Here is a 72,089-nt window from a genome sequence, read left to right as displayed (position 1 = left end):
ACTACTAATCTTCTGAGTGACAAGATTCACATCTTTCAGTTGGCAGAGCCAGCTAGGTCAAAATCCGGTCAAGCTGAGCAGATTTTAAAACAAGATAAGCCATTTTTCAACAGTTGGAGTTTTGGGCCTGCTCAGATCTCTGAGACAGTGAGTGAGTGGCCATTTTGAAAATTTTTTCTTGGTGTCAGAGTTGCTGAAATATATCTAGGAACCAGGCTGAATACTCAGAATAAAGTCAACATTTCTGAGTGCAGAAGCTTTTAAAGGGCCAGTTTTAAAAAACATTTTTACTGTGACAAGGCTTGAAAATTATGACAGTCCAGAAAAATTGTTGTTATGATAGGGATGTTGGCATGTAGGTACCAATACTTCCTGATTTGCTATAATCTACTATTCATAGACATCCCTGACATGTTGTATTTTATTATGAACATCTATGGAAATATACAATGACTGAAAATGGAAATAGAGCAATATCTTATCTCCCTATGATGCTTATATTACTGTGCATAATGATTAAAATCTATAATACTGGCAAACAGGTTTTCTTCAAAATACTAGGCAAAAGGAGTGTAGGAAAGAACTAAACTGAGTTGGGATTGTTGGTGCTGGTAATGAAGGAAGGCATGGAAAAGATGCAACAAAAACTAGATAAATTAACTGGGAAAACAGAGGCAGTAAGAATAACAAAGCAGAACAAAAAGATAATGATACCCGACCAAAACAAAATGAAGACCAGGGTATTAAAGAGCTAAATATTGCTGTAGCTGCCTTGCTCACATTGTGTGCCTTGACTTACTTTCAGCTGGAAGCAGGGATAATTCATGTAAAAACTCATAAGCCTTTTAAAACTGCAGACTTGGACCACCTGCTCAAACACATGCCTAGGTATTTTGAAGAACCAATGAAATGTGTGAAGGAATTTAAGAGAGCCATGAAGCTGTATGATTCAAACTTTGAAGACACTGAATTATTGCTCTCTGAACTTTTTTACCAAATGGGAGAAGGAGCAAGTTACTCAGGAAACCATAAATAATCCAAATTTAACATTGTGGCCTACACAAAAGGTTGATCATTTAGAATTGTCCAATATTGAAAATCTCAGGTTTTTAGACCAGGCAATGAAAATCCATGTCAAAAGACCCAATACCTGGGGGAGGTTTGAGAAATTGAAACCGCAGCCAGGGGAAAATCCTCCCACTTTTCTAGCAGAGTAATAGAGATGGTGAAAATCTTCTGAGGTTTGTTGACTTATCAGAGGAGAATCTACAGCATATCAGGAGACAGTTTGTGAAGGGAAGCTGTCTACCTGTAAGGAATTATTTCAGGTTGCAATGTCCTAGCTGGGAATCTCTGGTGTTAGAAGATCTCAGAAAAACTGCTGCCTATGTGTTTTCTGGAGAGAAGTAAAGGAAATCTGAGGATAGGGATGAATTGGTGCAGGAGTTAAGAAATCAATTAAAAGAAGCAAACAAAAGATTGAAAGACAAAGATATAGAAGAAGTAAAGACCATGACTACTTTGAAGACCTATAGGCCTAGGCAAGAGTATGCACCAAGGGTACAGAGAACAAATCAAATGCAATGTTTCCTGTGCAACAAGCCAGGGTATTTTTAAGAGAATGTTGATTTAGATCTCAGCTGAATAATAATTACAACAACAATTCTTACAATAGCAACATAAATGCAATGGGAGGTTGGAGGCAAAATAGACCAACCTACCAAAATTATAAGCAAAATAACAGGCAGGAACAAGGGCAGTGCTGTTCCCATATTTGCAACCAGACAATAAGTCAAGTCCCTGACTTAGGGACAATGCAAGAATTCATAAGAACAGGGGATTGTCCTAAGTATTCTGCCATAGCTGCAGGAGGGATACAAAAGGGAGGAGCTTCAGTATGAAGGTGTACTTTGGGAGATGAAGAAACAAAAAGCCTTAATAATAGTGATAGAGAAAATGAGAATAATGATAATGAATTAACAGTGCAAGAAAACAATATTGCAGAAACCAGTGAGCAAATAGATAGTGTAACAGTGGGAAACACAGTAACAGTGAAAGAATTGAAGGACAAAGAGAATAGTGAGCATAAAGATACACCAACTGTAAACAAATTTGTATCACTAGCTGAAAGAAGTTATAGGATGGATATTAAGTCTGCCAGGGAATGCAAAGAAAATACTGCAAATGCAGAGACAGGGAGTGGTTGGGATATTAATGAGACTGATTTAGTAGTTCTAATGGTAGAGACTTTTATACCACTTAATACAAATGAACAACATGTAACAATTAAATTTGGGAATGAGATTTACAATGTGCCTGTGGACACAGGCATGAGCAAATCAGTGCTGCAAACACTTCCTGAGAATAGCAGGGTTGTTAGTTCAATAGAGGTGGTGGGAGCAATAGGAAGACCACAAAGAGTTCCAAAATTGCAATCTAAAATGGTCTCTTTGGGTCCCCTGTCAGTTGATCATTCTTTCCTTCTCATCCCAGAGTGTCCAACAAACTTGATGGGAAGGGATTTGCTTTGTAAACTGGGAGCTACTAATTCACTGTGATCCTTCTGGGAAAATTTTGCTAAATCTTCCAGCGGATTCTTTGAGAGCCTATCTATTGTTGTTTCTGGATGCAGTGGAAGGAGAGGAAGAAATTAAATCCGTTTATGAGATCCCTAAAGAAATTCCAGAGGAAGTTTGGGCTAAGTCTTCCACAGATGTTGAGTTATTGAAATCTGCAACCCCAGTTAAAGTAAGAACTAAGGAAGGGGCCTCCTCCAAGAATTCCTCAGTACAAACTTAGTAAAGAAACTACCAAAGGGATCCACCCAATTATCGAGTCCCTCCTCAAGCAAGGAATAATTGTCTCAATCTTTTCTGAATACAATAAACCCATTCTGCCAATTAAAAAAGCAAAATTATATGATAAAAGGAGACCAAATTGGAGATTTATTCAGGATTTAAGAGTTGTCAATGATTTCATAATCAAATTCCATCCTGTGGTTCCAAGCCCAGCCACCATTCTGTCCTCTATTCCCAGCAATGCCAAATATTACATGGTTGTGGATTTGTGCTCTGTTTATTTTTCTATTCCTATTCACAAAAATAGTAATAAAAAAAATTTGCTTTCACTTGGGAAGGGAATCAATTCTGTTGGGGAAGACTCCTGCAGGGATTTTTGGAAACTCCCAGCCTGTTTTCCCAAATCCTTAAAAAAGATCTGAAAACAATAGTGTTCAAGGAAAACAAAGTGGTCCATTCTGTAAAGCTTCTTCGTGAGTTGTATAAGTGGGGACCTAAGATTTCTAAATCCAAACTGCAGTGGTGCTTGCCCAGAGTTGAGAACGTAGGTTATGTATTAGCAAATGGCACAAGAAGTATTTCCCAGAAAAGATAGCTGATTTAGAAACTCAATGCTCCAAACAACAAAAAGCAGCTGAGAGCTATTCTGGAGACTGTGGAGTTTTGCCATCAATGGATCCCAGGGTATAGTGAAATAACTAAATGTCTGACAGATCTGACAAGAAATGCTGTAACAGAATACCTAAGGCTCACTGCCAACCATTTGCAAACTAAAAAGAGGCAATTCTAACAGCTCCTGCATTAGGCATACCTGATTATAGCAAAGAATTCCATCTCCTTGTCCATGAAGCCAAAGGGGTAGCTTCAGGGGTCTTAGCACAAACTTTGAGTCAAAATTTTAGATCTGTTGCTTATTATAGCTCACAATTAGATTCTGTGCCTAGAGGAATGATACCATGCTTAAGAGGGATTCTGTAATACACTGTCGAGCCCACAGCTGTGGGACAGACTCTATGTCTAGGGGAAATTAAAGGGCAAATATAACAACAAAATTTTCTGCCCGAAGAGCTCCTGTCCATGTTATGAGTCTCTCAGTCACTGAGAAAGCAGATCTAACCAAAGCTTACAATGACTCTGAAGTTCAGACATGGATAGATAGATAAATAAATATGGAACTAAAGAAGTTAGAGGGATATGGATCTTGGACACAGGGAAGCCCATCTTACCAAAGCAGTTCTTTTATCGTGTATGTAATTCTATTCATAGTAAAGGATACTTTGGTACCCAAGCTTTGGTTAATACAGTCAAACGATTTTGGTTGGCCCCTGAAATTACATCTGTTGCTAGCAAAGTCTGTGGGAAGTGTTCTATTTGTTTGAAGTTTAATCAAGGAGTATTTAAAAAGAGTGGGTTAGGGGGCAGACCTTTAGCATATAATCCATTCGAGAGTATACAAATAGACTTTATTAACGTGCCTAAAGCTGGAAAATTTAAATACTGTCTAGTGATTGTAGACAGACTTACATATTGGCTAGAAGCATCTCCTGCAAATAAAAACACTGCAGGGGTTATGGTAAAAGTGGTTTTTTTTTTCTGTAGGGGAGATTTATTTTTCCATTTCTGAATAAGTATCAATAACAATGAAAAACCAAAAGTATCTTGCTATGGATTACAGTCAAGTATTTAATCAAAATGATAAGGAAAAGAATCATGCCTTTGGAACATTTAAAAATTATAGTCAAAATTAGTATTAATGAAACACTGCCCCAAGACACACAAAGAGTAATTTACCCTCTTCTCTACATGGTAAGATAATGTGAGCTTACCAATTAGCTGAAAGAACCAATCAATTTGCACCATGGAATTTTGACATTTAAAACTGAGATGTCAGTATGAAAAAACAGTTTATAAAATGAAAACAAAACTTCAAAAGAACTAATTCAGTTTATCACAAAGCTTGATGCAGTAACAAGTGACTTGGGAGAAGAGTTGCTCATGAAAAATATGTTGCATTCAAATATTATCAAAACCACAGAAATAAATATGAAAGAAGGTCAGTCTCTTGAAAATAAAAAAAATTATTTTCTGGAGCTCTCAAAATTAACAAGTAAAAGGGGACTCAACTTTATGGCATTATATAATAGACAAATTGATTTTAGATAAATGTGGCCATCTTTATCTGCTCGAATGCTTTTAACAAATTCTTTGGAATTCTGAGTCTCATTGCTTCTACACCATAAAAGTAACTTCTTTCTTGAAGCAGGGCACCAACTGGAATTTTATATAAAAAGCATTTTCCCCCCATTTCCCTAAATGATACTGCTAATAATGCAAAAAATTTTTCCTCTAAGTTATTACACAAAAATCCTGGAAAAGCAGACATCCTAAGAATCTAACAACTTGTAGGTTAAACCTTGCTCATAATATAAAAAGTTCCAATACATTTAACCTTCCTGTCTCTAAGCAATGGTCCCAAAACTCCCCAAACTGTTTCCATTTTAGATGATGAAAAACTGCTTTCCATGGTAAAGTAAGCAATTTAACCAATTCATCATTCCCAGGAGGAGGAAAGATGGCCACTATTCTGTCCACAACTGATTCAACCAATGGAGCTGCTAATGAAAAATAGCATTGTATTTCTAATACTTCCATAACTTTGATAAACTTCAGATTAAATTTGCCTCCAGTGCCAGTTTTATTTATGCAAAAAAATAACATTCTCAACTTGGATAGCTTATTTTGTGCCCATCTTTGGAATTCTCTTACTATTTCCTGCCTTGACTGATTAGTTTTTCTCTAAGACTGGGTCACTTTCTTTTGATTTAGAACCTTTTATAACTTGGCTTCCATTTTCAGATTTGACTCCTTTCTCACTTTCCATCTGGGTCTCAGAAAGTGGATTCTGTGGCTCCTCCTCTTTGCTACTGTCTACTACTACCTGGGGATTATTTTTGTCTTCTGCAGAGTCACTTTCATTTGATTTGAGATTCTCCTTGTCTGTGTTTTCCAACTCCAATTTTGCTTTCTTCCCATTTTTTACTTGTGAGTCCTGGCCAGTGTTTGGCTGAGACCCCTCTCTGTTACTCTTGACCACTTCCTGAAGGTTATATTTTCTGAACAACATGTAATCTTTGACAACACTCAGACAGCAGACAGCCTTAATGATTTCCACCACAATGGTATACTGGGGATTACTGAGATCTACCTTATTTTCAGGATTGAGGCAGCCCACTATTCCTGCTAGTTCTTTAATAACTTCTTCTCTGCTCATGTGACTATTATTTCGTGCTTTGTAAATAATCTGGAATGGGCCTTTATTTGGTGCTTTAAACCAAGGTTCCAAGAAGGTTTCAGCATATTTTTTCATATCTTCTAAGAAAGCTTTGCATGTGCCAGATATGGGCAACATACGCAAAATAACCCGTGTTTTCTTCTTCTTGGTTGTGTACATATCCTTTAGAATGTGATGTACAAGTTTCTCAGGTTCTATGCCAAGTGTTCTAATGAAGACCACGTTATTTGCTCCACTTTCCACTGACTGAAATCGTCTTAATCTCAATTCTGTAGATGCCTGAATCTCACTGACTTCTTTCTTCAAGGCAGCTTCTGCATCATCTTCCTCTTCCTCATCACTTCCAGATGGTTGCTTATCCTTGTCTACAAACTTCTCGGGCCTGTATAGGTCGTCCCCCTACTCGTTGAGGAGGCTGTAGGCCTCCTCCACACACTTGCGCTCGTTCATGTTGCAAGTAATGAGGATACCCTGAAGTCCGGGCTCCAGCTGCCTCAGGCCGCCCCTGCACCGGGCTCTCTTAGCTTGCACCTACTGGGCCTTCCCTCTTCGTTTCACTTCGCCTATGTGTGTGGGCTGCTCCGCGGCTGCGGCCATCGTGGAGAAACAGGGGCGTTGGAGAGGGGACTATCGGTAAAAGTGTTTTTGAAGGAGATAGTGCCTCAGTTTGGGGTACCAAGTTTTGTGGACTTGGACTGTGGGACCCACTTTTCAGAATCCATTTTAAGACAAGTTTATGAGAATTTGGTAATCAAAGCCAGTTTTCATATTCCTTACCATCCCCAGAGCTCTGGAAAAGTTGAAAGGTTTAACAGAGAATTGAAGACAATGTTTGGAAAGATCTGTTCAGTGACTCATTACAAATGGCCTGAAATACTTCCACTTGCTTTGTACTATCTCCATACTTGACCGAGTGGAGACATGTATCTCTCTCCTTTTGAAATGTTGTATGGCCATGTCCTGTTATAAGCTAAAATGTGTAAGCCAGCTTTTAGTTTGATGTTGGATGGTGATAGCCAAATTTCAAGTTATATAACACCATTGCAGGACAGGCTGAGAGAGCTTCATGAGATGGATGTGCTTCAACAGGCTGGTCCACTTAATTATTTTTTGCATGACATCAAACCAGGAGACTTAGTGTTATTAAAAACTTTACTAGAAAATCTGCTACAGAGGAATGATAGAAAGGTCCTTATCAGGTTATTCTGACTAGTCCTTCAGCTATAAAAGTCCTAAAAAAAAGATACATGCGTGCACTGTTCCCATATTAAAATTACAAGCTCACAGAAATAGCCAAAATCAGAGTTAAAATAGTAATGAGAATGAAAATGAAGGAGAAATTGAGACAGAAATAGGTTTAGGAGGAGAGACAGATGAAAATGAAAATGAATATTTAGAAGAAGAAGAAAGCTGAAAGATCATCAGACAACATGAGATCCATCCAGCAAAAAGTTCAAGAAGGAGCTTTGCAGTGGAAGAATAAAAACAACCCGGAGAGAAAGCAGGAACAGCAAGATTTAAGAGCAGGAGAGCAGAAGGAGAAAGATACTTGTAGCTGAAAATACAGTATAAATGAGAACTTGTAAATAAGAAGAGGAACAGACATGAACTGGACAGTTTGTAAGATAAAATATGCCATAAAACACAAATACATGTTCAAATTTTAGTTACATCCTACATAAACATACATGAAAGAACAGAAGAGAACCATCAGTCAAAATGGGAAGAACTCTGAAGAGACAGTGAGTATAATGCATCCGACACTATAAAGTGTATAATATCTGTATGTTTTCAGACCCCATGTAAATAAATGGAGGTCTCTTTGAAGGAAAAGAATTGAGATGATAATAACAATTAGTAATTAGTTTTACAAGGTAATAGGTAAATGGAAAACTTGTTTGGAATTTTCTGTTTAAATATTATCAGGGTTTAGATAGGGTGAATAATAATGAAATAAATATACAATGAATGGAATACATAATATATACACATATATAAATATATTTGTATATAAATAAATATTTGTAACAGTTAAAAGGAACATAGGATTAATGTAGATATGTACATATGTACATTTGACTTGTATGATATGTAAAAAGGATCTAGTGATAGGTAGCTTAATTCTCAATTTAATGTAAAACATTAGTTAAATATATTAGAAATAGCATATAAAATAGAGAAGCTTTATTTTGAATGGTTTTAGATAAGATTTTTAAACTGCATTTTGCAGAAGTTTTTTTTATTATTCAGATTGTGGTTTTTTTTTTAGCTTTTGAATTTTGATTGTACTTTGAGGTAGTGATAGATTATAGTCACGTTTTCTGGATTGTTTTGAGTTTACAAATGTAGTGTTGTGGTTAAGCAGTATGACAATTATGTAAACTCTTACCCTTGCCCTTCTTTTCCTTGGTTGAGATCCTGAAATTAGGGAAAGTTAAAAATAGGGTTAGCATAGAAAGAGTAGGGGTTCTTATTTATTTTCTGGTTATATGGTAGAATAAGGGATCAATAATAAATTCAGGTAAGTATTAAGGTTCACAGAAAGGAAACCAGTGGTTTCCATTTGTGAAAAGGGAGGAGTGTGAGAATGGAGTATGAGACAAAGTGCAAAGAGATATAGGGTGAAAAGCAAAAGATCTTGGCTGGAATGAAAAGGAGAAGAGTTCCAAAGAGAATGTGAAAACAGGATAAGAGAGGAAATTAAGCCAAAGCAAGGAGTTCTTGGGCATTTGGAAACTTGAGAGGGACTTCTGGGAGTTAACTGCCAGCCCTGGGGGGAGGAGTGGAAGCAGTTGGAGTTGTAAGAGGAGTGTCCAGCTGCAGGACTTTTCTCCCTCTGATTTGGTAGTTGTTCCTTGAGTGTTCCTGATTTTGGTTCTTGTTTGTTCCTGAGTTATTCGTGTTTGTTCCTGATCTGTTTAAATCTACCTGTGAGTCTCTGAAGAAAGAAACCTATCTTGAACTTGAACTGAACTGTTTTTACTCCAAATACCTTGAAGGCTTTAGCCTGCAAACCTTGGTGATTCTGCCATCTGGTCATCAAGTTTCCTTCAGCCAAATTGTTCTATTCACCATTTTCAAAGAGTGTCTTGGAGTGGCTAGAGATTAGTGAAACTAGGGCAGGGATTCTGGGCTAAAAGCATAGTCAGGTCATGGTGATAGCTAGCTTGGAAGACAAAGAAAACAGGCTTTTTGCAAGCCTCTTAGTAGGTAGGTGGAGTATAGATCTGTTAGCTTAGGGACTTTCCTGAGCCCTCCTTCCTTACCCAATCCTTTTATTTTATGAGATTAAACAATTTGTTGTCAGATTGTGTGTCTGAGAGTTTCAGGCCTGAGGGTAACCATCTTTCCCTCTGAGTCTTGGACATACAGAGATAACAAACTTCTCATACTACTAACCTTCTAAGTGGCAAGACTCACTCACATCTTTCACGGTCACACACATAAGGTAAAGAAGAGACAAGCAGCAAAGAAAGTAGAGATGAGAAGTGAAAAGTATACAGTGACAGAGGTGTAGGAATGGGAGGTTGGATGGTGAAGGAAGGCAGGTAGTCTGGAAAGGAGGATGGGGAAGGGGAAAGGCATAGAGAGTAACACCTAGTAGCATGGATCCAGGAAGGAGATGGAAAAGTGTGAGGGATGGGAGAGGCAGGAATTTAGAGTCTCATTTTCATGGAATTTTTCTTTTTCAAGAGGGTAGGATAGACTCTTATCTGTGCCATATTGGAGTTAGTTCTTTAACATATCTAAATCTCCTCAAAATTTATAATTAACACATCCACATTATCTCAAAGTTATCAATAAAATTTTATGTTCTCCTGGTCTTATTGTGAGAGTCTTAAATTTATATGACATTTACATATCATAGGACCAAAAGACCCTGATGGCAAAGCATGGTTTTCTCTGATTTAGCACTTATTACCAGGAGATGATTTTTGGCTAATATACAATACAGTTTGCAAATTATGTTCCCTTTGATCTTTGGGAGAGTTGACATGAGACTTCTGGGTTGCTTTCTGTAATTTTGTTGTTTAGTCATTTTCAGTTATGTTCTAGCCTTTGTGACCCCATCTGGGATTTTCTTGTCAAGGATATTGAAATGGTTTGTCACTTCCTTTTCCACCTCATTTTATAGATGAGGAAACTACCACAAACAGGGTTAAGTGACTTACCCAAGGTCACATAGCTAGTAAGGGTCTGAGGTCATATTTGAACTCAGGTCTTCCAGATTCCAGGGTTGGGCTCTAATCATTGTGCTACCTAGCTGGAATCTTACTTCCTCCTATTATTACATTTTACTCTACGGGATACCAGAACAAGATATACGTTTAATACCTATGATACCTCTTGCAGTGGTTCCCAAACTTTTTTGGCCTACTGTCCCCTTTTCCAGAAAAAATATTACTTAGCTCCCTGGAAATTAATTTTTAAAAAATTTTAATAGCAATTAATAGGAAAGATAAATGCATCTGTGGCCATCACTGCCTCCCTGGATCGCTGCAGCACCCACCAGGGGGCGGTAGTGCCAACTTTCAGAATCACTGCTCTACAGGATAGTCTTGGAAATTACTACTTGGAAAACCTAGTCAAGATCTGAGATGATGAATAATTAGACTACCCTTCAAACAATAGGATTTCATATCAAATCAGTTTATCCAAAGAAAGGTATAGTGGTCACTAAAACTTAAATTTATTTGCTCCTCACATATTCCTTCCATTGTCTTTCAGATTTTTTTTTTAACCCTTACCTTCTGTGTATTGGTTCCAAGGCAGAAGAGTGGTAAGGGCTAGGCAATGGGGGTTAAGCAACTTGCCCAGGGTCACACAGCTGTGAAGAGTCTGAGGTCAGATTTGAACCTAGGACCTCCTGTTTCCAGGCCTGGCTCTCAATCCACTGAGCTACCCAGCTGCTCCCTCATCTTTCAGATTTTTAGAACTGTGGTTCTCAAGCTTCTTTAACCTTAGGACCACTGTGGCAGATGAGAAACCATCCAAGAATACTAACATTTCTTTTTCTTTATGTTTCTCTTTTGTTACTTCATCCCTTCTTCCTGATATTCCCCATCTCTCTCCCTACTACTCCATCCCTCTCCACCAGATTTTATTTCCTCTTATGCTGAGAAGCAGGTGTGGAGCAGGCAGAGGAAAGTGGAGCAAGAAGGAGAAAATGAGAAATAAGGAATTGGGGAAAGTTATTCAGAAGGGAAGAGGGGAACTCATTTCAGTACAGGCACAAACAATGGAGCCATTGTCTCTAAAAAAGCAGCTGTTAAAATGTTACCTGGGAAAAGAACTGGAAAGGCTGGCCCCTGAAAGTTTCCCATAAATTAAGTACACTTGGGTTTATGGGATAAGCTAATTGTCACTTTGGGAAGGGCTAATAGCTTAGCCACAAGGGGATAAGAATCAGTACAGATAAGTGTCAATGAATTTGGTGGAAAGCAAGTGAGCTTCTGTGATTAGGGGGGATCAGGGCACCAATAAAAAGCTTATGTTTACAATTTTGAGTAGGGTTTGGCCCTAATACTTCCTGCCAATCCCAATTGTTTTATGTGTCATCCACTTGTGGTTTTTCTTAGCTGAAAAAAAAAGACAATAACAAGAGGGTGCTGGCTTCCAAGTCAGAGGACACAAACTCCACCTTTGACATTTATTACCTGGGTAATCTTGGGCACATGATTTAAACTCCGTAGGTCTTAGTTTCCTCATGTGTAAAATAAGTAAGTTAGACTAAATGGACACTGACATTTCTCACAGACCTGGATCTAGTTTTGTATAGTATTTATGTTCCAGTAAAACTCTTAGGTTAGGGACAGGATAGGGTCAGGACCTTGATTGGCATAGGAAACTCTTGGATAAAGAAAATCCCTACGCCAAAGTGAGTAGATAGTCACCTTCTCTACAACTTAGAGTCTGAGAGTTGTCCTGGGCACTGAGAGGTTCAGTGACTTGTCCAGGAGAGACTTAACTCCTTCCTGGTTCTGAGAACAGCTTTCTTATCAGTTACTCTGCATCTCACCATGAAATTTCAGTCCAATAAAACAAATAAACAAACAAAAAACCCCAAGAACAAAGCTCAAAAGAAAACTAAAACCAGCCAAACTCACGATTTTCCTCCCTCCATGAACTATTACTTGCAACATCTCTCTGAACCTTTGTTCTGTTGAGTGTGTGTGTATGTGTGTTCAGATATGTAACTTTCTGTTATTGTTATCAAATTTAATCTTTGGAAATTTATCTCATTATCTTTTGGATCTCAATTCTATTATTAGTTAGGTTAGCTATCCCTCTCAGCTTCATGGAAAGCATGCTATCTGTGCTTTTATCCAATACTTTGGGGAGGTGAAACAAAACTGGTCAGGACATCTCTGACCATTTGATTTCTATATCCTCCCAGGTGTTGAAACTATAGAATGGAGGCAGCTAGGTAGCACAGCAGATAGGGTACCAGGCCTGGAGCTGGGAGGACCTGGGTTCCAACATGGCCTCAGGCACTTTCCTATTGTGTGACTCTGGGTAAGTCACTTAACCCCCACTGTCTAGCCCTTACTACTCTTCTGCCTTGGAACCAAAACAAGGTATTGATTCTAAGATGGAAGGGAAGGGTTAAAAGAAAAGTAAGTGGAAGGGCAGCTAGGTAGTACAATGGATAGAATGCCCAGGCTTGGAGTCAGGAGGACCTGAGTTCAAATCTGACCTCAGACACTTCCTGGCTGTGTGATCCTGGGGAAATCATTTAACCCTGATAGCTTAACCCTTGTCACTCCTCTGTCTTAGAATTGATACTAAGAGAGAAGGTAAACATTTACTAAAAAGTAAGTGGAGGCTCGGCAACTAGTTTTAGAAGTACTGACCGAAAGAGTATTTGAAATTGGAGTTGTGCCTGTCCCTTGGGGGATTCCACCTGTGAGAACAAGTTGTGGTGGGGTGGGGCATTGCAGAGGAAGGCCGCTATACCTTAATGCTCAAGGGCCTGTGATTTTCTTGATGTCAATATTTCCTCTAAGTGTAAACTGAAACTCCTCTGCAACTTGTTAGATGTTCTTTGAGTTCCTGTGGCTGATATAAATTCAATATCCTGTAGCCACGCTGATCACAAAACAAACCTTTCTGAACTTTTCTAGGCTGGTCCATAGCGGAACAACCTTTCCTTGATGGGGGCCCCTCTGAGAGGTCTTTTAGTCTTTTGGAACACAGAGGCCCCCCCCCCCCCCCCCCCCCCTCTCACAAAGANCTAGCAGCTAAAGAGCTGCCCTTGGCGCCAGCTCAAATCCTACTTCCAACAGACATTTGACTGTAACACTAGGGAAGTCACTTAATTCAGTGTCTCAAGGCAACTCCTTAAGATAAATCGCAGAGAAGGTGCTACCTTGCATGGATAGAGGGAATTGCCTTTATCAATCAAATGAAAGGTCAGATTCCATCCCATCTTTCAACCAAATTTTGGGAAAAATGTCAAACAGAAAACAGTCAGAGACACAGTCCCTTGGAATTCGGTGGATCCCTTAATCGCTACTGTTTGTATTGGGTCATTTCTCTAGCTCTGAGTGTATCTAATTACACTATCAAGCATTCCACCGCTTTCCAAGGACTTGCTAAGGTCCAGGTATGCAATAGCCGGCATTCTCCTCCTAATCTAATAACCTGCTCCCTTTCCGTGCTGTAGCGCATGTGTCTGTGTCCCTGTTCTCTCCAGCCAGTAGAACGTAAACTGGACGCGGGCAGCCACGTTTTGTTTGGTCTTTCTACCCTCAGAACCCGGCAGGATGCCTGGCTCTATAGAAACGACTTAAAGAATATTTGTCTGCTTGAATGGCACTGAAGGGTCCTTGTCCTTCGCTGCTGGCTCTGGAGAATAGAGGGAAGGTAGCCGCTTGTTCTCATCCCAGGCATTCCTCTGGCTTCCGTTCAAGTGCAGGTGGAGGAAGAGCTAGAAGGCAAGGATGGGCTAGACTAGAGGGAAAAGTCAAAGCCAGGGGAGACCGCGCGCGGGGGAGGAGTGAGTACTTCGAGAAGACCTGGCGGTCTTGGTGGTCCCAGTTCAGAAAGATCGGCAGAAGGACGAATTCGAATCGTTCACTTCTTCCCCACCTAAAAGTCAGACGCCCTCCCCTGCTCCCCCGCATTCCGAGGACTAAGCGGGTATCCCTTTCCCTTTCGCGCTCAGCACGGCGACTTCTCGGAATCCCTGAGCAGCCGCGGGGGACGCATGCTCGGGTGAAACTTGCGCATGGAGTTTGTACAGCATCTGCCCGAGACCAGAGTGGAGGGTGAAGGCTCCCCTTGACCAGGGACCCTGGGGAGGGGGAAAGCTACAGTCAGGGCTTCTCTCCTAGCTTAGTTGTAGGGACAGCCCATAAGGAGGCTTGCTGCTTAAAGTTAGCAGGATCGCTCCCGCATTTCATTCCTTCCCCTAATGCTCAGGGACCGGCCGTCGGAGGAGAGGGGAGCCAGGCAGCTTGATGAATCGCACTTGATTCAACTGGGCTGGGAAAGAATAAGGTTCCATCCCCACCCTTTCGGGGGTGACTGTGCCGCTTACGTCAGACAGTTTTGAGTTCATTCTCTGGCACCAAGACCTTATTTTCTTAACAGCATGAAGTTACGGTGGAACGGGAGTAGGCGTGTCCTTCCCCAACCACCCACCTTTCCCCCACTCTTTGTCCCTCTCCTCCCCTCCCTTCCCCGCCCCTTTCCGCCTTGAGCTGCATTTATAACTGTTCCAGGGATCAAGTGCGGATTGCTGCCCGAGAGTACGAGGCTAGAGGCTAACTTTTCTGAAAGGAGCGGTCAAGTTCACTGCCCCCAAGTTTCAAGCTTCGTCCCAGAGCCAAGGGTAAGTCGGGCCCATAGCTGGGCCAACACCACCCTGTAGCTTCTAGAGCTAAGTAATAACTTGGGATTTGAGATACAGCATCAGGATGCTAAGATGGGGGCCGTGGGAGGAGCTGAAGAAAACGAGGGGAGAAATCACGGTAAAAGGAGAGACCTGGCTGTGTGAAAGACTCCCAAGTAAAGAATTTGGGGGGCTGATGTCAGTTTAGATACTTTTTTTTGGCTGGACTTTCAAGATTAAGACAGGTAGGGTTAAAAAAACCCACCTCAAAACATAACGAGGGTACTGATTTCTGCTGGGACTCATGCTACACAATTTTGAATACCCCAATAGCATAATTTTGGCCAAGGCAGAGGTAAGCAGTTGAGGCCATTTGGGGGGGTGTCATTATTTAATATTTTAAAATTTTCCCCATGGCTACCTGATTCTTGTTGTCTTCCTTTCCTCTTCCCTCCCCTCTCCTGGAGTTGACAAGCAATTCCATTGGGTTATACATATATTATCACTCAAATCCTATTTCCATATCATTCATTTTTGTAATAGAGTCATCTTTTAAAACTAAACCCCAGATCATACACCCATATAAACAAGTGATAAATCATATGTGTTCTTCTAGATTTCTGCTCCCACAGTTCTTTCTCTCAGTGTGGATAGCGTTCTTTCTCAGAAGTCCCTCAGAGTTGTTCTAGATCAATGCATTGCTTTTACTAGCAAAGTCAATTACATTTGATTGTTTTGAGTCATTTTTAGGGATTTCAGACTGTCAGCTTTCTGGAAAGTGGAGAGTTTTTTTTATATAAAAATTTAAAAAGTTTTTTATTTTTATTTTGAATATTTTCCCATAGTTACATGTTTAATGTTCTTTTTCTCTCCCCCAATCCCCCCTGCCCCCCAGTAGCTGACACACAATTCCAAAGTGGAGAGTTTCTGATGGGGATCAAAGGATGTAATAATCGTGACTTTTTTTCCCCCATTCAAATGCTCCTGGCATCATTGTGCATTTATGAGCCAAACTATTCAACCTCTCCATGATTTGAGAAGCAAAAATATATACATTTTTGGGGTATTGTGGTGTCATTATTCTTTTTCCACTTAACTCACCCCACCCAATATATTCCCTAGTAAACTGTCAGCTTCACTGTGCTCCACGTGAAGAGGCAGTATATTTCATCCTAGAAAAAATAAGGAATGAGTAACTAGTTGGAAAGCCTTAATTTCCTTTATCAACCTGATTATCTATAGTTTGAGTGATAGACCTAAAGGGTTGGCTGTTCAGTTTTTTCTTATATAAACACCCTGATATAAAAGTGAACTTTTGTACTGTTGGCTCCTCATCTCTTGTTTCTGATCCTGTTGGGTGGCAGAAGTGAGGACAATCTTTGCTTAGAGATCCCAATCAAGCTGTGGTTGGGGAGAAGGGAAGAAATAAATTTATCAGTAGATGACATGTATAGTCCATGTTCCATGCTGTTATTACAGCCTAAATGGGGATTATAATGAATGATTATTTGTTAGTGGTTGGAAGTGCTCAGATCAGTTGCCTTTAGCATCTGTTGGGAAAAGCTCACACTAGACGGGGACCATTTCATGTCAAAGAAATGAAGTAGGAGATCTGTGGAGGTCCTTTCTAATTCCGTGTTTTGGCCAGACTATCTTTCTTTGCGGAAGTCTAGGAGAAGCCAACTAACTTCTGGGGTAGAACTTTTGAAAGCTTCAAAGTGCTATATGTATAAATGTGCTTAGTAATTTGTTCAGGGGAATAGTCTCCTCACTCCAAATTCTCTTTCTAGGGGTGCTTAAGGGGTTGAGGCCCAAGGGAGGGAGTCAGGATAGACTCTATTCAGTAAAAGATTAGTTTGCTGAGGCTTGAGCCCTACCCTCCAGGTATATGCTGGCTGTAGCCTTCTGTGGTGGAGAAAGGATACCTGGCTTACATAAAAGAGTCCCTCCCAAGGGTGTGTAAACCCAAAGAGTCCCTCAGTGCCCAAGTGAAAAGTTGGTGTGGTTTAGTGGGAAATGCTCTGACCTGGTGATTCAAGAAACTAGGTTCTCATTTTTTTTTTCTGTTAATTGATTATCTTTATTTTGTTCAATTGTACTCTACTCTTCCTGACCCAGTGGACCATATGGACCAGGGGTTTTTCTTGGCAAAGATAGAGGAGTGGTTTGCCATTTCCTTCTCCAGTGAAATAAGGCAAATGGAAGTTAAATGACCTGCCCAAGGTGACATAGCTAGTATGTCTGAGGTCAGATTTGAACTGAGGTCTCCCTGATTCCATGCCCAGAGCTCTATCCACTGAGTCATTTAGCTGCCTCAATTATCTCTGTAATTTTGAGTAATTCATTTAGGCTTACTATACCTGGGTTTTCTCATCTAGAAAATGGATGATTGGATTAGATCAAAGTGTATTGAGTCAAACTGAGGCCAAACCAAATCAAAATGCAATCGGGAAACATTTAACAAAATAAATAAAATACAATACAGTAGAGATAAAGTTAATTTGTGGTTTTCTAAGTCAGTGTGGCCTGCAAGAATGCCTTTCTATGTAAATGTTATACTTACTCTTAAGATGACTTTTATGGAAACTTTCAGCTGTACTATTCAAATATGATGATTCTTTTCTCACCTGTAGCCCAAGACAAAAAGAGCTCAAAGATGTAGACTCACACAGACTGGATTTAATCCTGGGGCAAGCTCGGTCCCAAAGAGAGGAAAGTCAGACTTTTTTCTCCTACTCTATCACTCATTATATTTCCATCCCAGGACAGAGCTCCTGGGAAATTTTTGTTTTTTAATAGCCCTTACCTTCTGTTTTAGAATTGATGCTATCTGTTCTAAGGCAGAAGAGTGGTAAAGACTAGGCAATGGGTGTTAAGTGACTTGCTCAGGGTCAAATAGCTAGGAAGTATCTGAGGCTAGATTTGAACCCAGGACTCCTACCTCCAGACCTGGTTCTCTATTCACTGAGCCACATAGTTGCCCCAGAAAATCCCTTTTAACAAAGTTTAGGCGTGGCTCACATGGAAAGTCTACCCTCAACAATCCTGAGGGACTTATGGGAAAGAATGCTACCCACATCACAAGAAAGAACTGTGGGAGCAAAAACTCAGAAGGAAAACATTTGATTTTTTACTTTATATGAGTACTGGATGTGGGGTTTTGGTTTTTAAAAGATTATAACAAAAATGAATAATATAGAAATAGGTATTGAGTGATAACATATGAATAACCCAGTGGAATTGCTTGTCAGCTCTGGGAGGGGAGAAGGAAGAAGGGAGGGAAAGAACATGAATCATGTAATCACAGAAAAATAGATTAAAAAATTTAAAAATAAAGACTACCCTTAAAGGGATTAAAAACATCCCTTCAAGAAAGTTACTCAATGGACAAAGTAGTAGATGTCAGGTATAGGTGAGCTATTTATTTCCTCAACCATAAAAAAAATGCTTAAAGCAAAAAATACTCATAAACATGCCTTAACGTGTATTTAAAACACTTGGTGGGACCATTGAACAAATATTTTATATTGACTTCAGATTTGTATTGTCTTACTTAGCAACTCACAAAGTATGAACTTCCTGCCAAGCTAGGGCATGGCTTGGGATTTAGCTGCTCCAGAGCTTTCCTGGTGATTTTTCCTGGCAATGGTCTGAATTTGAGAAGAGGAATGGTTGTAGGGATCTACTTGTCTCCCTCTCCTTTCCACGGTATGCTCATTGGCCTATTTGCTCCTCAGTTTGAGGAATTCTAGTCTGAGAATCCAAGATGGCATATCTCTACTGCCTTCCAGGTAGAAGGAAAAGTGGTGTGGTTCTTGAGTTCTCATTCTGGAGTTTTGGCCCGGTGGACCAGACCGGCACCCCAGAATTCACATGGAGAGAAGAGAGGCAATGACATAGCGCTGGTGTTCAGTAGCTCCATATAGGATGCACTAGCACTAGGCACAGGGATGCTCTATGAAATATTACTGAATTGTTACAGTGTATAGGAAGGGGACCGTGGGAATGGTGGGTAGGGCAACAATGGCCCTGGAAGGGATTGTATCCCCACCAGTCTCTGACTAATTGTGCTCACGGGAGTAAGAGATTTAGAGCCAAAGACATTTTTGAGTTTGTCTATCTCGTCCAATCGCCCTCATGTTACAAACAAAGAAACTGAGGTCCAGAGAAATGTCTGTCACAGACTGTAAATACCAGTGTCAGAATTCAATCTTTCTGGCTTGATTTAGTCTCCTGGGAGGTAGGTGGTGCACTGGAAAAATGAGCTGGACTTTGAAACTGAAAATGCAAATTCACATCCTATCCTAAGTGCCCACTCTACATGATCTTGGGCAAGTCACTCAACTGCTTTCTGCCTCAGTTTTCTCCCTTGTAAAATGGGGGCAATAATACACCTTCCACCCCAAGTGTCTGTAAAGATAAAAGATTATATTTGTTAAATACTTTGCAAACTTTAAAGTGCTATCTATATAAATGCTAGCTTTCCCCCCTTTCTTTCTAGCAGCAACTAGATAGATGGTACAGTAGACAAAACTTAAAATGCCCAGTTTAAATCTGTAGGACCCTGGACAAGTCACTTAACTTCTATCTGATTTAGTTTCCTCAACTGTGAAATGGCGATAATAATAGTGCCTACCTCCCAGAGATGTTGGGAGGATTAAATGAGATAATATGTGTAAAGCACAGTACAGTGCCTAGCACATAGTAAATACTTAGAAAGCTCTTATTTCCTTCCTTTTTCCCTTTATCATTATTGGCACTGACTCAGTGACTAAAACTTTACTTTCATGGCTGGATCTCAGTGTTGTTATTCAATCACTTCAATCAGGTCCAATTCTTTGTGACCTCTTACAGTATAACAAATTTAGAAGAATAATTATTAAAACTTAGAAGAAAAATAAGTGATCATTTGAGAGCCTTTTAATTTGTTCTTCAACTCTGCATTGCCTATTTTCACTTTTTCACTGTTAATTGAAAATAATGATTTTTTTGGGGGGGGGTCAATCACTTTATTAACTAAAGCAAAGTGGCAATTCTTGGGTCTATAAAATGAAGTAGAAGCTAATGTCTACTAGAACTGATTTCTTTTCTTTTTAAAAATTTAAACCTTTACTTTCCATCTTAGGTCAGTTCTAATACAGGAGAGTGGCTAGGGCTGGGCAATTGGGGTTAAGTGATTTGCCCAGAGTCACACAGCTAGGAAGTGGCTGAGGCCAAATTTGAACCAAATTTGAATTTGAGGTCTTCCCGACTCCAGGTGTTCTATCGGCTGCATTATCTAGCTGTCCCCATTGATTTCTTTTCTAATGGTTTCCCAGTGTCTTGCTTTTTATCCTTCTGAATATTAGAGTCCATGTAGTTTGTCTGAGTTCCAATGAGGTTGGCAATTATCCGGGAGAAATATTTGATCCGTTGGTGGCTTTTACTAGGTCATTTTCTCACAAGTGATATGAAAGGAAACTTAATCCTGTTGTATTATTCAGGCATTTTTCATTAGTTGCCATTCTAGGTTACTATTTGTGTCAATGGAGTTTGATAGGATGAATCCTTGTAGGATTTTTTCCCATCTTTGGATTCCCAATTTCCATAAAGATGGAACCAATGGCTGGAGAAGGGTGACGATCCCATCCCCTTTTAAGAAGAAATGCCATCTGGATATAATTCCAGAGACTGGTATGAGCACGTATTGTTCTGCACTTCAAAATGCTTTCACCTCATTACTTAGGATTACTAATGAGTAACTGACTTTGATTATAGGGACAACAATGGCTTAATTAACATTTTCTGAGCATATACTAGGCAGAAAACTATGTATCAAAGAAAAATGAGAACAGGACTTTGTACACGTAATGAGTGCTGAAGCTGCCACTGGATTGCTACAAGTGCTTAATAAATCTTTGATGAAATTTGAAGTTGAACTTATAGTATAAGAAACTTAACATTTAATTGGGAAGATTACACTGGCACCATATCATAATCTTTAAGTGTTGGAAGAGACCTCAGAGATCATTTAAGCTAATCTCTTCCTTTTACATTTGAGGAATATGAGTCTCAGAGAAATTACATGATTTACCCAGGGGCACACCTGTAGGTTATAAAGTCAAATTTCAAACTGAGGTCTTCTGACTCCAAATCTCCTTCCAAATGCACCATTAAACATGAACACAAAAGAACATATTTCAAGGCAAAACAAAACATAGTAGTTCAAACTAGATACCTAAGGGATACGGAATGAGGTGGATTTAATCTAGAAAGCCATTGTAAAAGAGACAAGTTTTAAGTCAGGTTTTGAAGGAAGGAGGCTGACATGGATTGATAAAAAACAATAAAGAGGATAAACAGTCAGGGGGATTGTTGTGTAGAAACAGAAGTACATTTGTCTGTTGATCTGTAAAAGTCTTATCAAACTCTGAAATATTGTTTTTTGAACTAAAAAAATTTTGGGGGCTAGATGAGGAGCTGGAAAATTGGAGAAAAGATGGTATTAAGATGAGTAGGGCAAATTGATGAAGAACTTCCAACTCAAGATGAGAAGCGTGGATTGGTTTTTCTAGGCAAAAAGGGGCCAGTTTGTATGGCCAAAATTTCCTCAGAGATTTTTACCATGAATGGAGCTTGAGCAACTTCTGGCTAAGAGAGCTGCATGGAAGGACATAAAGGAGCTCAGCTGTCCCACAATACCCTCATGAGAGGTATGGAGAAAATACGGAAGAGAATTAACAGCTTAGAACAGAAGGTAGCAAACTTTGTCTAAGAATTAGACTCCTTGATCATTAGAATGAAACAAAGAGAAAGGAATGATTCCATGAGACAACAAGAATTATTAAAATATGATGAAAAGGTTAAAAAATAGAAGATAAAAATATATATTATCAAAAACATCTCACCTGGAAAACAAGTCAAGAGAGAGAATCCTAGAATCATCAGACTACCTGGAAAATCATTAGTTTTTTTAAATGCCCAATACCATATTTCTAAAACCATAAATGAAAACTGACCAGATATTTTGGAACCAATGGGCAATGTGAAAATATAAAGGATCCATCAGTCACCCAAATGAAAACTCTCAGAATGACACAGTCAAAATCCAGAAAAAGTACCATAAGCAGTCATAAAGGAAGAACTTAAGTACTTTGGTAACTGAACCATAATTAAGGGCACATAAACAACATTAGTGGCAATCTTTATAAAGGAAAAGAGATCTTGCAATATGAGAAGAAAAGGCATAAGGAGATAGAAGAGTGGGAAATAAATGATTAGCAATCATAATTGTGAAAGTGAATGGGATGAACTTTCCCATGGGAGTAGCAGAATTGATTAGAAAACACAACCCAGCAATGTTTGCAAAGAACACATAGGAAAAAGAAAGATTTACACAGAGTTATAATTAGGGATTGCAATAAAATTATTATGCTTTAATTGATCTAAAAAATAGGGGTAGCAATCAAAATCTCAGGAAAGCTTTAGTAAAAACAGACTTGATTAGAAGAGATACATGGAAACTCTTATGTAAGCAATGCACCATAGATCATGAATTAATACTGTCTTAATATTGCATACCAAATGATATAACATCTAAAGGAAAAGTTAGTCATATTATAGGGAGAAATAAACAGTAAGACTATAAATAGTGGGGGACTTCAGTTGACTACTTTCAAATCTAGACTCTAACAAAGATTTAAAAAAAAGTTAAGGATGAGAATAGGATTTTAGGAAACTTGAATAGGTTAAATCTTTGGTCAGTACTGAATGGGAACAGAGAGGAGTATATGTAGAGTATATGTATATGTATTTGTGAACTGTGTATTCTACCAAAATTGAACATATATCAAGGCATAGAACTCAAAAACAAATGTAGAAAAGCAGAAATATGACATTCGTTACTGACTAAAATGTAGTAACTATTATATTCAATAAAAGCCTTTTAAGAGGGACAGCCAGTTGGTTCAGAAGATCGTCAGACCTAGAGATGAGAGGTCCTGGGTTAAAATTTGTCTCTGAATACTGAACAGCAGGAAGAATGGGTTGATTATTTGGTAGTGATCAGGTCATCAGAGGCTTAATTGGACTGAGATTAGTTGTGATCTCATTGACTTTATCTTAAGATGACACATACCTAGTAGATATATCCCTAATGTAGAGTATGCATCTATGTACGCTGTCTGTCCGTCTGTCTGTCTGTCTCTTTCTCTCTCTCTCTCTCTCTCTCTCTCTCTCTCTCTCTCTCTCTCTCCCTCTTTTTCCCTTCCTCCCTCTCTCTTTCTCCCCCACTACCTTCCTTCCTCCTCCACACTCTCTCCCTCCCTCCTTCTCTCTCCACCTCTTTTCTTTTTTTAATGCCAGACCTCCTAGTTTTCGAAATCCCCTTTTAGCATTTTATAACTCTTTCCTTCTTTATCCATCAGGCCCATCTGAGGGACATAATAATACCTCACATTTCTATGGCACTTTATGTGAGATATGTAAGATGAGTCCTATTATCCCCATTCTGAAGATGAGGAAACTGAGGTTCATGGAAGCTCAAAGTGGTTTGTCCATGGCTATACATCAAAATTCAGATGTCCTAATCCAAGATCCTAATCCTAATCCCAATCTAATACCCCTTCTTATCTCAGATGCCTTCTTCAGTGATTCTTAATTCATACTTCTGACAAAACTAAGTAAGCACTCTCAACAGTTAAAAATCTGATTTTCCTCACACAAATATGTAACTGTTTAAGACCCTACTCTTAGCCTCTGGTTAATGAAAAAGGTAACAAATTTGGAGAAAGAAGAAACATATTGGAAATCTGTCTTTGTGGTATGCTATGAATTAGCTCTGTGATCACTTCACCTCTGGGCCTCACTTTCCTCATTTGTATAAAGAAGGATGATGACTTCTAAGAACCCTTCCCATTCTAAATCTTATGATGTTATATTTTATTTATTTAAAATTTTAAAAATTAAAACTTTTACCTTCTTAGAATTGATATCAAGTATCAGTTCCAAGGCAGAAGAGTGGTAAGGGTCAGGCAATTGAGGTTAAGTGACTTGCCTAGGGTCACACAACTAAGAAGTGTCTGAGGCCAAATTTGAACCTGAGAGCCCCCCCCATCTCCATGTCTGACTCTTTATCTACTGTTCTTGGTCCTGCATTTTAACACATGAACATCAGACTTAAATAAAATGATTTTCTGCTGTGTGTTGCAAATGCAAAATAGTTGGAAACAGGTTTATAGATAGGGAAGGGAAAAAATCCTCTTTTTAAGGAAGAACTGTTGTGATTATTGTTGCTTAAAATAGTCCCTCAGAGACAATTAAGAATCCTTCTTTCTCCCTCCAAAAGGGAGAAGGGAACATTGCAATTGGAAGTAAACTGTTATTGCTTTACTTTCCAGAGAAAAGAAAGTATCTGTCCTTTTCCCTGTTTTCCTTATCCTGCTCAGTGGAGGTGGGGACCTCTGTCCCAGCAGTCTCAAAGCTTCTCTTCTGTTGTCTTCTTAATCAATCATTGAGGCGCTCACTGCTGGTATCCAAGGGAAGGCAAGAGACCAAAGGCATTAGGGGAAGATGCCCTACGAAGTTCTCTTCTAGGAAAATCTCTGCCATTCACACCAGGATTAGACCCATTGGGCAAAGCTCCATTCCACCAAAGCTCCATTTGAGGGTTGCCAAGTTGATTTCTCCATATTTACCTAGTAACAGTTAAAACTATGTGTCAACAAACCAACTATCTCAGTGGGAATGAAAAGAGAAGGAAAACATTCTTTCTGCCAGACATCAACCACTCTTAGGATTGATTAAAGAGGTTGAGAAGTAGATTGTTGAAAACTGATGGAATTTTAAGCTGAATGGAATGTGATTCCACCAGGCTGGGTCTGGTCTTCCTTCTTGTACCCTAAACTGGACTTGGTTACTGAACCAGCCCATCTCTGACTAATGATCCCTAAATTACCTTAGAGCCACTCAGAGGGAATATGCAGACAGATGATCAGCTTCATGAAAATTCTGAACTTGAAAGAAGCAGAGGGTTTTTTTTTTTTTTTCAGGGAGAGGTCTTCAATGGGCTATCAGAGGAACTTTTTAATGTTTTTCTTAACTGGGCAGTCTCGGAAAATGTTTGTTGAATGACTGACTGACTGAAAGAATATACCAATTAATGACAGAGAATTTCTGTTCCATCTACTTCCAGCACTCAACAGAGAGAATCTGAGCTCCCTGTTCATTTCTGTAGTAGCAGCAAGAGGGACTGAAAACTCCCAGGGAAGTCCCTAATGGTGATCACATCTCTGGTACTATCTGTATTTCATCTCTGTTTCCTTCATTTACATCCTTCTCCCTTTTAGTTTTAATTCTCTTAAGAAGACATCAGAGGAAATCCTGACTCTTTTGTTGTCATTTTCCTTTTGGCTACTGTATGTGGAAGAATGGTCTTAGAGAGAGAGAGGGTCAATGAAGTCTAACCAAATGGGAACTCCTATGTGTGGGTGTGAGGGTGGAAGAGTACGCAGAAGCAAGAAGATATGGTGTAGAGTGGTAAATGGATGTAGAGTTCATGAAGTATAGTTTATGGTGTGCTAAACCTCAAGTTAGGAGTCCTGGGTATGAATTTCTAACTCGGTCACCTACCAGCCATATGGCCATGGGCAAATCACTTATTTTCTTGGTCTTAGTTTCCTTCTCCACATTACAAAATAGGTGTGATAATACCTGCCTTTCACAGTTATTGTGAAGAAAGTTCTTTGCAAACCTTAAAGTACTTTATAAGTAAGAATTATTATTACTTCTAAATTGTTCTGTCTGCTGTGGAGCCTGAGTAAGCCAAACAGGGAAAGGAACTCTGTCCTTGAACCTCTTTTCTCTTTTTCTTAGTGTGGTCCAAGGGAAAGAACCCTGGGTTTGAAAGCAGAAGACAGAAGTTTCACATCTAGTGAGCAACAGATATTTATTGTGCAAGGCATTATGCTAAAAACTAGTGAGACAAAGGCAAAAATAATCCCTGCCCTCATGAAGCTTATATTCTTATTGTGAGTAGATGTATAACATATAAACAATAAATATAATACAAGTTATTTAAGGAGAGAGAGAATCCAAAAAACTAGGAAGATCAGGAGAGATCAAAGGTAACTGAATTGAACCTTAGATGAAGGTAAGCATTCTGAGATAGAAAGATGAGAGGGAGAATGAAAGAGGTTGGGTGTCTGGCGGGAGAGGAGAAGAGCAGCACAGAATTTAGAGAAGTGCAAATAATCTAAATGTATTTTATGAAGGGGACCAGGATGAATATAAGCCTAGAAGACTAGGTAGAAGCTAGACTGTCAGGGGCTTTGAATATACTACACTAAGAAGCTTTTATTTATGCAAAAGAATGGAAAGTCATTAAAGAAAGGTCTTTGAATAGGGCAGTGGAATGGTTAGACCTGTGCCTTAGGAAAATTGTTTTTGCATATGTGTAGAGGATGGATTGGATCAGGATTGGATCAGGAAGAAAATGGGAGCAGGGAAACCGCATAATAGTTTTAAAAAGGGTCTAAACTAAGACATTAGCCATGCATAGAGAACAGAGCAGGTGGAAGAATTGTGGGCACAGAATCAAAAAGTCTGCAACTAAGGGGATATCAGAAGTTAGAAATAGGAAAGAGTCAAAGTGATTCCAAGATTTCAAGAGTGACTGGGAAAAGGGTTGCGTTCTTAACAGAAATAGAGATATTTAGATGAGAGGCACATTTAAAGAGAAAGAAAATGAGTTCCACTTTGGACATGTTGAGTGTGAAATGCTTAGAAGTCATTGATTTTGAAATGTAAAAGAGGCATTTGATTGGGGATTATGGTTTAGGAAGGGATTTAGGTTCCCTGTGAAAATATAAAAATATACACATGTATATGTGTATAGGTATATATACACACATGATATGTTTGTACATATACATATAGGCATGTATACATATGCATGTCTATATGTATATACTTGGGAATATACCTTTACATGAATATATAGGTATATAAATAACTGTAAGCATATATATTCTAATTGATTTATACATAACCTAAGCTTCTTCCTGTACTCTAATCCCTAATCACCAAATGCCTGCTTTACATTTCAGAGTCAGTGACCCCTAAGCATTTTGAATTAGACATATCCAAAGTGGAACTTACTATCTTTCTCTCTAAACATGCTTTTTGTTTATCTCTGTCTGTCTGTATATCCATCTATCCATCCATCTATCTATCTATCTATCTTTGTATCTGTCTATCTATTTCTCAAACTGTATGTCTGTCTCTATGTGTTTATCTCACCTAAGTCCAGCTCTAAAGTGCTAGATTTATGCATATTGGACTTCATATAATCTTGGATATATCACATAAACCACCCTCTTTCCTTCCCCTCCAAAATCAGAATTTAGTGAATCCTAGCTCAAGTCAAGGTTTTCCTTGGGAATCAGAATTTGCCTAATGTCTATGTCTCTACAATAAAAGAAAAGAGCCTTCAACTTCTGGATAAGCTAGCAAGCTACCAAGACACTGAATATAAGACAAACTTTATTGGGCCAACAGAAAACACAAAAGACTTGTTCATAAGTCCTTAACTAGTAAAAACACACCTTCTTCCCCCTTTGGCGAATTCCCTTCCTCCAATGACCTATATATCCCTTTAGTTTTAAAATACTATCTTAGTTTGACATCTTTCAAATTCTTGATTGCTAGAGAGAGGCAACCTTACTTCTAGAAACCTGCATTTCAGACAGGAATCTATATCACCTTTTATCTGGGATGGAGATCCCTGCCATTGGAGAAGCACTTCAATAGAGAGTAATCCCCCACTTCCTGGACCTGGCTCCTGGAGTCAGTGAAGGACAAGGTTCATATTTGATTCTCTGTATTCTGGCTTTGTTTCTTGATGTTTCTTAACTTAAGCTTCTATCTGGTCCAGGATTTGGTTCTATCTGGGAACTCTCCTGTTGCTTCACCATCACAGCTTGTTTGCTGATTGAACTCCCTTTAGAATGTAAGCTCCTGGAGGGGAGGGACCATTTTTCTTTTTTTTTGCTTGTATGGGTATCCTCAGTGCTTAGCACAGTACCTGAAACACAGTAAACCGCTAATAAATATTTGTTGCCTCCCTACGTGGTGTTCCTTTCTAGCTCTACATTCTTTCCCACATCCCTGTCCTACCCTGTTCCCTTTAACATTAGGCATAAATCCCTATTGCTTTCCTTTAGCCATTATGATTCTTTCCTGCCTGCTAATTTCTCTCCCTGGACCTTATTCTGATTAGCTCAGGACTTCCTGGTTGAGAGCATGCCATTGGTATGCTGCTGGAAGAAGGGAGGGACTGTTTATGATATAAATCACAGAATCTAAGGATAGGAAGAGACCTTAGAGGTCATCTGGTCCAATTCATACTAGAACAAGAATTCCCTCTAAAGTAAACTATTCTCAGTAAGAAGCTTAGAAACGAAGGAACTAGAAAATGTTTTTCCTGGACCAATTATTTGCTCCTGGAAAAAAGATCTTATTCTTTGATGATTGGAAATGTGACTTCAGAATCACATAACTGCGAGCGCTATGGGTTTATAGTCAGAACTTCCTCCCCACAACAATCACTTTCAATAGTGAACAGGAAAAAAAAGTCAGAATTTTGAAAGTTCATTCATGGGATGATGTATTGTGCATTGTGTTGGTTGGAATTAGAAACAGGATTCTATTATTTAAAATTAAAATAACACTAGCCAAAAAAAAAAAACCCACCCAAAACAGAGGCTTTAATAAAAAAAATACTAAAAGGATAAGATTCGAGCAGCTAGCTAAGCTAAGTTATCAGAACTCATGGTACTCTGCAGAGAAACCATTGGCCCCTAATGAAGTCTGGCTGTTTTATAGTATGTGGTCTTGCATTTAATAGAGACTTAGTAAATATTTGTTGAATTAAATTTAGTTTTAAGTTGCCCATGGAGCTTTGTTAGTAATATCTATGCCTAGGTTCATGATGAACCATTATATTACTCATCCTTTCCAGAACAACTTCACCTCTGTCCCACCCCTTTCCCAATCTAATCATTTGCTTTTGTCCTTAATCTGTTAGGATTTTGGCACCAGGGGCAGTGGGAAACTAGGAAGGAACTAAAGGAATTTCTTAGGGGATATATATTAAAAAAGCAGAACTCTGACTCAGAGTCTGAGTCATATGAGGGAAATAAGACATTTAATTCGTCCAATGTACTCTTTTTTAAAAATTATCTCTTGGGAGATATAATTTCTTCTCCTGATGACAGAAAGAGGAGCTATGCAACTCTTACTTTACTTAAAAAAAATTTTTTTTTCAACAAAAAATAGTAATCCTCAGACTAAAAAGGACAGAACAAAACATGGTGAATTGAGAGCTAGTAGCAAATATGTAGAGAGTAAGAGAGCTCCGAGGTCCTGTTGATAACTCAAGTCACTAGACCCAGATCAACAACGTCCAACCGAAAGGTCTGGCAGATGCTTATGGCTGAACCATTGCTATCTGAGACCTTTGAATGATCAAGGAGATGCCACTGGATTAAAGAGACAAGTGTGATACAGAGGAAAAAGCAATGGATTTATAGAAACCTGGGTTCAAATCCTACCTCTATAGATGTGAGTACCTGCATCTGTTAAATGAAGTGCTTGGACTTTGTTGTCATTCAGTCATTTCCAACTCTTCATGACTCCTTTGGGGGTTTCTTGACAAAGATACTAGAATTCTTTTCCATTTCTTTCTCCAACTCAATTTACAGACAAAGAATTGAGTAAATAGGAATAAGCGACTTGCCCAAGGTCACACATCTAGGAAATGTCTGAGGCCAGATTTGATTTTAGGAAATGAATCTTCCTGACTCCAGGACTACTACTCTATCCACTGAGACACAAATGGCCTGTATAGTCCCTTTTGACTCTAAATCTATGATCTTATGATCTCAGTTTTTAGAAAATGGAAGAGAATGGTGTCTTCAACCCTGGCAAAAACCTAGAAGGTATTATTAAAGGGATGATGAGTGAACACCTAAAAAAAGAAAACATTAATCACTAAAACCCAGCAAGCCTTTATTAAAGACAAATCTGAATAGATCAACACTATTTCATTTCCTTTTTTTAATGTCTTAGAATAGATATTAAATATCAGTTCCAAGGCAGAAGAGATATAAAAGCTAGACAATTGAGGTTAAGTGACTTGCTCAGGGTCACAGAACTAGAAAGTGTCTGAGGTCAGATTTGAACCTAGGACTTCCTTTCTTTTAGGCTTGGCTCTCTCTCTCCTCTGAGTCACCTAGCTGTCCCTGCTTCTGCCTCTCAAGCTTATCACTTAAAAAAATTGAAGATAGGGTGTAGATCTCTTATTATTTTTAATTGGGTTCTGTGATTTCCTCATTCCTAGTGATGACACTCCTTTTAGTCCCAATTAAATCTCACCTTTTACTGGAAACCTTTTCCATTCCCCCTTGCCCTGACTTTTAAACTCATACCTTCTATCTTAGTATCAGTTCTAAGCCAGAAGAATGGCAAGAGCTAGGCAAATGGGATTAAGTGATTTGCCCAGGGTCACACAACTAGGAAGTGTCTGATGCAGTATTTGAAACCAGTATATCCTTCCAGCTCCAGACCTGGAGCTCTATCCACTGTGCTACCTAGTTGTCCCTCCTCATCCCCTCTGAATTCTGGTGCATTTCTTCTGTTAATTATTCCTTACCTACCTTACATATTGTTTGCTTTGTATATACAGTATTTGTTTCTATGTTGTCTCTCCCATTAAATTGCAAGCTTCATAAAGGCAGAGACAATCTTCTTACTTTTTTTGAATTTCCAGGACTCAGAACACTGCTTGGTCCAAAGTAGGTGCTTAATAAATGTTTATTGATTGATTGATTGACACTCTCTGCCAATATGGATCATTGATTACTTTGTAATTTATAGTCTTAAAGAGTTGCCTGTGAGTACTAAGAGGATAAATGATTTGTTCAAAGTTATATAGCCAGAATATGTAGAAGAACTTGAGTCTGAGACTGGTTCACTATATCTCATTCTTTTTTTGTAGGCAAACAAAAATAGCTGAAAAGACAACCTTAGAAGACTTTTTATTTTGATCCCAGTTTACTACCTTAGATAGCAATCACTTCTTGTGTCTCTCCTGATGCTCCAGGTGTTTGCTGAGATACTGGCTCATAAAATTAAGCTTTGGAATGAAATAGATTAAAGAATGAGTCCTTTCTCATGATGAAAAATGCCATCTGCCTCCAGAGAAAGAACTTATGGAGTCTGAATTTAGACTGAGACAAACTATATTTTATTTTATTTCTTCACTTTTCTTTTGTTTGTTCAAATTCTCTTTCACAAAATGGCTAATGTGGAAAGATTTTTATACTATTATTCATGTAAAATCTATATTAGATTGCTTGATGCTTCAGAAAGAGGGGAGGGTTGGGAGGAAGAGTAAGAATTTGGTTCAAACTTAAAAAAAGAAAGTTAAAAAAATTTTTTTATGTAATTGAAAGAAAAAATATCAAGACAAACAAAAAGAATGAGTCCTTTGGTTTTAGAGCAACAGTTGATTTATAGTTTAATTAGGTGGAGAGAGATAAATATGTTTAATAAAATTGTCCAATTTATTATTAGAAATAAAAAACCTCTTGTCTTTCTACCATCATCATATATTTAACTGAATCTTTTGTGACTAATGACTGAATTTATTAATGCTTTTATTTATACCATTGTTTTATGACATTTTAGGACTCAAATTTTCTCCCTCATTCCCTCCTCTTCCCCTCCTCAAGGAGGTAAATAGTCTGATATAGGTTATATCAGTACATATAAAATTTACAATAAAAAACTCATGAAGGAAATAAGATAGAAGATAGCGTGCTTTGATCTGCAGTCAGACTCCAATAGTTCTTTCTTTGGCTGTGTATGACATTTTTTCACTGTGGGTCCCTTGTGTAAATATTGGCAACTTGCTTTGCTGATAATAGTTTAATCTTTCACATTTGATCATCATATATTATTTTTGTTACTGTATACATTGTTTTGATTCTGTTCACTTCATTTTGCATCAGTTCACATAAGTCTTTCCAGGCTTTTCTGAACTCATCCTGTTCATCATTTCTTATGCTGCAATAGTATTCCACTGCAATCATATACCACAACTTGCTCATCCATTCTCCAAACTCTCAGTTTCCAATTCTTTGCCAAATTAAAAAGAGCTGTTAGAATTGAATTTATTAATGTTTTACCCTTTTTTCCCCCTTCTGTCTAGAACTACTCTTTCAGCCATCATGACTTCCATCCCTAGGGGATGCTACAACATAAGCTCCACATACTATAATCTTTGTGACATGGACAGTCCTTGGGGCATTGTTCTAGAGACGTTGGCAGCAGCTGGAATTGTGACCTCGGTTGCCTTCATGTTATCTCTTCTTATTCTCATCTGCAAAGTCCAAGACTCCTGTCGAAGAAAAGTCCTTCCTACCCAGTTTATCTTTCTTCTGGGTGTGTTTGGCCTTTTTGGCCTCACGTTCGCCTTCATCATCAAACTCAATGAGACAACTGGTCCCACTCGTTTTTTTCTATTTGGAGTCCTCTTTGCTCTCTGCTTCTCTTGTCTACTAGCTCATACATTCATGTTGGCAAAGCTGGTCCGAGGGAAGAAGCCCCTATCAATGCTGATGATTCTAGCGTTGGCCTTGGGCTTCAGCTTGGTTCAAGACATCATCGCTGTTGAGTACGTTGTCATCACCATGAACAGGACCAACACTCGTGTCTTCGAGGAAATGCCAAGGACCCAGCGCAATGAAGATTTTGTAATGCTACTGATCTATGTCCTCTTTCTGATAGCTTTCACCTTCATCATGTCTATGTCCACATTCTGTGGCTCTTTTACTGGTTGGAAGCGTCATGGCGCACACATCTACATGACCATGCTTTTCTCCATTGGCATCTGGGTGGCATGGATTACTTTACTTTTAAATAACTCTTTTGAACCAATCTGGGATGATACCATCCTCAGCACTGCCTTGGTTGCCAATGGCTGGGTCTTCCTATTAATGTACATTTTCCCTGAGTTTATCCTCCTTACCAAGCAGCGTAACCCAAGGGACTATCCTGTGGAAGAAAATTTTTGTAAACCTCAATTCATGAAGCAGAGTTATGGTATGGAGAACAGAGCCTACTTGCAAGAGGAAATCACTCAAGGTAATACATGCAAGTTTACTTTACACAGAGATAGAGAGATAGTAATAGAATTTAAGAACTAGAAGTGACATCATTTAGTACAACTCTCTCATTTTATAGATAAATAAAACTTTTTATAGATATTTTATATTTTATACATATATATAAAACTATAAAAAATTTTATAGATAAAAAAGAGTAGAGAATTCAAATGACTTGCCCAAAGTCACAAAACTAGAAAGTTGAAAAAATAGGTATTTTGATTCCTAATCCAGTATTCTTTTGACTGGTTCCATGGCTGCCAACCCTAATATGTCTATGAATTTGATGTTCAGTCATTTTTGGTCATGTCTGACTCTTTGTGACCTCATTTGGGGTTTTCTTGGCAAAGATATTTGAGCTGTTTGCCATTTCCTTCTCCAGCTCATTTTATAGTTGAGAAAACTAAGGAAAACAGGGTTAAATGACTTGTCCATTAATCTGAAGCCAGATTTGAACTCAGGTCTTCTTCACTCCAGGCCTGTGTCTATCTACCTAGTTGCTTTATTTGAATAACTCTCTTTGGATTTTATAGCACTTTATCACATTATTTCATGGAGCCTTTACCACAGCATTATGGAGTCAGAAAAGATTATTATTCCAATTTTATAGATATGATTTAAAAACGTCTGATAGCCGAATTGCATTTTTAAGTTTATTACCATCCACACTTTGCATTATTTTGTCCCACTTGGGATAGAAACCTCATTTCATCCTTCTAATAATTCTGTGAGATGTTAGTACAATTATTATTATTAGCCCCGATTTACCGGTGAGGAGACATAAACACAGATAGCTAAGGTAACTAATCCAGGACACATGGCTGGGGAGGGATGGGGCTGGCACTAGAATCTAAATCTTGCCAGTAGGCAGAGGCAGTTCATGGGGTTCAATCGCTGCTCCCCTGGGAGAAGGAAGCTGTACCGATAGAACTCCACAGACCTCTCGAGCCTGCCCTTGGCGGCACTAAAGTTTGGGGCTAGCTTGGGTGTGAAGGACAATCATACCTAATTACATGGGTGGGTCGTTTGGGGACTAGAGATTGAGACCTTTCAGGGCAGACTGGATAGATCTGTTCCCAGTCATAATTCAATGGAATCTGCTTTCTGTAGCACCGTAGCCCTGAGAAGCAATTCCTCCTGCCTTTTTTCTCAAGGCTATGGTGATTCTCTGACAGTCTCTTGGAAGACCGATGAGACAAGGGCAATGAAGAAAAGGGTGTGGGTGTGCCAAGTTTAGACCTTCTGCTTGTTCCAGTGTACATAGAATAGTTTGGTTTTTTTTTTTTAATTTAAACCCTTACCTTCCATCTTGGAGTCAATAGTGTGTATTGAGTGGTAAGGGGTAGGCAATGGGGGTCAAGTGACTTGCCCAAGGTCACACAGCTGGGAAGTGTCTGAGGCCAGATTTGGACCTAGGACCTCCCGTCTCTAGGCCTGACTCTCAATTCACTGAGCCACCCAGCTGCCCCCAGTTTTTTTTTTTTAATGAAAAGTTCAAAAAGATTACTTCACCCTTATTTTTCTCTAATAAAATAAAATTCTCTAATAAAAAATATAATAATATAAAAATTGTACCTACCACAAAAGCAAAAATAGGTGAAATCAGCAATGGAACCCCTCTGGCACCCTCAAGATAACCATCATGACAATAGCTAACATTTATGTAGCACTTACTGGGTGCCAGGTGCTACGCTAAGTGCTTTGCAATGATTTTCTCATTTGATACTTAACAACCCTGGGAGGTAGCAGCTGCTATTATCATCCCCATTTTACAGATGAGAAAGCTGAAGTAAACAGAGGTTAAGAGACTTGCCCAGGATCAAACAGCTGATGAGTTTGAGTCCAGACTAAAACTCAGGACTTCCTGACCCCAGCCTGGCACTGGACACCTTCGGAGCCTTTGGGAAAGTGTTCTTGAAGAATTCCTTGGAGGGAGGGCAATGCTAGGGTCAGAGGCTTTCTTTGATGCTGAGACTCTATGTAGTTTGATCCAGAAATGTGTGACCTTCTTCTCTTTCTCTCTTTTAGGACCTGAAAGCCCTAGCAGCACCCTCTATGCTCCATACTCTACCCATTTTCAGCTGCAGGTAAATGGTTTACTTTCCTTTATTCACCTTTGGCATTAGGGCGTCAGAGCCACCTCTCGTGCTGTTTGAAACTGTGGGTCTAGAAAAGCACAGGTGGGACTCTTTTAGCCAGGACATCCCAGAAGGGACTGTGATGGAAGGGAAAAATAGGGGAAAGGGTACCCCAGAGTAGAATTCTACATATGGTTTCCAATCAGATTAGGGGTATGTTTTATGAAAAAATAACATTTAATGGGGCAGCTAGGTGGTGCAGGGGATAGAATGCTGGGTCTGAAATCAAGGAACTGAGTTCAAATCTGACCTTAGTCAATTCCTGGTTGTATGACCTTGGGCAAGTCACTTAACCCTTTTTGCCTCAGTTTTCTCATCTGTAAAATGAACTGGAGAAGGAAATAACCAACCACTCCAGTATTTTTGCCAGGAAAACCCCAAGTGGGATCACAAAGAGTCAGACACAACTGAATAAAATAACAACCATGTGCCAGGTACTATGCTGAGTGCTTCACAATTATGATCTCCTTTGATCCTCATAATAACCTTGAGAGGTAGGTGCTGTTATTATCCCCATTTTACAGATGAGGAAACTGAGGCAAATGAAGGTTAAGTGACTTATCCAGGGTCACAAAGCTAGTAAATATCTGAGGTCAGATTTGAATTCAGATTTTTCCTGACTCTAGGCCAGGTACTCTAACCAATGTACCGCCCAACTGTCTCAGTTTAATAATAACATCGTAACTAGTTTAATAGTACCATTGTTTCTTTTTTTCAGAATCAGGACTCTCAAAAGGATTTCTCAATCCCACGACCCAAGACCCGTTCAAGCCCCTATGATGATTATAGTGGAAGGAAAGTGGGCAATTAATATCACCATACAAAACGGGAAGATAAACACAAAACAGCAGTAGAACCAGCTGAGGGTTTACAGGGAAATGGGATAAACCTTCAAATGCTAAGGAAACTGGACTAAAGGGGCTCATTACAGGAGGGGTCATGAGAAGAGCTTCCTCCGTCTTAGCCCCAGTTCTCTCCTAACTCTTGGAAAGAAGGGAGCAAATCAGGCTGGTGTTGTGGGCGATGCTGTAGCTTTCTTTCCCCGGTTCCCATCCCAAAGTATTTTCTTTTACAAGTAGTTTTTGTCGATTCAAGATTAAAACCACCAGGGAGGGGGAGAAAGTTTATTCTGAATGCTGTATCTTTGGTTTATTGAAGTTTATTCATTCAAGTCATCCTTCTGAAGAGAGAGTGCTTAGATGTTTTTGTTGTCAAAGAACAGGATTGAAAAACAGTAAAAACAACAAAGGACCAGAATCAGCCACCCGATCCATTTCTGCCTGAATCTATCCCGAAAACCAGCCGCCTGACATCTGTCTTTCTCTGTGGGCACGAAGGACGACTCTTGCCACTCTAGATTTAGCCGCCTCCACAGACGTGTCCAAGAAGAGACGGACTTCTTTATTTCATAGGGCAAACCCTCCATTTGTTTCCCATTCAATTCCAAGTCTAAAGCTCTCTCTCGGTCGTTTCCCTTCTGGATGCCCCTTGCTTGAATAAGCCTGATGCTCTTTTCCCAGAAGAATTTGCTCTGTCCTAGAAGCAAAGTGTGGCACTGATCCTCGTCCCAAACCTAACTCTGCCACCTTGTAAATAGCCTAATATTGCCTTCACCCTTCCCTTTTCAGTAAACGTGTGGATGTCATTTTATTCGTGTGGAAGCCTTTTGTTATGTCATAAGTTATTCATTATTTCTCACATGGAATAAACAATCAAAGGTGAATTAGTGACTGAAGTCATTTATTTTCCACCCTTTCCTCAAACAGAGCAGGTTGTGGGAATTGTCCACGATGGGAGCTAAACCAAACTTCTGACGGGCTTTGGGCAGGGGCTTGGAGGAGTGAAGCTCACGGGGGATGGATTTGTATTCAGTAGAGGGCGATTGCCTCTCCCTTCTCCATTCTAGGTTTGGGACGTGTCCCCCCCAATGAAGCGGTCAGAATACTTCTTTCTGGGAAGTGGACAGCCAGTCTGTATAAAGCCAGGGTGGCCGGGGTGATGCCATGGTTTGTTAGGGAATAGGATCCAAACTCCTCTGGTGAGCAGCTTTAACATTTCTGGCTAAAAGGGATGGGGAGAGGAGAGGGTAGGGATAGGTGGCACATACTGTTTTAATACTTCTGGCCTTCCATTTTAGATTCTGTTGCTCCTGGATCATTCTCCTTTAGGGGGTTATCTATAAGGTGTTTTCAGGTGTTATAAGGAGGCCACCGTTTTAATAAGCCCACCCTAAAGTAGCAAGTATTCTATAAAAACAATATTCTGGACCCAGGCAGGTTATATCTCCCCATCAAGATTCTAGGGGTACCCATAGGGATTTGGGGTTTTCTTTCTCTAATGTCAAACTCAAGTTTCCATTTGTTATTTCCCCATTTTGGGTCACCAGTGACTAGCAGCCCATTTTCATTGGACTATTGAACAGGAATTACCTTTTAGAAAGGAATATTTATTAGAAAGGAATATTAGAAACATTCTAATTTCTAATAGAAATTCTAATAGAATATTTATTAGAAGGGAATATTAGAAACATTCTAATTTCTAATAGAAATTCCAATAGAATATTTATTAAAAGGGAATATTAGAAACATTCTAATTTCCAATAGAAATTCTAATAGAATATTTATTAGAAGGGAATAAAAGTACAAATATTTGTCCCCACACACACACTTTAGGAACACAGACTCCTTTATATGATCCTGGTTTCCAGAAAGAAAGGGCTCAAATTCAGCCGTTTCTACATGGCATTACTCCTTATGAGTTCACGTCCATAGGTGGCATGAGTGTTGGCTGAGTACCCATTTCAGCTGCTGATGGGATGAGTTGGGCTTCTAAGGTCCTCGTTCATTGTGGCATCAATTCTGGGAAAGTTGCAAAATCCTGAATAGATTCTAACTTAGGGACTCACATATTCCTAGACTCCCAGAGGCTTGTATTACTGACCTTTGAAAACTCAGGAAAATAGAGCCTCCACGTTTATTCCCTTTATCTAGATAAAATTAAAAAAGAAAATACCGAGGCAGGCAAAGGACTGAGACTTGTAGTCTTGGCGCTTCACACTGACCTCAGAAGAAAATGGCACAAGGCTTCCCCCTTTACAGGTTTGCTTCTCAGCAGACACTATTTTTGAATGAGTCAAATCAAGACACCCACTAAGAGAAAGGAGCCAAGGAAAATGGCCAACCAGGCTTTTAGTCAGTCAATGCCTTTTGTAGGCACTCCCAGTGCTAGGCATGCAGCCGATCAAAGGGGCTGACACTCATGTGGCTAACAGCCTTGAACCAGTGACAGAATAACACATGCTCCAAAGTCTCTCCGAGGCTCTTCCATTATATGCCGCCATAACTCTCTAGCCTCTTCCACATGGGGAGTTCTATCAGTGGCTCTCTAATGTATACCAACCCCCTTTACACTAGGGAACAGAGTGGGAATACCAGTGTCATAGTATTTAGAATTAGAAAGGAAATGACTGAACATTTAGCCAAACTCTCATTTTGTAGGGGAGGAAATTGAATTCCAAAGAAGGAAAGTGATTTTTTAAGTTCATTCAGGTTATGGATGGCAGATGAAGAACTCCAAACCAAATCTTCTAATCAAGCATATTCAGTGCTTTTCCCATGACATAACTTGTTGGTCTGCTCGGAGGAAAGGGAGAAGGTGAAGAGATTGAGGAAAACTGCTAGTCTCTACTCTGTCCCCCAGAGAGAAGGGTAGAACCAACAGCAGTGCTTCAGTAGGACAGTGAATAGAGAATAAATCGCGTCTTGAATCTCATCGTATTTCCTTTCCTTGCCTTCAGTCAGGCTTTGGGTATTGCTCTTGGTCTCAAGTGTGTTATAAGGTGGGTGCTCACGGAGGACTAGCATCTCTGCTGTGAGGGCTTACAGAGTACTTTTCAAAGCTGCTCATCTACACACGGAGCCCACCTTTCACCGACTCTCACCTGCGGCTCTAAGAAACTGTGGTATGGGTAGTGGCCATACTCTAGTAAACTAACTTGGTAGATGAGCATGATTGGGCTAAGGTTAATCAACTGGCCTCAAACCTGTCCGTGAGTTTGGGGGGTGTCTACTCTGAGCATGTGAAGACTTTCCTTGGTGGGACTGGCAGATAAGAACAATTTGTTCCAAGGCCATGAAAGGCATCCAAGGCAGCTAACGCAGGCACCGTGGAGTGCTTAGAGTTGGCCATCTACGGCATTTCAGGCTATCACCAGTTGTCCTGACTTTTAACTTGCCGCTAGACTTCAGTGACTCTAGAAAAAAGAGTGAGGCTGATGGCTTTCTGCCTCTCTTAAGTCCAATTCATGCACAAGTCAAGATATCACTGTGATTTCACTGATCCTCTTTGAAAAGAAAGGACGAACCACAATAGATCCCAACTAGTGTGAATAATGAACCCTACTAAGTGGGATAGGCATTATTTAATGGATCATTTTATTTATTTATTTATTAAATAAATATCATTTGAGTTATCACTACTTATTTCCATTCGACTAGACTGCCACATTCTACATGATTATTACTTTGAATAGTGCAAATTCAAATGTGGCAAATCAGATGGAAATAAGTTTCATGGTTCTTAGAATACAGTGGCAAAGAAGAAGCTAATTCTTCTTTTACGCCATTCCCATTGATAAAATTATATCGCCTTCTGATATGGACCTGTTGACAACGCCAAGGATTTTGGTGGCAAGAACTTGCCTTTTTGGATCTTCAGTAGCACCTGGAGGAGCTGCCTCTTCACAGGGATTTTTAGGATGACAGTTGAGTGCCTAAGATCTTTGGGTTCAGAGTCCTAGACTGTGTCTCTCAGGGTCTGAGGAGAGAGAGCGGGTTAAGGCTATGGTGGTGGTTTGGCTTGCTAGCTCTTCTCCAGGGTGCCCTGTTGCTTTTTGCTAGGCTGTCTTGTCTGCTCTGGAGATGACAGTTAGTGGGGACGGCTGGCCCCTTTTCCACAAGAGTTGCTTACTTGGATGGTGATTACAAGAGCCTGTTTGGAAGCAAGACTGGTGGTTTGGGGATGGTGGTGGTAGTGCTGCCACTCCTGAAGCTCCAGTATCTATTCCATAGTGGGATTATTTGTTAAATTTACACAGATTCAATTCATTTCTTCTTCCCTTGTCTTTCTAGTGGATACAATATCCACCCTAGAAGTGGGGCATCTCCATCCAGGCCATATTTTTCATTTGGTTTTAGAACCATTTAGTGTATAAGGGAGCCACAATTTAAAAAAAACCTCTCTTTTCCTAGATTCTCCTTTAAAACGATCATGGCGCAGGACTGGAGAGCAGGAGTAGTTGGGTCATGTAGTGGGAGTCTGAATGAACTGTGAAGGCTGGGGTACCTGTTGTGGCCACTGCTCATCCTCAGCCCTACCTGGTGGCTTCCATGATAAAAAGATTGGCCGGGGTGGGGGTGAGGAAAATTGTTGTCCCAACAGTTCTGTCATCAGAAATGTTATTCTAGGGGGCAGCTGGGTAGTTCAGTGGATTGAGAGTCAGGCCTAGAGATGGGAGGTCCTAGGTTCAAATTTGACCTCAAACACTTCCTAGCTGTGTGACCCTGGGCAAGTCACTTGACCCCCATTGCCTACCTTTGCCAGTCTTCTGCCTTGGAGTCAATATGCAGTATTGACTCTAAGATAGAAGGTAAGGGTTAAAAAAAAAAAAAGAAAAATTATTCTAGTTTAAACCAGTGATGGGAAAACTATGGCCTGAGGCCCAGATGTGGCCCCCTGAAATGTTGCTAAGGGACATTATTCCTAATCTGACGAATACAATGAGTAGGATACAATACAATGAAATTTGGAAAGAGTTGTCTTAGAAACAGACAGATGGAGGAGCATTTCCTTTCCTTTGGCCCCTCTTTAAAGAGTTTGCCCATCACTGGTTTAAACTGTCTACAACTAGACTATGGAAGAAATGTTGCATTTCATCTTTATACATATATCAGATGTTTTTAAACATCAATTATTAAAGGAGTTTAATTGGAGTTTTTTGCTTCACTAATGCCTATTGCATTAAATAATAATAATAATAATAATAATAACAATAATCAATTGTAAGCCTATTGTACTAAGCCAGATTTAGGCTAGTCTCACAATGGGTGCTATGGGTGGGTGCCTGGCCTGGTTAGCTGCCACTCTAAGAGCTAATTTTAACATAACTTTTATATATTCAAATTGGTTTTAAGCCTATTAATAGGCAGTGGGAATGTTCCTCATTTTGTGCTTTTTTGAAAAGAAGTGGGATGGAGCCTTTCCTCATTGTGGCTTTCTTTTCTCCTACCTAAACAACTATTAGGATTAAATCAGAGCCTCTAATGGTAGCTCTTGTAGAATCTTCTCTTCTGACATGACATTTTTGCCCCATTTCTCCTCTTTTAGAATGATTTTCCCAAGCCCACCTGCTCCCTCTCTAGCTAGGCCCTTCATCACCATCGAGCTGGTCTTCCATTTCAATGAAGAGTCCTTTTAGTGAAAGATTTCTGATGCTGAGTACATGGCCAAGCGTGAATCTCTGTCCAGCATGCATGCCGCTGCCACAGCAGTGACGACTCCCACCTTTTGGTGCTCCCTCAGGAGGGTGGGGAGGTCTATCACTCCGGAAACTTCAGCAAAACTCAGGGCTACACTATGACCGCAGAAAAGAAGGGGAGGAGAGCTTAAAACCAGTTCCAGAGATTTAACTGAAGGAATGAACAAATCCTTAACTCCCAGTCTGACAGAATTGGTCCATAATTATAGGAATTGTCAATGAATTCATGTCACCAGGCAATTAGTGGTAATCTAGTGGCAGTTCTGTGGGGTGGGGCCGTCTGCACTTCCTCCCTTTATGGAGGAGAGTGACCTTTCAGATTTTATACCTGACTCAGGAGATTAACTTCTAGTTATCTGATTGCCAGTTCGCCCTTCATCAAAAAGAAAATGAGATACTGCATGGCTTAGTAAACAGAGAGTTGGTCTCTGAGTCAAGACGAGCTGCCTGGGTTTAAGTCTACTCTTTGATAATTACTGGCTATATGAGCTTGGATAGATCACTTTACCTTTCAACCCCAGGCAAGTCAGAGATGACAAGTTCAGAGCAGGTTCCTGTCTACATTGGTAAAGGAGTTTCTTCAAGGAGAGTTCCCTTTCCCCAAAGTGTCATAAATCAGTAAGGGATTGCTTGTTTTTTATCAAAAGAAAAAGTGAAATTGGGGGTGAAATTCATCTTCTGAGACATCAATACCAGCACAGCCTTGGGCTATACTAAAGCTTGGCATCCAAATCAGTGTGGCCATAGTTAATTTTTCCTTAAAAGGCATTGAGAGGGCAGATGGGTGGCTCAGTGGATTGAGAGCCAGACCTAGAAATGGGAGGTCCTGGATTCAAATCTGACCTCAGACACTTCCTAGATGTATAACCCTGAGCAAGTCACTTAACCCCCATTGCCTAGCCCTTACTGCTCTTCCACCTTGGAACAAATAGGCAATATTGATTCTAAGATGGAAGGAAAAGGTTTTTAAAAAGGGCATTGAGACCTTAAAGCAGGGATTCCCAAAGTAGGTGCCACCAACCCCTGGTGGGTGCTGCAGCGATCCAGGGGGTGGTGATGGCCACAGGTGCATTTATCTTTCCTATTAATTGCTATTAAAATTAAAAAAAATTAATTTCCAGGGGCCTAAGTAATATTTTTTTCTGGAAAGGGGGGGATCAAATTGTTGAGGTTGCTTCCTAATCATTTGAGGACAAAGTAGCTAGGACTGTTTCCAAGCATATTCTAAGCTTATTGGCCAGTGGATCAGGATGAGTAAAGTTAAGGGAACTTTGCTTACCTAGATCAGCTTGAGGTGTCTTCAGTGCTTAGCCTTCTCCTCCTTTGGCTAAGTAAATCTGTTGTTAACTGTTCAGTGACATATGAGTGAATCATTTTGTTCCAGTATTGAAGCTAAACTCCCAGGGGACTGGTCTGAGTCAGACCCAAAGAAGAGTAGTTTGATAGAACACATTTATCACTGGCCCTTTCCCCCTACCTTTTTCTGGGCACAGCCCAGTCATACGTAGAGAAAAATCTCACAGACTAGATTACGGGTCCTCTAAAGACTTTGCCTAAGCCTTATCCTTCTATACGTTCACCGGAGCAGCTGATCCTGTAGAGTTTGGTCCCATGATTGAATTCGCTACATCAAACGCTTTTTTCTTTATCAAAGGAAATCATTATACAGGGTGAGCTGGTAAATGTTTAACAACTAGCTCTAGGGAAGAAATGTATGCGTGACTTCAAAATTTACCATTTTCTCCATCTCATTCTTTGGTCTAGACTTTAGACAATCAACGAAGCTATTAATTGAGTCCTGGTTTGTAACATTTGCTGATTTCTGAGGTGTAAAATTTAACAACCAGCTGTTCTAAACCAGTAAAACCTTAGTTCAAGATCAGATTTTTATCATAAACATTCAGCCATTGCCTAGTGTTACCCTAGACTAATTTGGCCTCTGGATATGGTTATGAAGGTGTGATTAAGTTCAAAACCTGAGCCAATTTTTAAAAATATTTTTGGGGTTATCTATTTATTTTAAAATCTATCAGGCTGTGTGACCCTGGGCAAGTCACTTGACCCCCATTGCCCACCCTTACCAATCTTCCACCTATGAGACAATACACCGAAGTACAAGGGTTTAAAAAAAAAAATCTATCAGGCAGGGGGCAGCTGGGTAGCTCAGTGGATTGAGAGACAGACCTAGAGACGGGAGGTCCTAGATTCAAATCTGGCCTCAGACACTTCCCAGCTGTGTGACCCCCATTGCCTAGCCCTTGCCACTCTTCTGCCTTGGAGCTGTTACAATTAAAAATGATAAAGACTGATATAAATATAGAAATTAGTAGTTTAATTAAAGCCATGCTGATAGGGATAAAATCTTTAGACCACGTGCCTGTAAGAATTCACATTGCCTCAGCCATTTTTATCTTTCATATCTTACGCTAGTAGCTAAGAGAGCAACTTCCTCCTCACCCAGGAGATTTAACCCCTCTCTTACATCATCATACTTCCTGTTTGCCATGAGGAATCATGGGAAATGTAGTTTCAAAGTCTCTCACATGTCCATAGGAAATATATAACATACTTTTAAATGGCATCTTCCCAATTCCAAATGTACAGAGCCAATACGTGGTATTGACTCCAAGATGGAAGATAAGGGTTTAAATAAAAAAATAAAATCCATCAGGCAGAAAAGTGGTAAGGACTAGGCAATTTGGGTTAAATGACTTGTCTAGGGTCACACAGTCAGGAAGTTATTTGGTTTTTACACCTCAGATATCTCACAACAAACACTCAGACATCTCCCCCATCCCACAAAGTACATTTCCTAAAACAGGCAAGAAAGCCAGTAAAAGATTTTATATATATATATCAATCATCTCTCTTTGGTGGCAGCAAGTAATTAAATGTAAGACACACAATCTTCCCTTGTGTTAACTAACACTAAACTACAAAAATGACATGTACTATTACTTGCAAGTACTTCTTTTAAGCAATTTTTCTTATCTATTTTGGTGGAATTAACTTTTCTGTGTATTTGTTGTGTGGATTTTTTTGGGGAAGTATTTGCATAAAAAAGAAAGTGTCAAAAATAATAACAAAAATTTATCTAAGGGTTTATTGGAGTAATGTTATTTGTAATTTAAAAAATTGTGAATAACTAGAAGTGTCTGAAAGTAAGAAGTGGTTGAACATCTGGGGAACACCCAACAAAACAGTAATTCTGGGAGTCCTGCCACAAACTATAGGGAAAATTTGTGTTCCCTGAAACCTGTTTCTAAAGTTAAGCTATTAGCAACAGTCACTGGCATATTTTTCTAGGCCCAGTTGTTTGTTGGGTGGGCAGAAAGAACATAACCCCTATACCAGAGGGTGTGGTCAATCTCTACCTGGCTACCATATTCCTTCTTGTGTTCAGTGCTTGTGAATCTTGTCAGGGGAAGCTCATGGAATCAGAGTCTCAGAGTAGGAATGGGCTTTTTCTGTGAAACCAAAACCTGGATAGGAATCTCTTTTACAATATTCCCATCAAGTAAGTCATCCGACCTGTTTGAGGACCTCTAGTAAAGGAGAAACCACTACCTCCGGAGGCAGCCCATTCTACTTTGGGGTAGCTAAAGTTTTCTTTATCTCAAGCTTACATTTGTCTTTTTGCAATGTGTTCTCTTTGTTTTTCTGCTAGTTTTTCCCTTTGAGAATGAGGTGAAAAAAAATCTAATTTCACTTTCAGGTGATAACCCTTCAAATACTTGGAGACAATTATCCTATTTCCAGACAAAAACTACATTTTCCTTCAAGCAATTCTTCATTATTCTCTTCTGGATACTCCACAGTTTATAAGTTTCCAAAATAGGGTACCCAGGACTGAAAAACATACATAAATACATAGTCTGATCAGGATACAGTAGAGTAGACTTAACTTTCAGTCTAGATCATGTCTTTTTATCCTCATAGCCCAAGATCACATTATTATTATCAATATTTTGACTTGCATCTTATTGTTGATTTCTTTTGAATCCCTAGTACATTAAAAGACCCTAATGTTTTTCATAGGAACTGTTGTTGGGTCACACTTCCCCAAATAATTTTTTCAAATTTATGTAAGACTACATTTATCTCTACTTAATATTCTTTTATTAAGTATGATTCATAATTCTAGCCTGTAGAGATCTTTTTGGAACCAGACTCAAGTCATCCTGGTTTTGTATCATCTGAAATTTTGAAATGCATTACATCTGTCCATTTTTAACCAAGTGATAAATAAAAATCTTACATAACCCAAGGCCAAGAATCCTTGAGACACTTCACTAGAGACTTCCATATTGATATTGTATCATTAATTAAAAAAAAAAACCAAACCTCCTGCTTTCTACCTTAGTAACAGTTCTTAGACAGAAAAGCAAGGGCTAGGAAAACAGGATTTAGTGATTTGCCCAGGGTCACATAGGTAGGAAATGTCTGAGATCAGATTTGAACCCAGGTCCTTCCAACTTTAGGCCTGGTGCTTTATTCCACTGAGCCACAGTGTGCCATTTATTTCCTTATTTATTTGTTTAAAATTTTTATTTATTTTTACAAATATTTTTCCATGTTTCCATGATTCATTTTCTCCACCCCCCCCCCTTTTTCCTCCCCCATCCCAGAGTTAACAAACAATTCTACTGGGTATACAAACGTTATCACTTGATACCTAAATTTTTGCTATAGAGCAATCTTTCAAAGTTAAAACCCCAAATCACATACCCATATATACAAGTGATAAGGGATGTCATATGTTTTTCTTTTGTGTTCCTACTCCCATAATTCTTTCTCATAAATCCTTCAGGAGTGTCCTGGCTTGTTGTGTTACTACTGGTAGTAAAGTTCATTATATTGGATAGTTCCACAATATTTCACTTTTTGTGTACAATATTCTCTTGGTTCTTCTCATTTCACTGGACATCAGTTCATTGAGGTTCTCCCAGTTCATATAGAAATCCTCCAGATCATCATTCCTTACAGCACAATAGTATTCCATCACCATCAGATACCACAATTTGTTCAGCCATTCCCCAGCTGAGGGACACTCCCTCATTTTCCAATTTTTTTGCCACCACAAAGAGCGTGACTATGAATATTTTTGTATAAACATTTTCCATTATCTTTCTGAGGTTCAAACTCAGTAGTGGTATTGACAGATCAAAGGGCATGCAATCTTTTAAAGCAGTTTGGGCATAATTCCAAATTGCCTTCCAGAATGGTTGGATTAATTTACAATTCCATCAGCAATGCATTAGTGCCCCAATTTTGCTGCATCCCCTCCAACATTTATTATTTTCCTTTGCTGTCATATTGGCCAATCTGCTAGATGTGAGGTAGTACCTCAGAATTGTTTTGATTTTCATTTCTCTAATTAGGAGGGATTTATAACACTTTTTCATGTGATGATAGTTTTGATTTCTTCATCTGAAAACTTCCTATTCATGTTCCTTGACCATTTGCCAATTGAAGAATGGCTTGATTTTTTGTACAATTGACTTAGTTCCTTCTAAATCTGAGAAATTAGACCAATGTCAGAGGTTTTTGTTATAAAAATTTTTCCCAATTTGTTGATTCTCTTCTAATTTTGGTTGCATTGGATTTGTTTCTACAAACCCTTTTAAATTTTATGTAATCAAAATTATTCATTTTACATTTTGGAATGTTCTCTATCTCTTACTTGGTCTTAACTTTCTTCCTTTTCCCATAGATTTGACAGTTATATACTATTCTACCTAATTTTATGCCATTTATTTTTTAAAAATAAGTTTTCATTAACATTTTCTTCCTTTCGTCATCATACTTATCTCAGAGCCATCTTATATAACAAATAGTATTTTTAGAGGGGTAAAATAGCACAATTAAGAGATACATTAAAAAAGTTAAAAAACCTATTCAACATGTAATACCTGTGAACCTCCCATCTCCATGAAGAAGTAAGTTGGGAGTAACTTCTCATAGATCTTTATTTGAATCTTGCTTGATCTTCATAATTTTGTCAACATTCAGTTTTGATTTTCTGGTGTGTAACTGTACCATTCATTTTTTTAAAATTACCAATGTGTTTTATTTTTATATCACAAATATTCCCAGATGAGTCCCACTCCAGGAGAGGCCTCCTCTCAAAATAGAACAATTAAAAAATAAGAATATTTCATATCTGATACATTCCTCCCTGTAAATCAATTTCCTATTTTTTTTTAAACCCTTACCTTCCATCTTGGAGTCAATACTGTGTATTGGCTCATAGGCAGAAGAGTGGTAAGGGTAGGCAATGGGGGTCAAGTGACTTGCCCAGGGTCACATGGCTGGGAAGTGTCTGAGGCCAGATTTGAACCTAGGACCTCCCGTCTCTAGGCCTGGCTCTCAATCCACTGAGCTACCCAGCTGCCCCCTATTTCCTATTTTTTTAATGAATCAAAATCTCATTTCTCTTCTTTTCACCCCTCACAGAAAAAAGAATAAAAGAAGAATTATTTCTTTGCAACAAATACAGCAAAGCAAAACAATCTCCCTCATTAGCTATATATAGAAATATGTATGCCTCATTCTACATCCTAAATCTACTGTATTGAGCCATTAATGACTACTCGGTCAGATCAATAGACTAGTTAGGAATGTAGAATTTAAAATTAATATTCAATATCTCCAAAGTATAATATTTATACATTTATTAATATTTAACTAGAGAGCTAGAGAAAGCAGGGAGGGCTTACCCAAGCTCCTCAGGTGGAGAGAGAGAGAGAGAGAGAGAGAGAGAGAGAGAGAGAGAGAGAGAGAGAGAGAGAGACACGTTACCCAAACCTTAAATATGAAAATGTAAAGGATGCAGGTAAACAAAAAAAGGAACCTTGGGAGGAAGAGAGAATTTTGGGAGATGAAGTCCAAAGGATATAAAATTTCTACTTATACAGGAATCTACTTAATTCACTAAGCCTGCATCTTTCTATTTTACCTACAAGGAGAAAGAGACTTTGTTGAAATCTAGGTAAACTCCATTTTACAGCATCCCTCTAATGTAGTTATTTTGACAAACAAGGAAATTAATTTAGTCATATCAGACTTGTTCTTGATGAAGCTGACACTTGGAGATCATCACTTCCCTTTCTAAATTTTCATAGACCATAATTTTAATAATATGGCCAGGAATCATTGGTTTCTAGATAGAAGATAATCTTCTTTTTTTCTAAAAATCAAGACATTTACCCTTCTCCATTTCTTTGGCAATTCTACCATTCTCTACAAGCGTGTGCAGACTACTGCTAGCAATCTTAGCTTAGAAAGCATATCTGCTATTTTTTTTTTTAGTACCATAGGAGGTATGTACTTACTCTGAGCTTAATGACTTGAATTTATCAAGGGGAGCTAAGCATTTTCTTGCTATCATTTCATTTAGGCTTAAACTCTATTTTAACCATTTTCTCCTATCTTTTGCATTTACAAAGTTCATTCTCTATGATTTTAAATTTCTAATTTTTCTGTGAACTAGAGAATGTTCATTCTCTTTGACAGAGAAAACAAGCCAAACAGGAATTGAATACTCCTGTTCCCCTGTGCCATTCATTATCATTATTCCAATCACCTTGAACAGCAGTCCTAGCCTTTTTATTTAATCCTCCTCTTTTCTTCAACATAGCTTTAAAAAACTCTTTTATTGTTTATTCTTTTATTCAGTTTCAGTTTATAGTTTGATATATTTGATATATGTATATATCAAAGCTATAGTTTGATACTATTATTTTTTGATTCAAAGATATTTTATTTTCCCAATTACACATAATAATAATTTTTAACATACATTTCCCCAAATGATAAGATTTGAACTCTCTTCTTCCTCCCTCTCCCTTCCCCCACAGATGCTAAGCAATTTGATCTGGGCCATACACGTATTGTCATGCAAAACACACTTCCATTACCAATCTTCCACCTATGAGACAATACACCAAAGTACAAGGGTTTAAAAAACAAAACAAAACACACTTCCTTATTGGTAGCTATTTTCAGAGACATGAAGATTGAGGGCTATACTTGATCTACGTCATGCCCTCACTGAACTCTTACCCACATCAGAACACAAAAATTATTTTGTCCCATCGAGAATTATCCGACATTCACCTTACACATCAATCTTGCTGCATATCTCTCTCATCCAATGACTTGCATAGCATCGCATTTTCTCTTTTATACTCCAGGTCGACGGTACTGATGGAGGGAGCCAGCAATTGATTGTCTTCACAGATACTGCAAAAGAGAGGATTGAAATAATTTCTATCTATTTCTATCCCATCTTAGACTGCAGTCAAATGGATAAAGAATATCTGCTAGTTTTAGGGGGAAAGAATATCTGCTAGTTTTAGGGGGTTTTGTCAATGGATTGATAGAGGATGATTAAAGTGGCAACCGTTTTGAACTAAATGGATGATTGATTAATGACTTTTACAAGTCCATTCCCACTTTCTCCCATCAGATGAGAAATAGATCATGTCTTATTCCTTTAGGCTGAGGGATTGTTGCAGGACTATCATACCCACAGCAGTCACAGCATGGCACCGAAACACAAAATGACTGTGTCCTTGTCTCTGGAAAGCTAAGGACAAAATCTACTGTGTGACACAGACTCTGGATTTCATTTCTGTCCTTTATTAAAGGCTGATGGTTCACTTAATGTGTTCTCTCTCTCTTCTCTTCCTCCTTCTGTCTTTTAAAGAATTTACTTTCGATGCCTTTTGGCAAAATGTAATTGTAGCTTATTTCTGGGTGACACCCAGAGATATTCAAAGACCAGCTGTATGCCCAAATAACATTTTTATTGCTGTCAGCTGTTTCTGCTGTCACTGGGTGTTGATTAGTATCCACGGGATACAGCAGAAGTACATTACACTGGGCTCAAACAGACAGCACTAACTTTGCTCAAAAAACATTGGAACTATATATCCCTTCCCATTAGTAGACTGTGCCTGATTAGGCTTTTATTTCCTGTTGCTTCCACTCTAAATTAATGACTCAGTTATTGCTCCATAAACTGATCTGAAACATGAAGGAAAGAAAAGAGATTGTCTCAGAGAGAGAGGGGCAGCCATTTACACAGAAATGCAAATAAAACATAAAATCTATTCTCAGACATTTTCAAGTGTCAGAGCCGCTGCCCTCCTGGGAATTGACTGTTTTTCAGAAACTCCTTGGTGAGAAGCTGTGTGATTTCAGTTGGTAGTCGTCTGGGCCATTCTGCAGGTATTATGTTTCAGGCACTGTGCTAAGCACTAGGGATACACAGAAAAGCAAAAAGCAGTCCCTGCCCTCAAAAAGAAACTTGCTTTTTTTCTAGCGAATGGGATCAAGAACACTCCAATTCTTTCAGAGCTTCCAAAACAGGTTTCTGTTGCCTAAATGGAGGCAGCTGGTGTTGATTTCTGTAATAACCAAACACAAACAACAGATGAGGAAAATGAAGCTCAAAGTCACACAACTGGCTAGTATTGATGCCTGGGCTAGAACTCAGGTTTGTTGGCTCCAAGTCCAGGGAGATTTCCATTACTAATAAGGATATGGTCAATTTGAGTTGAGTTGTTTGGTAGGATGGTTGACTGAAAGCCTAAATATGATGACTACAGACTGAATAAATCTAGCTTTATTGTGGGCCAGGCCTAAACTAGGTCATTCTAATGATTCAGGATCAAGGGTTAAAATTCAATGAGTCACTTGTGGACTTACCCAAAAAGGCAATAAAAATCACTTTACTACTTAAAAGATCCAAAGAATCCATTTCAGTTAAAAGGATACACAACATATATATATATAAAATCTCCACAATTACCAATTCAGAAAAATGTCCTTCATGGATTGTAGGAGCTCAGGAGTCTTTGACACCAGTTCTTAGCTGCTGGGGTCTTTTTTTTAAGACTTAAGAGGCAAGGCACCCAAACAGTCATCAGAAAGAGGACCAGCCCAGATCATTCAAGGGTATTGGTTTCTCTTCTCTCCTCCCACCCCTTGGCTTTGTAAGACCAGGGAAGGGAAAGGAGAGCTGGAAAGGGATGAAAGACAAAGAAGGGAGAAGGAGGAGGCCCTGGCCCCAGATGCAGCAATGCTGGAACCATGGGCATTTTTTTTTTTTTTGGTTGAGGTAGCTGAGACTGGGAGAGGTTAAGTCATTACTTTTTATGACAATTAGTGATTGGCCAAGTTTCTTGGCTGTGGATCTAATTTTCATTACACCATGCTTCCTGCTGTCCTCTGAGCCCACTTCTCTTCTCGCTCCATACTACTCTCCTTGGTAATTTCATCAGCTTCCATGGATTTAATTACATTCTCTGTGCTGATGATTCTCGAATCTACCTATCCTGCCCCAAACTCTCTGCTGACTTCCATCCCATTTCCATTTGTCTGTCAGACATCTCAAACTAGATGTCTAGTAGTTATCTTAAACTCAGTATGTTCAAAATGAAACTCATTATCTTTCACCCTAAACTGTCCCTTCCTTTTACCTTCCCTATAATTGTAGAGGGCAACATCATCCTTCCAGTCCCTCAGACTTGCAACCTAGGAGCAATTCTATGCTCCTCATTATCTCTAACCCCCCATGTCCAATCTATTGCCAAGATGATTTCACCTTGGCAATATCTTTTGAATACTCTCCCTTCTCTCCTCTGACACTGCCACCACTATAGTACAGGCTCTCATCAGTTCATACCTAAACTATTGAAATAGCCTTCTGTGGGCCTGCCTGCCTCAAGTCTCTCTCTACTCCAATTCATCCTCCATTCAGCCTCTAAAGTGATTTTCCTAAAGCACAGGACTGATCATGTCACATCTTTACTCAATAAACTCTAGTGGCTCCCTATTGCCTCTAGGATCAAATGCAGAAAGCTCTGTTTAGCTCTATTTTTAAAATTTAAAAAAATTTTTTCCATGTTTCCATGATTCATTTTCTTTTCCTCCCCCTCCCAGAACTGACAAACAATTCCACTGCATTATACAAGTGTTATCACTTGATACCATTTCCATATTATTCAAGAAAGCTCTGTTTAGCATTCAAAGTTCTTTATAACCTAACACTCACCTACGTTTCTTTTCAAATCTTTATTTATTTAATTAAGTTAGAACATTTTTCCCATGGATACAGGATTTATGTTCTTTCCCTCCTCTCCTTTCATCTCCCTCCCATAGCCGACACACAATTCCACTAGGTTTTATATGTGTCACTGATCAAGACCTATTTCCATATTATTGATATTTGCAATAGAGTGATTGCTTAGAGTCTACATCCCCAGCCATATCCTCATCAAACCATGTGATCAAGCAGTTGTTTTAATTCTGTTTCTACTCCCACAGTTCTTCCTTTGAATGTGGACAGCGTTCTTTCTCATAAGTCCCTCAGAGTTGTCCTCCTCACCCACTTTTCTAATCTTACATGTTACTCCCTGCCACAGTGTCTTCGATCCAGTGACACTGGCCTCTTGCTGTCTCACAAACAAGACATTCCATCAAGAATTTTTGCTGGTATCTCCCATGCCTGGAATTCTCTCCTTTCCCTTTTCTGCCTACCAAGCTCCCTGAATTCCTTCAAGTTGCAAGAAACATCCCATCTTATATTGTAAGCTTTCTCCTAAACCTCTTAATTCCAGTGCCTTCCTTCTATTAGTAATTTCCTATTTATTGGTATAGAACTTGCTCGCTCTCTCTCTCTCTCTCTCTCTCTCTCTCTCTCTCTCTCTCTCTCTATCTATCTATCTATCTATGTCTTCTCTATTAGATTAGCTACTTGAGGGCAAGGATNGTGTGTGTGTGTGTAGTGGTGGTGGTGGTAGGGAGGACATTCCATGGAGTTCCTAAGAACAAAGGGAATGTAAAAGTTAAAAGACTAGCACCTCTGTAATCCAGAATCCTGACATGGGAATTAATAACAGTGTATAAAAATAAATTGTCACACTATTATTTTAAAATATCCACGTAATAGTGTAAAGTTTTTTAAACATCATTATTGTAGTCAAATGGTACTAGCTCAAATTATCAATCTTTTATGAAGATTAAGTTCTTCTTCTAAAGCATTAGTTCTCCAAAAATTATACCATGGCAGCTTGAAAAATGGTCCTTCAGCACACACATTATTCTATAGTAATATTATAATAAATAACTTTGTTTCATCATAATAATGTTGACACAATATTCAATGTCTTTTTAGCAATAGACAACAAGCAGTGACACTGATATTCAATGGCATGATGGTTACTTGAATCAACTTGTCTGATCTGGGGACATAACTTTCAGTGGAAAACCTTGCTGTGAAATCATTAGATCCTAGATTTGGGGGAAAATTAACATAAAATTATTTTATGTAACCTATTATTGAAGATGATTAATACCTACTGTCTGGATGATCAGGGTGATGTGATCTAAGCAATTGATATCTTTGAATTTCAAGGTAGGCTAAAGGGGAAAAAATCTGATATGAATCTAGAGCATTAACTTGACCCCATATTCTAGAAAAAGACTAGTCCTTAAACTCCCTGGGCGAACCCTCACGAAACCGACTCTTGAAACCTCTGAGAATTTTGGCCCTGGAGCTCCTTTTCCTTTTTCCCTGGTTCCATATTTCTGCTTTGAGTAATTCATTATGCAGACCATAGCCCAAAATATTATCCCTCTGTCTTACCAGGCCATGCAAGAATCCCCAAACCAATAGGAAAATAATTTTATTAAGGCATAAGAACAATGCTTTTCAGTTGATAAATGGGCAATTTTCAAGAGCAGAAATCCAGGTTATCCTCAACAGTGTGAAAAATTGCTTCAAAAACACAAATAATTAAAGAAATATAAGTTAAAACAACTTTAATGCTCTACTTCACACTTATCAGTTGATAAAGATATCAAAAAAGGGAAATGACAAATGGAGGAGTTGCAGGAAAACAGATACCATAATGTCCTTTTGGTGGAGCTGTGAATTGGTTCAGCTGTTCTGGAAAGTAATTTAGAATTTGCCTCTAAAGTTAATAAAATGTGCACAGTCTTTTCTGTAGTAATACAACCACTAGCTTTATACCCCAAAGAGATTAAAGAAAAGGGAAAGGACTCATGCATAAAATATTTATAACAGTTCTTTGTGTGGTAACAAAAAAGGAAACAAATGGGGTGCCCACCAACTAGGGAAGGGCTAAACAAATTATGGTATGTGGGCATAATTGTGGTGTAAGAAACAACAAAATAGACGATTTTAGAAAAAGTACCTGGGAAGACTAGAATGAACTGATGCATAATGAAATGAGGAGAACCAGGAGAACATTGTCTACAATGTAATCATTGCAAAGGAAAACAACTTTATTCAATGTAGTGACCAAGCACAAATCCAGAGAATCAGTGTTACTCATCTCCTGATGGAGAAGTAATGAACTTAAGGGGCAGAATTAGTCATATTTTTTTCAGACATGGTCAATATAGGAATTTGTTTTGCTTCACCATGCTTCTTTGTTATAAGGGTTCTATTTTTCTTTCTTTTGGAGGAAGAGAAAATAATTTCTTTTTGAAAATAGAAAAATTGAAAACAAATTTTAATTTTAAAAAATAAAAGAGGGAGGGGGCTTGAACTTAGTTTCCTTCAATAATGATTTCCTTTGAACCTTACAACCACCTTTATAAAGTCAGAGATATAGGTATCACCCTCATTTTACAGAAGAGGAAATTGACACTTGTATAAATTTATTGACTTGCTTATCACCCTATAATTAGTAAGTGTCAGAAGGAGGATTTGAATCTATATTGTCTTGATTCCAAGTCCAGCACTGTAGCTACTACATCACATTGCTGCTTCCAACATATATGTTGTCCTGCTAAATTAATGCACTGTCCATCCAATTGCATGTCATAATCTAAATCAATAGTCTACAAGCTGTTGTGGTGGGATATCCCTATCATTAAAAAATGGGAGGCTGTATGGTATAAGTAAATGGTAAGCTAGCCTTAGAACCAGGTAGACCTGGGTTCAGACCCTATACTTGGTACATACTACTTGTGTGATTCCAGACAAGTTGCTTAGCCTCTCATGGCTCTTAGGCAACCTGAGTTAACAGGAGGAGTTTCCTTACCTGTGAATTCTCTATATCAATGATATCATAGGTCTAGTCTTTTATGCAGTGATATAACCCTATAAATTATATACATTTATTGCTATTATAATAATATATACATTATAAAATTGACATATTGCTTTACACCCTTGATTCAGTAGCCAACCCATGACTTATTTCCAACACAATCTACCATCATGTATCTTTCAGGATTTCCTTACTCTATTCCTTGCTGATCAAGGTCTTAATCTTCCGATTTCTAAGTCAAATGATAGAGTTTCAGGATAGTTATAAGCTAAAGTAATGGTTATTCATAGTGGATTCCAAATGTCAATGGAAAAATTCTGATCCTATTTCTTCCCTTCTTCTATGTCACATAATGGCTAAAGGGAGTGAGAAGAGGGGTCTGTGCTAGGGAGCAGTCATGAGTGAGTAAGATCTCCAGCTTTCCATTTTTATTATGGATATGGCAGAATAGGTCAAACAGAATTAGCTGGCATGGGTGGCTTACGATCTGGATCTTATCTTTTCCACAAACCTACCCTACCTTCCCTATTACTGTTAAGCACACCACCATATTTACTGCAAAGGGATAGTGTAAAGAAAGGAGATGAAGGGTAGTATAGAGATAGGGTATTTCAGAAGTATGCTGATAACTGTTTAACAACCAGATCTCTGAAAAAAGTATATACAACATGTATTTAAGTTTAAATCTTAATTATTAACATTTTCTCCATCATTTTCCCAAGTTTAGATAATCAACAAAACAAAGCAAGCCCTGATTTGTAATATTTGCTGATTTCTGAGATGTAAATCCACTGAAAACTTAGCAATTGGCTATTAAAAGCTGGCCAGAGTCAGCTTCAGCATAGCACTAGAACTGGCTATATTGAGCTTGGAGAAGAGAAGATGTGATGGGAAGATGGTATGAATGTATATGGTATGAATGGTATGATGGTATGATACATATCTTTGGATATTTGAAGATATGGAATAAATAAGTTATATGGAATAAAGTTTCAACTTGTTATGCCTGGACCAGAAGGCAGAACTGGGAATGTGGAGGAAAACTTTCCATAGCTAAGGATAGTGAGAACAATGAGAAGGATCCATGTCTCCTTTCAGATATAGATGGAAAAGATAGTTGCATGGTAGACCAGGGATAGGGGAAACAGAAGAAAACCTCTGGTGAGAGAGCAATGTAGTGTTGAACTCTGTCATGGGGGAGTGAATGTGGGTTGGGTGCTTTGACAGGTCCCAACTTGTCTTCAGTAGAACAAATCACATGTGCTGAATCTCAAGAGGAAGGTAGCCCAATGGAGGGAGGGTGTGTAATAGTTTCAGATCTGAGTCCTTTACTGTGTAAATAAAATTTTTATGTATAAGGGTGGGAGTTTCTACCTCCACCCTGATTAATATAATTACAGAAGGAATAGAAACCTTGATTCAATATATCCACCTATCAATCAACAGAATAAACTAGGCATTAAGGAATTTCTTTATAACCTCATCAATGTGTGGAGAATCCCTTAATCAGACTGAAAAGGATCATAGTATTTTTGGCCACTGGATGAAAGGCAGATGATTCCATATAAGAAACATTTTGTGATTAGTTGAGATGACCAAGTCACATCTCTTATACTTATAAAATAGTAGTCAGGTTCAGTGATGAGGCCAGTCAAGCAATGAACCAGCTCTACAGCAAATAGTCCCAGGTTTAGGCACCTGAGAGAAAATTCCCCTGGGCAGAAGGGAGAGAGTTTGTGTCTTTGTCTCTCTTTGGTTTTTTTTGGCTCTTGCTTTTCTGTCTCTATTTCTCTGTCTTTTCCCATTAAACATGTCACCAGAAAGATGAGACCAATTAGAGAAAAGGTATAGAGCAGAAAGACATAATAAAGGCAAACAGATGGTCCCTTGAGAAAGGAAGAGCTATATACCCAGTGATAGGGAGACACCGAAGACAAATATAAACACAGAAAGATAGCTACTTGAAAGAAAAAAAAACAATTTGAGGACTCTCATTGACTTTGTGTGTATTTGTGGAACAGTGTGCCCCAAACTTTTATGGGGAAAGTGTTTTTTTTAAACCAACTATTCTTGCAAAACAATCTTAGTAAATATCCCTTCTTAAAAATTTGGCTGACCAATGTCAATGAAAAGCAGACTGGAGGTGGGGTAATACCAGAAAACCTAACCCTTTAGAGCAGGGGTCAGCAACGTATGGCTCTCAAGCCATATCTGGCTCCACCTCCCGACCAGCCAGTCCGGGCAGAGCCCCAGGATGTGCCTCAGGGGGCCCTTCAGCCCCTGCCCCATATTCTAGTGCCTTCTGCCTCCATCCTCCTCCTTCCGAAGGCGTTTATGGCTCTCACGGCCAAAAAGGTTGCTGACTGTTACTACAGTAACTCCTAGAACCCTGAAGGAATATTAATTAACTCAGTTTTGGGGGAATCAGAATCCACAAATTGGAGTATGAGGTCCTAAGGGAATGTAATACATAATTTTCAGCTTTTTGAGCTTGTATGCTTATGTGTGTCCTTATAAAGGGAACTGATGGCTACTCCAAGATTTCTACTTGCCTAGTTAGGGATCACATCAGAGAATTAAGAGGCCCTCAAGGTATACCTGGGCCCTTTGTGTCAGAAGGCAGACTTGTAACATAAGGGTTACATTTCCCAATTCAGTTCTAAATAGGAAAGCTGCCTTTTATAAAGGGGCATAATATAGGACTTGCTATACTTTGAAAATAATTCATTGTAGGTTATAATAAACTACCCTATGATTTGTATCACTCAACAAAATAAAAAAGGCAGTTGGATGAAATTTGCATAGTAAAAGTTTTGATATTTGAGTCATTAACTTTTCTGTAGAATTAAAAAAAAACTTGATGATGTTCTAACAACTAATTATAAAGAGAAGGCCATGGGGAGGAGGGAGATTGAAGCTGAGTCAAAAGTTTAAGAGCTGGCATTGAGAGAGGGAAAGGGTAAAGAAATATTGGTTGCTAAGAAGGTGGAAGTCCGGCATAGAATCAAAGAGGGAAAAAACCTCACACTAAAGTGACAGAAGACCAGGAAACTATTAAGTTTTCCATGACAGCATGAACTTAACTACACTGAGCATTCTTGACAGGGTGGTTACAGAGGCCCCTAATATAGAGGACAGTCACAAGAGGTCAAAAAGTAATGACTGCACTAGGAAAAGGTCCCATAGGTTCAAAAATATGGATAGCAATTCTTTTTGTATTGGTAAAGAGTTGGAAAATAAAGACATGACTAAACCAATTATGGTATATGAATATAATAGAATATTTTTACACTGTAATAAATAATGAAAGAGATGGTTTCAAAGAAGCCTAGGAATAACATCAACTGATAAAGAGTAAAGCATGAGCAGAACAATTAATACTAATGCAATGGTGTAAAAATGAATAATTTTGAAAGATTTAAGAATGCTGATCAATGATCCCAAAAGACTATGAAAGAATGCCTCTGATCTGACAGAGACATAATGAGTGAGATATGCAGATGAGACACATGTTTTTGAAAGTTGTCAATAAGAAGCTTCATTTTGCTTGACTTGTTTGTTATAAATATCTTTCTTTTCCTTTTCATGGAGATGGAAAGATGAGAAACAAAATAAATGCTTGATAATTGAAAAAAATTACAAAAAGAGAAGTAGTGAGCTTTAGTAGAGGCTCCCAGCAAGGAGATAGCTATCTGAACTCCACCTCCTCTTTTGTGATGTGTTTCATTTAGGAGAAGGGTCCACCATCCTTTTTACTGACCAGGTGCCATTTTAGTTAAGTCCAAGAATCTGAGGAATAGCAGTGTCTTCTAGTTTAACAGCTCAGAGTCCAGTCCAACCTCAGCAATGAAATAAATAAATAAATACATAAATAAAATACATAGACTGTCAGGGCACAAAGGGAGTGATGGGGTGATTAGGTTAACTGCCAACACACAAATACACAAGGGAATCACACACTCTCCACAAATACAGGACAGTGCTGGGGAATGAGTAGTGACAGGACTGAGAATGACCGTTGAAACCAATAGTCTTTCTAATTTAAGCCAGGGGTTAAACTACACAGATAGTGGGTCCTTTTTGGTTGTGGAGAAGGAAACAAACAGGAAGTAACAAAAATAGTTTAATAAAGGTAGGGAAGGAAGGTGGGAGAGGTTTAGACTAATCTAATACTGATAGGATCAGCCAACTGTCAGAAGGAACTGACTTCTTTGACTCTAGCACAGACAGACAGTCTGGATGGAAACAGGAGTGGCTGCAGTGTGCTATGGAGACAAAGGGGATTTCTTAAGCTCTTAGAGATGCTGCTGCAAGCTGAATCCACAATGATACGGGTAACTGGATAAATTCTTGGTCAGCTAGTAATCCACAAAACTGAAGTTAGAGGCACCCTGTAATTGGTCCACCAAATCACAGTGACTTGTCCTTCCTCAGTCTAGGTACTTGCTAGATGTTAACCCAAGATCTCCAAGGTTCAAGATACAAACAGCTAACAGGATCCCAGGAGCCAAACTACTTGCTTTAGAACTTGGCAGTTCCCAACAACCAACTCCCCCAGCTCATGCTGCATTCCACAGAGAATGTCCATGTCTCCCAGCAAAGATCTTGTCTCCTGCTGTCTGTGCATTGCTATATGTATATCTTTCCACCTCTCTTTATATTTGCCTATAACAGCAGTCATCATCTAGAAAAACAACCTCTGAAGAGAAGGGACCTGGATAAGGGCCCACTACCAACCTCTGACCAAAAACTACTGTAGGGAAGGCATTTTCTTGAGCTGTGGGAAGAGCAGAGATCCCAAATCCATCTACTCTCCTTCCAGCCCAGTTTCCCTAAATCATTAATCTAGGAAGCAACCTTGTGGATGTATATTCTGGGAATTATGACTCCCACATACTCAGTACTTGAGACCCAGAAAAGAAAGTTCTCACCACCAAAGTCCTTGGCATTGTTAAGTGATTTTTTTAAAATTTAAAAAAAAATTTTTTTTTTTTTGTTTAAACCCTTAACTTCTGTGTATTGTCTCATAGGTGGAAGATTGGTAAGGGTGGGTCAAGTGATTTTATATAAGAACTCAATATAGTTTTATCAATGGAAATGCCATTATAGAAGATACATCATCATTTAATTTTTTCTGTACTCTAAATACCTTTGGAACTTTTGATTTGACTTGAAGTTTTATCTCCCTTATACTATAATTTGAGCTCCCTGAGAACAGGGGTTATTTTGCTTTTCTATTTTTATTTTCAGCATTTGCCATAATGCTTTGCATGCTGGAAATGTTTATCAATTCCTCCCTCCCTTTCTCCCTCCTTTCCTCTTGTTCTTCTTCCCTTCCTCCTTCTCTCCCTCCTTTCCTCCTTCCCTCCCTCCCTTTCTCCCTTCCATGAATTAAAGAGCAGAGCTGAAGTCAGTGAAGATTAGTGAGTCAGTTTGGAGGTTAATTTAGTAGTAAAACAAGAATTAATGAATGACATGCAAGTGGAGAGAAGAGAATGGAAACAAGGTATACTGTGGAGGAAGAATCAGCAGGATTAATAAGTATTCCAAAATGAAGGTGAGGTAGAGGGAAAACCCAAGACTTTGAACTTGAGTGACTTGGAGGATCATGGTCCCAGGGAGGGAGGGAGGGAAGGAGGAAGGGAAGAAGGAACAGATGAAGGATATTAGCAGGCAAAGCAGGTCTATGATAGGGGAATATGATGAATTCAGTTTTGGACATGTTAAATTTGAGAGGTTAGTGGGATATCCAGGTGGAGATGTCTGTAGCTTCTTGGGGATGGGGAGCTGGAGTTCAGGGGCAAGTATATTATTAATAATAATAATATTTATATAGTGCTTGCTAGGTGCCAGGAATTGTGCTAAGTGCTTTACAATTATGATCTCATTTGATCCTTACTACAACCCTCTGGAGTAGGTTATGCTATTATTATCCCCATTTTATAGATGATGAAACTAATACAACAGGGATTTTTTAATGATGTGATCAGGATCCCAAAGTTAGGAAGGGTCTGAGGCTGGATTTGAATTCAGGTCTTTCTGACACTGAGTTCAGCACTCTCTCCACTGTGCCATCTAAATTAGGGCTAGATAGCTAGATTTGGGAGTTGTCTTCATAGATATGTTAATTAAAACAATGAGAATGAATGAGGTCTCTAAGAGAAAGAATATAGAGGACAAAGAGAAAAGTATCTAGGAAACTTCATTTCCTACCCACTTGCACTTCTTTGGATTCTATCATTCTCCCAGGAACCTCATCATCAGGAAACTCAATATCCTGCCAGATTATATAAACCTTGGTACTCATACTTCATCAGTAGTACTTTTAGCAACTTCTTTTCCTTTCATTAGATTATGGAGCAAAGAGTCCCTCCCAAAGCCTTTATTTAAAGAGGGTTTCCAGGACTGTCATCAGTTGGGGGTCTCCCCTCACTAGCTTGCTTATGTGTAAGGACTGTCTTACTTTTTAATATTTCTATCCTTAATACTTAGTCCAAGGCTGGTTACATAGTAGGCACCTAATAAATATTTATTTATTGATTGCCTACATTGAGTAGACGAGAAGATAATGATGAAAAAGAGTGAAATGGGCAGAGAAGGAACTTTCAGGCTGGTAAGAGGAAGGAGGAGTCAATGACATTTCTCTCAGAAATCCATGGCACTAAGGATATTCAGGAGGAGTGGTTGATCAACTATGTTAAGTGTTACAGAAAGGTCAGAGAAGATGAGGGCTGAAAAAAGTCATTGGATTTAGTAATTAAGATGTTATGGGAGATCTGGAAACCACTATATGATTTCCTACTTACCACTTCTAGAATTTCCAATTTCAACTTGTCCTCAAAGAATTTAAACTATTTTGACTGGCCAAATAGTAGAATTTGTTTTCATATTGAAGAGCATTTAAATCTCAATGTGATGAAAGTTTACATAAAAGGTGGAATGAAAGGTAATCCCTGTGCTACAGACAGAATAGATTTCATCATAACTAAACTATTATTTGCCTAAAGATTAAAAAAAAATTCCAACTTGAAAAAATACTTCTCCTTTGAAGAATAAATAAGAATAAAGTTCAACTAAGGAAACTAGAAAGACATCTTTGGATTTTTCCTCCAAAAGATCATTTGAAAAGAAAATATTGAAGTATGTATTATTTTCCAGAGATTGATTTAAATGGGTGAACAGAGCCAGTTAAGATGGGAGAAAACAAATTTCAAAGACTCTTCAGTGCTTCAGATCAGACTCAGAATGGATTTAATGTTCTGAACTTCCAAATGCAATGGCTACTGCTATTGGTAGATTTAGCTATTAGAAAATAACATGAAACTGAGGCAAATAGAAGTTAAATCACTTGCCCAGGGTCACAGCTAATAGGTGTTCAAGGGAGGATTCAAACTTAGGTCTTCCTCATTCCAAGTTTCAGGGCTCTATCCATTGTGTCATTTAGCTGCCTAAAGGATTCAATGAGGAAGGCTAGAAAAGGAAGAGAAAGAGGAATGGAACAAGAAGGGTCAAAGTTGAAGGAGAAGATGGAGGAGAAAGGAAGAAGAGTTGGAGGAAAAAGAATAAAAGGGGGATTGGAAGATGAGGAAGCTGAAAATTAATGAGGAAAAGAAGGAAGTTGGTAAGCTAAGGGAAAAGAAGTTAGATATAGCCATCAAGGTTCTAATGAAGTAAAATTTTAACTAGGTATGGAAGAAAAAACTTTGTAAATCTTAAAGGATATAACTTCTATATTTCATTGCATAGTACATATTAGGTCTTCCAGAGCTTTATTTGGTTTGATCTTCATCCATAAACTTCATAGTTATTATAAATTTAAGGTATATATGTATGGTTACTATCTAAATATATAAAGATATCAATCGACTCAGGTATAATATGATTAGATAATCTAATCCGAGATATAGTCCACCCCTTTTCAAAAGAGATAGCACTTGCCATCTCCACAGAGAGTAGGGGGCAATCTGTCCTTTAGATAGTTGGAGGAATTAGAGAAGATGTCAGTGGAGAAGATGATATCTGATCTGGGTCTTGAAAGAAGGGGAAAATTTTATTAGAGGAAAGCGTAGAGTCTATTTTAGATATGGGTGACAATAGATATAATTATTCAGAGGTAAGAATTGCACAAGAGGAGTGAACAATGAGGTTCTTTCCTCTACCCATAACTCCCACAATAAGCATACAATTAGCTGTCCATCACCTGATCAGTTTAGTTGCATGAATACCAGAAAGGATGGAAGGATCTCATTTCATCCATATTGTTAAATGCCTTCCTGAGACTTATTGAGAGGTAAGATCAATGATTTTTTTTCCTTTTTTAAAAAATTTAGAATATTTTTCAATGGTTACATGATTCATGATTTTTTTCCTCCCCTCTTATCTTTCCCCTCCTGGAGCTGACAAGCAGTTCCACTGGGTTATACATCTATCACTGTTCAAAACCTTTTTCCATGTTATTCACATTCACAGTAGAGTGATCCTTTAACACCAAAACCCTGATCACATCCACATTGAACCACGTAATCATTCATATGTTTTTCTTCTGTATTTATGTTCCCACAGTTCTTTCTCTGGATATGGATAGAGTCTATCACATAAATTCCTCTGGATTGTCCTGAGTCATTTATTGCTGCTAGTACAGAAGTCCATTACATTCATTTGTACCACAGTATATCTGTCTCTGTGTATAATGTTCTCCTGGTTCTGCTTCTTTCGCTCTGCATCAATTCCTGGAGGTCTTTCCAGTTCACATGGAATTGCTCCACTTCATTATTCCTTTCAGCACTATAATATTCCATCACCAACAGATACCATAATTTGTTCAGTCATTCCCCAATCAACGGACACTTCCTCATTTTCCAATTTTTTTTTGCTACCACAAAGAGTGCAGCTATAAATATTTTTGCACAAGTCTTTTTCCTTATTATCTCTTTGGGGATACAAACCCAACTGGGCCAAAAGGTAGGCATCTTTTAAAACCCTTTGTGCATAGTTCTAAATTGCCCTCCAGAGTGGTTGAACCAATTCACAACTCCACCAGCAGTATATTAGTAAGACCAGTGATTTTAAACAAGCATAACTGATTTTCCTTAGCTGTAAATTTTTAGACAAACATTGTTATCCAATATTATTTAGGGATTCTGGAAGTAAAGAGGTTACATTGCACAAAGGCACAGGAAGAATCATTCATTAGTTGCAAATAACTATCTTGTTGATCAAAAGGTGAATGAAAAGAAATTCTCATTCTTCTAAATTCTAAATAATTGATATACACCCAACTTCTGTCCTCAGTTCTGTATACACATTCCCATTGAAATCAGTTAGGGGCAACATGTGTGTAGTTGAGAAAGGAGCCTGCCTCACAGGCTAGACTTAGTATTCTTTTAGTCCTGACTGCTCCAGCAGCTCACTTCATAGGCTTCTGTTTTTGAAGAAAAAGTTCTCAACTTCTCTTTGCCTGTGATCTTAATGATGGTACAAAGAACAACATCAACTTTGTCAATGAACTTCAGGCACAGAATCAGAGCTTCAAAAACCTCTTAGGTTCTTTTAATTGGGATCATCCCTCCTTAGAATTGCACTAAGAAAAACGTTGGCTTTGGGGTTAATCTTTAAATCACTTTCATTCACTAAGTCCTACTTTGTTGTTTGAATAAACAGTATCAATGCCTACAAGCACTTATTAAGTAACTTCTTGGAGAGAAATAAAGTAACTAAAATTTGGTATTTGTTCTCAGAGAGCATTACTTTTACTAGGGGCAGATACAAGAGAAACAAGGAAGGACTGCAAATATCTGGGGATCAAGAGAAAGGAGATCTATGGAAGATAGATCTAATTAGATAAGATTTTGACTTGAGATAACTGGCTTCTGTTTTCTTTTCTCTTTGTTAGGTTTGGCAGGAATGTGCTAACTGTCAAATAACAGCAACTGAACAGATTACATCATAAGCAGATTTTATTGAGAGAAATGTTTTCTTGCTATAATTAAGTCCCATTCAAGAGCACCCAGTGAGTAAATCCCTAAGATCAGTAGAAGAAACTCAGACTGTTTTTAGCCTGGAGAAGACAAAACAGAAAGGAAACATGATACTGGTGTTCAACCCTCGAAGGGCTGTCTTTCTGGGGAAGGGATTAGAATTGTTTTGCTTGATACTAGAGAACTAAAGGAGGTGGATGAAAGGTGAAAAGCCAAAATTTAAGCCTGGTGTCAAGAAGAACTTTCTAATGATTAGAGCTATCTAAATGTGAAACTGGTTGCCCCAGAATGCAACCTCTTTATGAAAAGGGTTTCATTTATTGTATTTGTATTCTCAACATAGAGCATATTGACTGACACATCCTAGGCACTTAATAAATATTCGTTAAGTTATTGTTTGCCTTAAAAGATAGGAGTTCCTCCTCATTGGAAGTCTAATTGGATACTTATTGGGATGCTAAACAGGGAACTTTTTTTTCTAGCTACAGTTTGGACTAGATGGCCTCTAAGGTGCCTTCCAAATGAAGTTCTGGGATTTTTGGACAAGATTTGTGTATTAGGAAGTTTATCTTGGCAACCATGTTGCCAAAGGGAAAAAAACCCTGTATAGAATTCTAAAAGAAGCAGCCATCTTTCCTTTGCTTATCGACCTCCAAGGAGGGAAAAATCACTATCTCCCAGGGCAATCAATGAACAAGCATTTATTAAGTGCTTGGTATGTGTACATCAGTATCTCAGTAATTCAATACAATAATTGGTTGGCAATTCAAATACAATAAATGATGACGAATTGAAAAATAAGAGATAAGAAGCAGGAAAGAACACTGTTTCAACAGTCTAGGCAATAGGTGATAACTTCAGCTAGGCTGTTAGCAATATCATTAGGAAGAAGAGGATGGATGAGCAAGATAATATGGAGAAAGGAGCAGGTAGGTGGCTCAGAGAGCTAGGCTTGGACATGGGAGATACTGGGTTTGAATTTGATCCCAGATACTTCCTAGTTGTGATGGCAAACCTTTTAGAACTTTTTAGGGACCTTATGCTATGTCCTTCCCACCCCTCCAGACTGTATGCAGGGCTCCTTCCCCTCCCCCCTCCCTGCCCCAGTGCCCCTCTCTGTTTGGGGTAGGAGCCAGGCTCCCAGCTGGCTTGTGGTGCAGATGTATGTGTGTGGCAACTTCCTTCTGCCACCATGGGACCCCCAACGAAGGGGCTGCTTCCAGGCTTCACTCCCTCAGAGAATACTATCAAGATTGGGAAGGGAAGGGAAGGCTAGAGGGGTTGGTGGCTCAGAGACTGAGTGCCTCCCAACCCTGTAGTCAGGGACAGGGGGCCCAGGTTCCCAGTCAGCTTGGGCCAGCGGGGAAGATACCTCCTGTTGCCACTGGACCTGCCCCTGAATCCAGCCCTGCCTGCCTGTTTGGCTGCTACCCACATGGGGGTGGGAGCAAGGGGCAGCTGAAGCACAGTTAGCCTTTGTGGGGGTGGGGTCACCTCCCCTCCCCCAACCCCCAGGCCGGCAGTTGGTGGGGAAGGAAGTGGAGATCTTTTAGGGGATAGGGCTGGATTGGTGGAGGGAGGGGAGATTGCCCCCCCCCCTTGTAGCCCCTAGTCCCAGACAGGGGAGGGAGAAAGAGAGGGGATTGGCCTGAGCACTCTGCTCAGAGGAGGGATTAACCACAGAGGGATGGAAAAGTGTTGTGGGGAGGGGAAGACGAGCAACTCCTTTGGGCATGGTGTAGTGCCTGTTCCCACCGAGAGGTCTCTATGTGTTCTCTTTGGTATGCATGCTATAGGTTCGCCATCATGGCCCTAGGCAAATCACTTAATCCCCAATGCCTAGTCCTAATAGCACTTTTGCCTTGGAACCAATACTTAGTATAAATTCTAAGACAGAAAATAAGGGTTTAAAGAAAAGATAATATGGAGAAAATTGATAGGACTTGACAATTGGTTGAATGTGGGGAGGGAGCAAGAGGGAAGAGTCAAAGAGTTCTGAGGTTTCAAATTTGAGTGATTTCAAAAAAATGGGCAATAATTGTGTCAGACAGACTATTATATGTCTATGATCAAGGTGTCTATTTCTGGGGCTGTGTCTGCATGATAATATATAGGTATTCTCTTTTTGTAAAATGAAGTATTTAGTGAATAAACCGGTTAATCAAGTTGGTACTGAAACAACTATTTTAAATTGTTTAAGGAAAAGGGGGAAAATCAATCAAAACCTGAACTGTTGTGATAATGTTCAGATAGTCCAAGAAGAGGGTAAAGGATAAACCTGGAAGGCCCCCACTTATATGTTTCTCTTTTCTCTAGCCAGGGAGAGGACACAATAAGGTCAATGCATTTAATGGGAAAAGAGTTATAGTAGAAATCTTCCTTCCTAGGGTACCCTCTCCCACAAATATAAATCCTATTAGGGAAAGTGGGCATGTAGAGGGGTTACATACATGAGGAGTACAAATGTAGGGGGGTCTGTATGGTGAGGGCACATACACAGGAGGAAACTCATACCTCTGATGCTACAGGACCACTTAGTGTCTTCTGGTAAGACACTGCTCTCATTGGGTCTGATCCCTGCTATAAATGCCCTTTCTTCTAGGTGTGCTATACTTCTGGTCCTTAGTGGTTGTGCCATTCTGGGCATAGCTGTACACAATTGTCTCAAACTGCTATTGCTTGCCTGGTCTGCGATGGTCTCCTGATGAGCCTTACTTTCATTGGTCTCGTGGTAACTAACTGGTGGCTAGTGGCTGCTGGGTATGTAGTCTCTGCACAGGCTTGCTTCCTTCTACCTGCTTCTGGACACATATCTTCAGTGACACCTGCTGGACATCTAGCTTTACCTGGCTACTATATATTGGTTTGAAAGTTTCCCTTATGAGGGCAGATTGACACCTCTTTAGTCATAACCACCACATCCAGGAATTGAAGCAATCAGTAAACAGAAACATCTGGTAGATCTCATTGATTCAGGAGAATTCCTCTTATATTTGGACTTTGGGTTGGACATCCTTCATGAATGTCAAACACCTTTGTCAAGCACATATGCTCCTGTTTTATCTTTCATTTGCTCTAATCAGAGTCATCAAACAAAGTTATCTTGGTTGTTAAATTTATAAAGGAATGTATAATTTACCTTTAAGGTGATATGTTGTTCTACTGAATAATTGTTTTTATAGTCAACAAATAATAAGTAAAATAGAAAATCGTATCTGCTATACTTTTTAGTGATTTGTGATGTGATCTGATATAGACTAATATTTTTGGAAGCGTACATCTTTCCATTTAACATTTTCATCAAGTATGCCCTCTATATAAGGTTAGACTAGTCTTATAAATATCTGACAGATATGGGGGAAATAGGCATATTGCATTATTGGTTACTGATATTTTCCTATCTTTTTATTTTGGTAATAATAGGGCACATGGTTTTTTTCCAAACATTTGATATCCTTCCACCCTCCCCACATAATTTTCTTAAATATCTTGATAAGTGATTCCTCAATGCCCTCAAAATTGAGTTGATCCCAGAACCAACTTCTCAAGAATAGTTTTGGTCTAGTCCAATTACTCTTCTAATCTTTGTTTTCTTTATTGCCATTTCTACTTCATTGTGCAATAGCTGGGGACTAGAATGTTAAACTAAATGTAATGTTTCCATTTTCACTTATGGAGGAAAGTTTTTTGTATAAATCCTTATACCACTTTTGCAATTATCATCAGTTTGTTGTCCTCCTTCCAGCTTTATTCTTTTTTTGTTTGTTTGTTTTTAAACCCTTAACTTCTGTGTATTGGCTCCTAGGTGGAAGAGTGGTAAGGTTGGGCAATGGGGATCAAGTGACTTGCCCAGGGTCATACAGCTGGGAAGTGTCTGAGGCCAGATTTGAACCTAGGACCTCTTGTCTCTAGGCCTGGCTCTCAATCGACTGAGCTACCCAGCTGCCCCCATCCAGCTTTATTCTTAAATATTTTTTGTGCATTCTAAGTTAATTTAAACTCTTTCTACCTTTCTCTATATGTGATTATGTCTCCACCACTTCCAGTGTTAAATAAGATGATGCTTTCCATAATCCTCCATTATCCTCCATCAAACTCTTTTGGAAGCAAGTTTATTTCTAAACATGTGCTCCTCTTGGCTGTCATATCTTTCTGCTTGGCAGGGGAATCAAGTATTTGCTGACTAAAATAATTTTTAGGATCATTTAGCCTCTTTATTGAAGGATTTACCTTGGTTAAATCTCTGGAAAATTATGATAATCTTTCTTTCTATTCTTTCATTTATTTCCTATTATTAGTGCCAGTTTGTTTAAGTATATCAGGTTGGAGCTATCTTAATTGCATGTCTGTCTTTTTATTTTTCTTCTTTGTTCTAATTCAGTATTGGTTTTTATCTATGCTCTAACAAATCAAAGGGGACACAAACATTTTTAAAAAAACAATTTCTCCCTTCAAGGACCTTGCATTTCAGTATAATTCAACAAATATTTCCTAAGTATCAACAAATATTTAGACAATGTGCCAGGTTTGGGAGGAATGTCAAAAATTAAGGACGATCTAGTGCCTAACATCATAGAAATTGCAAGTCGAGGAGAAGAATGCCTCATTTAAGACAATAATTATATTACATAATAGAACATGACAACTGCATAAGAAGAGGACATATGCTATATGAGCTCTGAAGAAGGAAAAATTATAGCTGACATTTATACAATGCTTTAAGCTTTTGCAAACATTCCACATACCATACTATTGAGAAAACTTAAATTTACATAAAATAAAATATTTATTATTTTTAAAGGATTAAAATAATTATTTAAAAATAAAAATTAATATTTTAAGCAATTATTTGCTAAATGAATGCTTTATTATTCCCATTTTACAACTGAGAAAAGTAAGGTGCAAAGAGATTTAATAATTTGCTTATTGTGGTCATATAGCATGTAAATGCCAAAGTCAAGATCTCATTCTAGACTCATAAACTCATCACTCTATCTTCAAGGCATAAACTGGGAGAGCAAGAGAAGGCATCTTTGAAAGGGTAGATTTTAAACAAGGTCTCGAAGGATAAAGAACATGTTAATGTTTGAGATAAGAGAGAGGCATAAAAAGTGGCATGAACATAGGCACAATGACAGAAAGGTGTAGGACATGTATGGGGAACAGAAATCATCCAATTTGGCTAGACACTACAATATTTGGTATACAAAGCACAATAAACATTTATTATGTATCTACTATGTGTCAATTATAGTGTTAAGCACTGGGGATAAAAAAAAGAGGCAAAAAAAAATAGTTGATGCCCTCAAGGAGCTTGCAATCTAATGGCATAAGATAAAGCTGCAAAGATATGACAGTACTAGCTAATGGAGAAATTTCGTTGCCTGACAGAGGAAGAGCAAGCTATTTATGCTGCACTGAAAAATTTTTGAAATGGCACTCCATCTCCAACATTTGAAAATGATGCCTTCTGTGCATGACCAGAAGTAGCAAGCATCCACTGTTTTCTATGACATTCGATTGATAACAAAATAGGTATTTGCTTTCTTGGCAAAGCAAAACTTTATAATATTAAGATAGCTAACCCTATCTATTATACATAGGGAAAAACTAATATTAAAACATTGTCGTTTGATATATGCACCAACCCCTATCAGTAACATTTTTTACCCTAAGCTGCAATCTTCTTTGTTTCTCCCTAGTTTCAGCTTCAATGCCAGGTTTCAGGGCTTAGCTTTTGTCTTTTTGTCCAATAGTCAACCAGGAACCACTGAAGTGTCTTGAGCAAAGAAATATCAATATCAGATCTCTACATAAGAATTAATCTTGGCAAAGACGGAAAAGGTGGATTGGAGGGGGTAGAATAGAGGCAAGGAAAATGCTTAAGATGTTGTCTAAGTATGTAAATAATGAGAGTGGTAGCAATTAAAAATAGAAGGGAAGTGAGAGATTCAGAGATATTTTGGAAATGTGATGCAGAAAACTTGTCAACCTGCTCCATGTGGGGAGTAGTGTTTATAGACTACTTTTCTAGATTTTGTTTTTGTTTTTTTTTTTTTTCACTACTACATTCCAATGAATTAATCCTTTTAGAAACATGCGGTTTGAACAATGTCATTAGCACATTCCTGGACGTAGAATTAAATAGTTTGAAATTTTCATGTGCACTATATCCTTTTCTTTTTCTTTTTTTGATCCAAATCTCTGACTTCATCAGTGC

General features: G+C 38.7%; 2 protein-coding genes across 2 annotated transcripts; one reads left to right on the top strand and one right to left on the bottom strand.

The window, feature by feature from the left end:
- Window positions 1–5,381: 5,381 nt before the first annotated feature.
- Window positions 5,382–6,687, bottom strand: LOC123249663 (THUMP domain-containing protein 1-like). Its single transcript, XM_044678784.1, is given in 1 exon segment — window positions 5,382–6,687. A coding segment is annotated over 1 exon segment (1,104 nt). The 3' UTR covers window positions 5,382–5,583.
- Window positions 6,688–14,846: 8,159 nt separating this feature from the next.
- GPRC5A (G protein-coupled receptor class C group 5 member A) lies at window positions 14,847–36,980 on the top strand. Its single transcript, XM_044677784.1, has 4 exons — window positions 14,847–14,926; window positions 32,175–33,109; window positions 35,158–35,216; window positions 35,986–36,980. The coding sequence occupies exons 2-4, from the start codon at window positions 32,194–32,196 to the stop codon at window positions 36,076–36,078; spliced, it is 1,068 nt and encodes a 355-aa protein (XP_044533719.1). The 5' UTR covers window positions 14,847–14,926; window positions 32,175–32,193; the 3' UTR covers window positions 36,079–36,980.
- The last annotated feature ends 35,109 nt before the right edge of the window (window positions 36,981–72,089 follow it).

Source organism: Gracilinanus agilis, chromosome 5, assembly GCF_016433145.1.
Source record: "Gracilinanus agilis isolate LMUSP501 chromosome 5, AgileGrace, whole genome shotgun sequence".
Classification (NCBI taxonomy): domain Eukaryota; kingdom Metazoa; phylum Chordata; class Mammalia; order Didelphimorphia; family Didelphidae; genus Gracilinanus; species Gracilinanus agilis.
Note: the sequence above shows the minus strand (reverse complement) of the source record. Positions and strands in the feature narration are given on the sequence as shown.

What these genes read in the sequence shown, in the direction of transcription:
- GPRC5A (XM_044677784.1), top strand. Translation starts at nt 32,194, where the DNA reads ATGACTTCCATCCCTAGGGGATGCTACAACATAAGCTCCACATACTAT. An exon ending in GCAAGAGGAAATCACTCAAG is followed by an intron (nt 33,110 to 35,157) that starts GTAATACATGCA and finishes TCTCTCTTTTAG; the next exon opens with GACCTGAAAGCCCTAGCAGC. An exon ending in CTACCCATTTTCAGCTGCAG is followed by an intron (nt 35,217 to 35,985) that starts GTAAATGGTTTA and finishes TCTTTTTTTCAG; the next exon opens with AATCAGGACTCTCAAAAGGA.